Below are 70,093 nucleotides of genomic sequence, written 5' to 3'. Positions count from 1 at the left end.
TTGATTTGATTGGGATAGTGTGTTTTTGATCCGAGCTTAAGGGAAGCTATGTACCTCCTAATTGGTGTGTGTCTCATTGTGATTTCGCATAGTGTCATGTACTTCTGGGCACTTTATGCAATTATTCAAAACTTCAAAGAGACGCAAAATTGAATTACCGTCAGATATTGGTGTCGATCGACACTTGCACGAATTTTGGTCTCCGGATTGCTCTTGTAGCATAACTTTTCGGTTTTGTTCCAAAATGATACATTATCTCCAAATTGGTCCCGAACGTGCATAAACCTGAAAAAGACTAGAAAAGACTACATAAATAACAAAAATACTCTAAAAACAATACCTATATCATGGCTAAAAACGGTAAAATCCATGATATATTAACTCCCCGAGACTTAGCTTTTGCTTGCCCTCAAGCAAAACACAAAAACCAAACCCGTGGAAGAAGTTTGAAAACATAGAAACTCACAATTTCTCTTGCCTATTACCTTGATCATTCAAACCAAATCCAAATGCCTAGTATATCGCATCAAATCCTAACCACCATGTAATTCTCCGCAAGCATTCTCAACATTCCAAATTCCAAACCAAATTCCACAACTATATCCTATATATAGCCCTCATCGCATAAATCTCATCAATAAAATCAGTACTCAAGAACCTTCTAAACTCATTTCCGTACTATACCATGATAAATTCAACCATTTTAATAATCTTATAGTACTCTTTCTCTCCCCCAGACTTTATTTTTTTCAATCAAATAATGGTATCATCGGAAATTTTCTTAACCTCGCTTCCAACCTTCGTGTGATCATTCCTTTTGAAGTAAAATAATGAGATCACGTGAAATTTTCCTATCTCTTTACTCAAAAAGAAAATCATCTCAGTCTTTTTTTTTTTTTTAGAATAAAGGAGAGGAGTACCGTTCTTTTCTACATTGCTCTCATTTATCAGGTATGAACGAGGAGTCAAGTTCTACGAGTACTAACCTTATTAACGAGGTAAAAGGAAGAGCACGAACTTAGCTCAAGCTTTTGCGGATTGTGTTGGAAATGTGGATGTCCTCTGCTCGGGAACACGGCCATTTTCAACCCCAACTATTTGGGGGCGGGTTTTTCCAACCCAAACTAAGACCCCCCGTCAATTTCTACCCAAACTCAAAACTAATTCAAATTCAAAACCTAAACTAATGAAAATTAGCCGATTTCAACACGACAGAACACGGTGTTAGCTCGGGATTTAACGGCTGCTGAGTCAGCGATATCGTGGCATTGACGTGGCGGGAAAACGGCCATTTTCAACCCCAACTATTTGGGGGCGGGTTTTTCCAACCCAAACTAAGACCCCCCGTCAATTTCTACCCAAACTCAAAACTAATTTAAATTCAAAACCCAAGCCGCTGCTATATTCATGTAATCTTGTAGTTGGGTCGTGAGAGAAAAACTATTTATATATCGAAGGTGATCTATCATTCGATAGTCCGACTGTGTATTACTTACCATGTGATGGATCTTGGGGTTGTATGATTTCTAAAACAATATGGTATTGTCTCCATTTGTGTCGAGTTGAAATTTTAATGAATGGCAGTGTGGTACCATAGCTTTAATGAATGGCAGTGTCCTCTGCTCTATCCATTAAATCTTTGGATTTTCTATAAATCGGACTGAATTGAATCTGTAACATTAAACTAACCAGGCAATATTCTAGGGAAAAAGATCATAATTTCCAACAAAATTTTGACTCAATAAAACAACTCAAAAGAAAAGAAAAATAAAAATAAGACTCAAAAAGAAAAACGTAGTTAGTAACTGCCTCCCCCAAACTTAAACGACACTGTCCCCAGTGGCATTCAATCTGAAGTTAGCAAAAAATAAATAAAAAGAAAAACGTAAAATAAAATCAAAAATAAAAACGAAAAACGTAAAACATACCAGTGGGTTGTCTCCCACTAAGCGCTTATTTTTAGTCATTAGCTTGACTGTGGAGCTCAGATATCAGGTGGATCAGTTGGTGGTAATAAATACTTCCTGGAAAAACAACTCATCATCCATGGTGGTGTGTAAGCAGTCGGTGGATGAGAACAGCTACGGAAGTGAGGAACAGCAGCATGGCATGACTTAGGTATGGGTGGTATACTATTTTTTCCTGCACAATCATCAAAAGAATGAACAAGCGTTCGACGAGAAACTCGTGGCTTGCTTAACCGTAAAACAGTTTTTGAAAATTTTAAAGTCTTATTGATGAAATCAGGAGGTTTAGGTGGAGAACGTGAGTACCTTAACTTTTCAGGAGGATGATGGAGTGGGAGAGGTGCAGTAACAACAGTTCCCGGACTTGCAGCAGTGCTCCCAGCCCGAAAAACACTTTTGTTGGACAACTATGATTCTACCTGTCTAGGTGTCGACCGACATTGGTAGTGGTATCGATCAACACCAATGCATTCTGTCGAATTCTTGTGTCGACTGCGAGATGGTGTGGTCGACATTGGTCCATCTCGTCGAATCTGGTGTCGACCGAAAACCTGGTGGTGTCGATCGACACTGAGTCTACAACTCGATTTTCTGCACTGTTTCTACAACGTGGCTCGGCAATCTGCAGCAAATTATCATCGATATGTGCCTCATTCTGCATCCTAGTGCTGACTAGACTGTCACCACTCGAATCTTCAAGCTTAGTAGCTTGCATATCCACTTGCTCAATAGAACCCAACTCCTTGACATACCCAGCAGTAATGTCTGTGGAGGTCTTGACAGAAAAAACATGGTCATAAATTGTAGGTGGCTTCCTCAGCTTGTCCATATAAAAATCTATAACCACGTCACACACATGTAGAGCAATTCGACCTTGTTTCACGTCAATCTGAGCACCAGCAGTGGCTAAGAAATATCTCCCTAGAATAAGAGTGTCTGGAGGTTCTTCTTCATATTCCAAAACCACGAAGTCGGTTGGAATCAAGTATTCTCCAATTTGCACTTGACCATCTTTTAAGACACCTTTTGGAATTCTCGTTGAACGATCTACTAGAAGAAGACTGATCTTGGTAGGCCTGTAAGCAGTCATCCCCAATCTCACAGCAACAAAATGGGGCATCAAGTTGATGCAGAGGTAAGATCACAAAGAGAACGAGGAAACCTTCATGTAGATTTGTAGCAATCGAGTACAAGGCTTCCTGGATCGGGTAGGTTCTCTGGAATCCTACTATGAATCATGGCACAGACCTGTTTTGAGATAACCACTGTCTTCTTCTTGTCCTTCTGCTTCTGTGGAGCTTTATACAGTATAACAACACTTTTAAGCGGTGGTGACAACATCTCTATATCAACGAAAGGAAACTCAGGTAGAATATTATCTATGATACCCTTGCAATGTTCCTCCTAGATATCCTGCTTTTCTCGTGAAGGCATTGGACAAGGAACTTTAGGCTTGTACACTTGTTCATCAATAGGTGGAAACTCAAGTCTAATTGGTGTCGTCTGCGTCTAGTGTCGATCGACACTAAGTGAGTGTCGGTCGACACTAAGACTGCGTATCGAGTGGTCCTGTAAATCAGTGTCGAGCCAGATCGATTTTGGTTCGTCACAGCTTGATTTCTTGAATATTTGCATTGGTGTCAGTCGACACTGCCTCTACAACCAAAAAATCAGCATCACTCTTCTGAACTTCAACGAACTCATCTTCACTCTTCTCACTTTCACTTGATTTAAAAACCTAGGTTGTTTACGCACCAAAGATGTTTGATAAAATGCCTGAATCAATTTGAGATGAACAACATTCTTCTAACTAACGAGAGTTGATTTTAGAAAGTGTTGTGAACTTATTGGACTTGAGTTTAATGTTAATTTGATTTCATGATTACAAATAAGATTTTAGTAATTGTTGATTTCATGTTTAGGGGCTAATTCCTCGAGAGAGAGAGGATTAGTCTATTTTCGTGATCCATGTTCTAGAACGGTTCTTAATTAATTACCCTTGATTTAATTATTTTGTTTTGTTCCTCAATTCATGAGAAATTTCTTAAAACCCAGCGGTTTTATCTTATCGTTTAATCTATCTTTATTTCATTGTTTATTTTATTGTTTTGCTTGATAACCCAAAAACCAAACAACCATTGCATTTTAGCTAAGAACGAGTCTCGCAAATTCTTAGAGTATATTTGGTCTTTGTGGATCGACCATGTATATACTATCTTTCGGTTAAATGTATTGGGTAATTACTCGAGCAACCAAGTTGGCGCCGTTGCCCGGGACCAGTTGCGTTACCTAAGGATTTAAGATTCGTTTTTATTCTAGAGCATTTTTATTTATTACTCACTTTTATTTGTTTTTTTTATCATGGAATACAACGATTGGCCGCAAGAAAATGAGAATGAGCCATAGGTGGAGTCACCATTTGATGAGAGTGTTTTTACACCGGAACAAAAATGAAGTTGGATAAACTTTACAACGAACATCCGACTTTAGTAAGGAGTGATTTAGCGATTTTGATCATGTTGAACTTCTTATCATTTCGGGCAGCATGTGAAGGAAGGGAACTTACATTCTATGAAGAACAAGAAGCTCGAGTGCTTGAAAAGGTAATAATATTGGGTTCCACCAAGTGAGCTAGAAGGTACATGTGTTTCAACCCTTGAAATTCATGATGTTGAAGATATTCAAATGCCATGCATTGAAGATGAGACTTCTAATTTGCATACTTCAATGATCACTAATGAATATTTTCAGAAAATATTAATCTAGAGGAACAAGCTAAACAATCTGCTCTAGTGTTACACAAACGAGAAATATAAGAGATCGAAAAAAGAGAAAATTGAACACGGAGTAATCCAAACTCATATAGTAGATTGGAGAAAGCGGGCCATTCTTCAAGAGACTTCACCATCGAGACTTGCTCTGTGCAATCGGTTTCAAATGCTTGACAGTCGATCCTTCTTGAAAAGATATTCTTCATGGTCCAAATTAAAGCTTCCAACTCCGAGTGAAGGAGGGAGAGACACCTTCTCGGCTCGTGGGTCCACCTCTGTCCGACGGTCGGTCCATTACGTTTGGGAGGCTTTAAAATCTTGTTTACCGATCCTACAAACCACCACATGATCTTTCCCCGTATTTTCTTCTCACTCGAACGGTTCCGAAAATCACTTCCTGGAAGGTCACCCATCCTGAAACTTTCCCAGCTCAAGCACGCTTAACTGTGGAGTTCTCTTATGACGTTTGACCGAAAAGATAAGTGCACTTTGGTGCCATAGGTGGCTAAATCAATTCTTTTAAAGCTCTCCGCATGCACCATCATATTCATGAAACTGGGTGTTACAACACCTCTGAAGGCACCTTGTACCAAGAATTACTCTGATCATTCCCTTAAAAACGTCATCATTCTAGGCCCGTGGTTGGATCCGAAGATTTCCATGAACCATCAATCTTGCATCTAAGGGATTGAATCGGCTGATTTAAAGAATCTCTAGTAGCACTCGACTCCATCGGCTCCAATTGGGCTGCATTCCACAATTGTGTGCATGAGTTTATCTTGTATACAATTTTTTATTTTTTTGATTAATTAGTGAAATTACCATATATGAGTATTAGTAGATTCAACCTAAATTTACAAAAGATAATGTGTTAAAAATCAAAATTAAGTATAACAAAGTAAGTAACATGATAATTTAAAAGGGGAATCACCTAAACATTTGGATATACATTGAAAATGTATTTTTAATCCCAGCAATGAATTCAATTGTAACACACCGGTTCAGGAATATGGTGGTGTATGCAGAAAGGTTTAAAAGAATTGATTTAGTCACTTATATCACAGGTAGAGGCGGTCGGGGCGGTCGAGGCGTTACTTCAATAATTAAAAATGAAATTAAAATATATCAAATTTATCCGAAATCATAGGTGTTGTTTAAGTAAAGATTTTAGTTTGAGGTTTATATCATTTTAACAATATAGTGTGCATATGAAAAAAGTTTAGAAAAAGACAAAATTAAGAGCTAAGAAAAAAAATAGGGAAAATCACATTTTTAACCTTGAAAGTGTAACTAGGTAACACTTTAAACCTCGGAAGAACTCTACTAGCACTATAAACCACCAAAATAATTTTACTAATACTTTAAATTTCTAAACTAGTTTTTCTGTTTGCACCGCCATAAAAAATGACGGAACATATAATTTATGTTTGTTTAATATAAATTTATTTAATTTAATTTAAATTTAAATTAATTTTATTGTTTATTACAACTAATAAAAATCTGAAAAGAATATTTTTTTATTTTCTTCGTTTACTCACCGTCCGACCATGAATTTTTTTGATAAACTGTTGAAACAATATTTTAGACTGATCCATAAGCGTTTTCACTCTCTCCGGTGGATAAATTTGAATCTTACAATGGTGAATACATACAATGAACTGAATAAAAAGCTGAAAAATTGTGGTCGGACGGTGAATAGTCGAAGATGACGATTTTTTTTTTACTTTTTTTTAATTTATCATCAAAATCGTAATAAATAATATAATTAATTAAAATTTAAATTAAATTAAATAAATATATATTAAACAAACATAAATTGATTGTTCCATCATTTTTTATGGCTTTGCAAACAGAAAAGCTAGTTTGGAGGTTTAAAGTGTTAGTAAAACAATCTTGGTAGTTTATAGTGTTAGTAGAATTTTTCTAGGTTTAAAGTGCTACCCAATTACACTTTGAAGGTTAAAAATGTGATTTTTCTAAATATATATATATATATATATATATATAAAATAGATTATTAATTAACAACATTGTAAGTAGAAATTTTCTTTCAAAAGTAAAAAAAAATCTACGTCATTGTAGCATTGTTTCTTTAACCACTAAAACTAGTAATTCAAAATTATTTCGAATGAAAGATATACCGCATAGCAATAACTTATGGTATACTTATATGAATAACTTAAATAAAAAATATTCATCATAAAGTTGGCCAATGAAACTAAAGTGTTTTTTAATTAGACAAGTTAAAAATATAGAGATGATAAATCGACTAAATCCCTTAGTCTTCCAAGCTATTGTTGCGGATTCGATTCCTATATACTCGATTGCAATGACTTTATGATCAATCAATAAAAATTGATAAATCCAAAATTTATAAGTACGCTGATATATGAATCTTATATAATTCAAATAAGAACATAGAAATTTAAATAAATAATTTTGAAATAGTATAATTAAATTCAAAATATCAAAAACAAAGAAGAAGCATATATGGTTCTTACATATTCAAGAATTTCAAATAAAAAATATAAAACTGTACTTAAAATCATCATATATTTCTAATTAGAAAATAATTTTGATATAAATAATGTAATGTGTAATTTAAATCATGTCGCTATCTAAAATCATTAGAACTATGATATATTGTAAATATTATATAATTTAGACTGAACGTAGAAACCAAAATAAATAATTTAAAAATACAACTGTTAAAAAAAATAAAAAAATTATAAACACAATGGTATATGAATATTTGATAATTTAAATATGAAAAGAGAAATTGATATAAAGAATCTAACTATACTACAATCATAATTGAGGAGAAACAAAAAACACAGCTAAGTATAAAAATATTACAAAAAAAAAAAAAATTGATCTCTCATATTTCTAATTGAAGAAGTTAAACTCAGATAAATAATTTGAGAATTAGTTTAATTAAATCATCACATATTTCTAATAAGAAAGGAAATTGAGATAAATAATATCAAATTTTAAATTAAATCATGACACATGATAAAATCTTTGATTGATTCATGATACTATTATTTACTAACTTTGAGAACAAAGATATATCATATTAGTTATATAGTAAAATATGTTTCCTTTTTAATAAATTTGCTTCATTTTTTCTTGTTTAATTGAAATATATATTTTACATTATAAAAACCCTACAATTTCTTTATTATTATCTTTTGACATTTTTTAAATATTTTCTAGAAATATTAAATATATAAAATTATCCTTATAATTATATTTTATATTTTTAAAATTATTTAAATTTATAGCTATTACAATTATTTTTTTTTTAACCAAAAAATTTTTGTTTTACACGTGTCAAAATCTAAGATCGATAGATTTGCTACGTGTCAAAATCTAAGGTCGATAGATTTGCTACGTGTCACAATCCTATGAGTTACTAACTTTGAAAACCATACTTTATATAATAAGATGTTGCGTAGTTATACTTCATTTTGAGGTTTTAAACATAATAATATCACTTTGCTAAAAAAATCTTTTGTACACTAAAATCATATCGTAAAATACCATTATTTTTATAATGGAGTTATGCATTTAATATATCTTCAAACATTGTTTCAAGATTTTATTTAGTTTAGTAAAAAATATATAGAATTTAATTACTTATTATGTGATAATTTCACTTTCAATTTATATTGATATTGGTTTTCATTTTCAAACTGTAAGTAATGAAAAAAAACACTCCATTTTCAGTTACTTTATCCCTGAATGGTAGTGTGATTGCACATTCTTTTTAGGTAAATATTGATTTAATAAAAAGCAAAAGTTTCAAATATTTTACAACAGAACTATAATGGTTTTATTCGAAATTTCCTAATAAAAAAACTTTTAACCAATAACACATGATCAATGAAGAGTTGTGGCTGTTGTGCACTTGAGTTCATGCATATTATATTTTGATTTTGCCGAGTTTCATGAAGAAGACATTGGTTGTAAAAGAATTAGATTGGTTAATAATTACTATTTGACTACACATGAATTTAATGAGTTTTATAATCCGAAAGCATATAACATATATATTCAAGATATATATATATATATATATATATATATATATATATATATATATATATATATATATATATATATTGTAAGATAGTTATTATTATCTTACAATGAATAACTACAATCCACTAATGAAAAAGAATTTTTATACCTAAGAAAATAATAATTTGCTTCCTTAAAAATATATATTTAGTTCCAACTACTAAAACTTCTTTTCATACTATGTGTCGAATAGTTCAAACTAAATGTTTAGTCTTAAAGACTATATAAATTGTTTACTTTAAAAAACAATTTTTAAAAAATATATATTGAATTACAAAGTAAGTATATTTTGTTATATTAATTTCAAATCCATACAACGCGTGGGACATTTTCTGTACGTGATCCTAAGAACCGAAAAATAAACAGTATTATTTGAAGAATCTAGATAGAGAACAAATATTTTATTTGATCAAACATTACTTTGTTTGCAGCCGAATGTGCAAATTGGATGTTATATTTGCAACCAATGATAGTTATGTCCAAGTTTGGGACCAGAGCAAAAATGTATTGAAGCTGGCACAGCTCGACATAGTCCAGAACTTCGTCAACGAAGTCGAAATCAGGTTGTGTCATCTTGAATATAATATATATCAAGTCGCCGGCAAGAAACGTTTTAGAATCGGGAATTAGTCTTGGTTAATGATATGAATTACCTTTAAAAAATAGAAACAATTAATAGATAATCTTTGTTTTATCAAACAGATGAAATGAAAATGGTAAAGTGACAAAAAAGAAAGAAAAAAAAAAAAAACTCATTGGGAAGAAGCTAATGCATATGTGTAGGCCTTGATTTCCCTTTGTTAATCAGTGATTGCTTCTTGGAAAGATTTCAGTCTTTCCATGGAGTAGTATAAGGATATAGAGATCCCATACACTATAGCAAGAGTGGATGACATTTGGACTTTTAATGGGTTAAGTCCAAGTCTTCCCGGTTCTTCATCGTATTGAAAAATAAATTAGGGTTAGCTACACAGTTGTAAAAATCAAATCATTCAATGTGGCAAAAAATAGGGACGACTCACTCACGGGTTTCAGCAAATCGCTATAAATAATTGTAGTTGTCTTTCTAATCTGCTCTAGCGACTCTATCACTTGTTGCATGGAGTGAAACAGGTTCAACACATCCGTAGACATTTTATCAGTTAGTCACACTAAGTCTAGAAAGCTCTTTATCTACATCAAACAAGCATTTCCATCAAATTCCAAAAAACACTCAAACCACACACCCACACAAAAACAAAAGGATGTATCATCAGATTATGTCGGTGATTTTACTTTTGAGACTTGCCGACTCAGCGAGCTCAGCTAGTTGAACATCAAATGTTTTACGAATAATTGCATTATTGGATTGAAGAGACTAGAAAGCCCGCGCGAGGGAGTTGTAATTCTCCTCCGCCGTGGTAACTTCAACGTCAATCTTCTTAAGCTCTTCTTGTAAGACATTGGGCTACTTTTGTATGGTGTCCTTGGTCACCGGTGCGCCGTTGTCGACTGACATTGCGAGGGACATTTTTTTTACTTAATTTAGACAAAAATCCCAATACCAGATTCGATTGAGAATTGAGGTTCGATGAAGAAAAGAGAGGATGTTATTGATAAATACATATATTTATACATATAATTAATTAAAAAAACAAATGGACCTCAGTACATACTAAATCCCATTTCTATTAATACACCACATTAATTTTAATTACTAATTTAATATACTATCTTTTCTCATATCCATTCTAATACATCATTTTTTTTCCATAAAAATACATTAACTTTTAAATTATATTTATTTAACACCACAAATTTAACGGTGAGTTAACTTTCATTAAAAAAAAAATTTCATTTGGAAATAACTAAAACCTATGGTCGAGAATTAAATTTTTCGAATATAAATATATACGCATAATTTTTTTTTGTTTTAATATAAGTAAACTAAACAAAAAATGATGGTGTAATGATTTACCTTCACTCATTAAAAAAAACGTGATGCTCACTCATCTCGAAGACTACAACCTATAGCAGAACAAAAATTATTTTTCATTAGATTTGTAATTTTGAAGAAAACCTGAACATTAAAAATTACAAATCTAATTAATAATAATAATCAAACTTAACAGTAATATATAGTAATTGATATATCATGGTTTTTATGGTTTTTAACCATGATATAACTATTGTATTTAGAGTCTTTTTCAGGTTAAGGTACGTACGGGATCAATTTGGATATAATTGATCATTCTGGAGCAAAACCGAGAAGTTATGCTACAAAAGCAATCCTGAGACCAATCTTGGTGTGGGTGTCGATCAACACCAATTCTGGTGTCGGTCAACACTACCCCTGGTGTCAGTCGACACCAATACCTGACGGCAATTCAGTTTCACATGTCTTTGAGGTTATGAAGATTTGCAGAATCGCCCCAAAACGTTTCTTTATTTTTAAAGAATTCCCTACATGTTTTTAAGAACATATAAATAGATTTGTAGGGATTTGTATTGTATTCTTTGGAGTTTAAACCCTTTGGGAGATCATTGGAGAGAGAGCTCCCCTCTGATGAAGATTTCTTAAACTCTTTTACTTCTTCTCTTAATTCCTTAATGCAATTCTATTCCGTCATGTTGTTCGTTTCAATATCCATGTCTGAGTAGTTTGCTTGTTAGGTTTAGGGATTCTCATTAGAGATTTAGATGACTTAGTAGTTCGATAACCTGTTAGGATAAAATCTATAGAATTCTTCACTTTTGATTGTTCTTAATGCTAATTCTAGATTAATCACCTAGAATTTGATCTTAGGATAATAGGTTAGACACCAGAGTGTACTTATTACTGGAACTATCTTAGGTGCGCAGAAGTAGCTACATAAAAAGAGAGTTGGTCTAGATACTTTTGTAAACATATTGAACCTGATCTTAATGCTTGTTTAGTTTTAGGGATATACATACGAGAGTTAGAATTCCTGCTATTAGGCATATAGTCAATACAGACGAGAGTTGGTTGATTATAGTTTTGTGATTTGAGTTCTAAAACGGTTCTTCAATAATTTATAATTTATTGCTAGATCTACAATTCTGATATTTCATGAGAAATTTTCTAAGCATGACGTTTTCCTCGTCTGATTTAAAATCCGATTTTAATTGTTTTCTTTATTTTGAATATTCTTATTATGTTTAGCTTAATTCGTAAACCTGTTAGTTTATTGTGTGAACACGGGAGTTTTGTGGAATCCAACCTTAAAGTGTTACAGATGATCTCTTATTTGAGAGAGTGGTTTTTAGGCAATTTGACCGATATCAGTAATCTTCATTTGAGATGTTATCTTACATAATAAAGTTAGGTTCGTCCTAAACACAAACTTTAATAAGCTGACATACGACATCTCCCTTCTCGACATATGTCGTCTATATGTCAAATCCCTTTAAATATATTGGTTCTAACTATAAGTATACATGATCATCTTTAATCAAATTCACTTAATAAGAACAAAATATGTCTATATTTTGTCTATGAATTGTTTACATCATTTAAAGTAAAAAAAAAAAATTATTTACGGTAACTTAATTTAAAAATCTATAAAATTTTATATTTTCTCATCATAATGAAATAAATAAAAACATCACATATTATTAAATTATTTCAAAGTAATATATTCTAATAATTATATTCCATGGGGGTTGTCTAATAATAAATTTTAATATATCAATATTCTAATTCTAATAAATAATATTAAGCTGACATGTGGTGAAATAATTATTATTAGTTGTTGAATGCAAAATTGCTAGCTTGTAGGCACTTCCTATTCATTTCAAAGCCGAACTTTAGGAGATGTCTATGGTTAACCACTCTAAATTCTTCAATTCCTCCAAATTAATCATTGTGTAACGATCTATCAAGCACTTGGAATTTAGAAGCCTCAACACTCTCAGACTTAATACATGTGCTATCTCACCAATTTTTTTAAGAATATTATTCATCAGTTCCAAATTCAAATTTTTCAGATTTCGTAGACCAATAGGCAATAGCTTTATTTCTGTCAATGATAAATCTAGATATCACAAATATATGAGATTTGATGGTTACTCTGGCAAATTTTCAAGGTAGTTAGACGATAGATTCAAAACAATTAATGCTGGCATATCAAAAGAACTCACCGGATATATGCTCCAAGTTATGGTTATTGTGGAGCAAGAGAGTTCTGAGTTGAGGACATTTTCGGCTGCTAGATAACTCTCTAATACAATTATCAATCAATGAAATTAGATGACTGCTGGCACATCACATTATCTAGCATTGACTGCTGGCACATCACATTATCTAGTATTTGCTTGCACAACCCATCGTTCTTTATCATTTCCAAAATTAGATGTTATCCACATAGCTATTTTGCGGATGACGTCGTGCATTTCAACATATTGCTTACTTCCACCATCTTCCATCAATAATTTTGCCCGAGAAAGAACACCAACTATCTCAAAACCTCGGTTTGTAGCTCTATTGATACCTTGATTAATGTCGATATTCCTCGCATACCCAACAATCTATCAAACTAGATTTTTGCAATGTAAAATTTGGAGGAAATAGGGCGCAGTATCATAAACACAACTTAGCACTTTCGTGCTTCAAATCGTCGAAACTATACTTTAGAATCGGAAGAATGTGCTCTTCCATAAATGAAAATACTGAGGAAAGTTTCAAATCGTCAACTAAGGATTTCCATTCTTGAATTTTTGTTTTGTATGACATGGTCTCGCCAATGACTTGTAGAGCCAACAGTAGTCCACAACATTATCTCACAACTTCTCTTGCTAGTTCGCGGATCTCTGGATCGTTTATAAATAGGTTTTCTCCAACTTTCTTCTTAAACAATTTCCAAGCAACATCCTTTGCTAAATATTTGACTTCTATTGGATCATAGACCTCCATCCTTCTACACACTTCCCAAGAAGGAGTAGTGAATGCTATTTTGCATTCGTTTTCTCTTGTTGGATTTGGGACTCCAATTTTTGTTAACTCCACTTTCTCCCATATGTCATTCAAGAAGTACTGATATTTCTTTCTCTTCATGACATTATGAATAGCAATGGCCTTCTCGCTTTCCTCTTTTTGGTTCCATTCTTCTCCACGAAGGCCTAGTTTTTCAACAAATTTTTCTTGAATCATGGGACCCTTAAATCTTTAGACACAACTACCCATATCACCAATTCAAATCTATACCTTCTACTATGAAGCTCATTATTGATCTGTTAAAGTAGAGTTGTTTTTCCTACTCCGCACATACCGTACATTCCCACAAATTTGATTTCAGCTTCCAAGAGGCGGTTACACGCGCTTTCAAGAATCCTCTTGTCCAACAATATTTGGTTGTAGTGGCCTCTCATCTGATAAGAATAGAAGATTAAGAAGGAAATGTGTCGACACTCATGACTAGAAATGGAGAGAAAAGGTATGAAATGTATTGATTAAAAGTTGTGTTGAAAACTTTACAATGGTGGCTACAACCTTTATATATAAAAGAGATTAGGTTAAAATGACATAGAGGAGACTGGCAGGTCTTAGCCAGGCGGGTGTCCCAGACAGGCGGGTTTATACTTGTCCCTGCCAGTTTGGATCTCTTTGCCTAGCCAGGCGGGTGTCTCAGACCGGCGGTTTCTCAATATAAGTAACTTATGTTTAATATCTAACTATTGATTTAGTTAGTATTAAACACCTTCTTGATTAACACTCCCCCTCAAGTTTATACTACAATATTCATTGGTATAAACTTGACACTTATGCTAGTAACCTCATTAAAAACCTAAGATCGGAAAACCACGTGGGACAAAACCGATCTTAGGGAAAAAGAGTATTACTGACATAAGTGGAGAGGTATCTCAAGGATGTGTGAGGTCTACAAGCCCAAGTTTGCCATGGATAAATTCGAAAACTTGGGTACTTGCTGCCTTGGTGAATATGTCGGCCAATTGGTCCGAGCTCTTGGTGTAACAAGGTAAGATAGTACCATCTTCGATCTTCTCCCGAGTCTTGTGGCAGTCGGTCTCTATATGCTTAGTCCTCTCGTGAAACACTGAGTTTGTAGCAATATGGATCGCCGCTTGATTGTCACTATGAAAGGTGATTGGAGTCTTCTGCTCGATCCCAAAGTCCTTCAGCAAAGCCTTTAGCCATGTTAACTCGTTTGTGAGTTTCTTCATAGCCCTATACTCTGCCTCAACACTCGAACAAGAGACCACTTTCTGCTTCTTCGACTTCCAAGTCACAAGATTCCCACCAATGAATGTACAAAAGCCAGTTGTTGATTGTCTTGTGTTGCGATCGCCATTGTAATCTGCATCACAATATCCAACAATTTATGTGCTAGAGTTTCTTCCCATCCATATGCCTTTGCCAGGACTTCCTTTGATGTATCTCAGAATTCTCTCCACCAAGCTCCAATGATAAACAGTGGGCTCTTTCATGTGTTGAGCTACCTGATTCACAGCAAAAGACAAGTCAGGTCGAGTATATGTCAAGTATATAAGCTTACCAACGAGTCTTCGGTATTGTTCTGGGCAATGATAAGGAGTGTCATCTTTCTCCCCCTTTCGATTGACCTTGTAACCTTGCTCCAATGGTGTATCAACTGGTTTAGCTCCAAGCTTCCCTGTAAGTTTTAGAAGATCAAGAGCATATTTCCTTTGTGAGAGAAACAGTCCCTCCTTGGATCTACACACCTCGATCCCTAAGAAATACTTTTTTTTTTTTTTTTTTTTTTTTTTTTTTTTTCATTAAAAAAACCAAAGAGGAACATACAAGGCCAAAAGGCCAACAAAGGCACGCAGGCCCAACATACAAGGCAAAAGCCGAAAAAAGGCACGCAGGCCCCAAATTACAAGGGCAAAGCCCAAAGCCAGGCACGCAGGCCCCAGGAGACCAACAGACCACAGAAGGCCGAAGGCCGAAGCCCACAAGGATGCAGTAGAAAAAACAGAACGATGCAAATCTCAACTAAAAAATCTGAACCAAGAGGACAGCAAAGTATTACCCGGGCTGGCATTCCGCTGCCTCCTAGACAAAGGATCCAGGCGAGCACGCAGAAGGAGTTTTATCGCTCTGATGGTGACAATAGGAGTAGTGGAAGAAGAAGTGTGAATCCTTAGATTGCGTTCCTTCCAAATGAGATAGATCGAAGCTTGGAAGATAAGCTTTATGATCAAAGCAATATTTTTGTCCCGAGAAGCCGACTTGACCCAAGAGAGGCACGCCATGAAAGGAGTTGGTGGGTTGAGATTAGCTTTAGTAGTAAAGTACCTCCAAACCTGCACACTAAATCCACAGTCAAAAAACAGATGGTCCCTTGATTCCAGTGAAGAATTGCAAAGAACACAAGAAGGAGATATAGAGAGACCCCAGCTTCTCAGCCTATCTCTAGTATGCAACCTATTCCAAGCCACAACCCAACAGATGAAAGCATGCTTAGGAATATGATCTTTAAACCACACCGACTTGTGCCATGTAACAGGAACCCCAATGGGATTAAGCGCGCTCTAAGTGTTTGCCGTTGAAAAAATGGTTGATGGTGCATGGTGATCCGGTTTCCAAAGATATAGATCATCATGCAAACTATCAATCATACTTTCAGGATTAGGCAAAGAGTCCTTTAGCAAAGTGATGATGTGATTTCTGCTACGACTAGATGAGAGCCACCAGCCTCTCCCTCTAAGGGCATCCCTAACCAAAGAGTTCAAAGGAAGCCCTACAACCTGCGGGCCAGTTGGTCCAGTAATCTCAATGAGAGGGCCCAGGCCAGTCCAATTGTCCTGCCAAAAGCTAGCAGTTTGACCGGTACCAATCTCACACACAACAAAAGGACGGGCCAAAACCCGAAGCTTGCATAGCTTTTTCCAGATCCAGCTTCCGGAGTAGGAAGGATTTAGTCCTAAACCCTAAGAAATACTTCAAAACACCCAAATCTTTAATATCAAAAGCCAAGTGTAAAGAAGACTTAATAGCTTGGATACCTTCTTTGTTACTGCCCGAGATAATCAAGTCATCAACATAGATCAACACTACTACGATTCCTTGATTATCTTGTTTAGTGAACAAAGTGTGATCCGAATGTGACCTTTTGAAGCCTTCTCTAAGCAAGGTTGAACTCAACTTGTGGTACCAAGCTCTTGGGGATTGTTTGAGGCCATATATAGCTTTTCGAAGTCTTAAAACCTTTCCTAGAGCTACTGTATCCTCTAAGCCCGGAGGTGGTGTCATATACACTTCTTCTTCTAACTCCCCCTGAAGAAAAGCGTTCTTGACATCCATCTGCCACAATTCCCAATCCAAATTCACCGCTAGAGAAAGGACAACCTTTACCGTGTGTTGCTTAGCTACTGGTGCAAAAGTCTCTCTATAGTCTTCACCATAGGTCTGAGTAAACCCTCTTGCCACTAGTCTAGCCTTGTATCTCTCAATTTCAACATCACTTTTATACTTTATGGTGAAACCCATTTTGAACTCACACACTTCTTCCCTGGTGGAAGTTCTTCTTCATCCCATGTATGGTTCCTTACCATAGCCTGAACCTCATCATCCACAGCATTAGTCCATTCCTTTATTTCCTTAGCTTCTTCATAGCTTTGTGGTACAAATTCCAAATCTAGTTTACTGATAAAAGCCTTATGTTCTTCGGGAAGAAGGTCAATCGAACATGTCGCTTGAATTGGATGAGCCACGGCTTGGCAATTATAGTGGCACTTCTTCGATTTCCTTTCTCTTGTACCCCTTCTTGGATTCTCCCGAGTGTAGATTGGATCTCGTGTTACTGGTGGAGCTTGATAAGTCTCATCTCCGCTTGATGATTCAATAATTTCACCTTCACTAGATGGATCTTTCTCTTCCACTTCTTCACTTACCCCTTCTTCTCTACCACTCTCTTGTTGGATATCCCGAGGTTCTTGTGTTGCATTATCACCACTTTCTTGAGCTTCATTGGTATCCACATTTGGTGTAGCTTCCACATCTTCTTGTGAAGAACTAACATTACCCAAATGCTCTAGAATATGTCGGAGACTTTTAGCTCTATCTGAAGTCGAATTAGGCAAATCTTTCACATTTTCCCAACTCTTTTCTCCAAAATAAGTCTTGTCTTCCATGAACTTGACGTCCCTAGATACATAATATCTATTGTTGACTGGATCAAAGCACTTGTAACCCCTCTGAGTTGTTGAGTATCCAATGAATACGCACTTGGTACTCTTGGGTTCCAGCTTGTTTCTTAAGTCACCTGGGACAAACACAAAACAAAGACTTCCAAATACTCTTAAATAATCAATGTTAGGATTCTGATTATTTAAGACTTGAAAACGAGATTGATCATTAAGGATACGGGTTGGTGTTCGGTTGATGAGATAACATGCCGTCATAACCGCATCTCCCCAAAACCGTTTTGGCATATGCTTATGAAACAACATAGCTCTTGACACCTCCATAAGATGCCTATTCTTTCTCTCTGCAACTCCATTTTGCTGAGGATCGTATGGACAACTCGTTTGATGTAGGATTCCACATTTCTCCAAGTGTTCTTTTAGCTTGGTGCTTGTATATTCACCTCCATTATCTGTTCTTAGGATTTTAATCTTGGCATCAAAGTGATTAGTCACATAGTTTTGAAAGTTTAAAAATGCATCATAAACCCTATCCTTAGATGGAAGCAAAGTTACCCAAGTATACTTAGATTTCTCATCTATGAATGTGACAAAATACTTATGATTATCTCTAGATGCACATGGTGAAGTCCAAATATCGGAATGCACTAGGTCAAAGCACTTCTCATAAATCGTATTGGATTTGGGAAAAACTACTTTGCAATGTTTACCCAAAATGCATGCTTCACAGTTTGAACAATCATAAGAAAAGCCAGGCATTAACAAACTTAAAGCTCGAGAATGTGGATGGCCAAGTCTCTCATGCCACAATACAACCGATGTCTTAACAAAATTTGCAAAGATAGAAGAAACATTATTCTTAGAAACAGAATTTAAAGAGATGTCTTGAAACACATATAAGTCATCCTTGGTGCTTCCTTGCCCAAACACTTTTCCACTCTCAATATCCTGCAACTTCACGTCGTTAGGACTAAAAATAGCTAAACAGTTCAAGTCCTTATTCGTTTTCTTAACAGAAAGAAGATTTGAAGTGAACTTAGGCATATAGAAAGCACTAGATTTCTTATTGAACAAACTGATGCAACCTACACCTTCTATTGGCACGTTATGACCATTTGCAACCTTAACATTCCCTAAAGCCGGTTTAATGTTCTCTAACAACTTAGGATTACTAATCATATGATGAGAAGCTCCTGAGTCCAATACTAATGAGTTTAAATCACTAGAATTAGAAGAAAAGAGAGAGATACCGCCGGGATGTAATTTGGAGGCAATGGATTGAAGAAGGCTCTCTAGATCGGCTTTGTTCATCACAATGGTCTCTTGAGAAGTGGAAGCAGAACTCTTGTCTTGTGTAGCTTGCAACGCCTTCTCATGATGACTGTATTTCACAATGGCCCTTTTGCCATTCTCGGAGCCTCCGCTTGTTTCTGCCACGTTAGCCTTTGCCTTGTCCTTTTTGAACTTATCTGGCTTCAAATGGGGGTGTAGTATCCAGCATTTGTCCTTGAGGTGGCCCTTCTTCTCACAGTGCTCACAAACCAATGTCCTCTTGTCTCCTTGCTTCGCAAATCCCACCTTGTTAGCTGTAGGGAGACTTGTGCTCTTGGTGCCAAACAACTCATGAGTACCATACTCCTTTTGTATCTTAGCACATACTTGTTCTAGAGTTGGACTCTTGTCTTCCCTTAGAATATGTTGGATTACATCAGTATAGCTTGAGTTAAGTGACAACAATAGCCCAAACACACGATCTTGCTCTCTACGCTCCTTGAGCGTCTTTGCATCAGTGGTGAAGGGTCTTAACATCTCTAGCTCAGCAACCAAAGATCTGTACTTCCCAAAGTGAGTGTTGAAATCACTCTCTTCTTGGCTCAGATTGCCAAGAGCTTTCTTGATACCATAAACCCGAGTCAAGTTAGACTCGTTGCCAAATACGCTTGTGAGAGTATCCCACAACTCCTTAGCCGTCTCACAATACGAATAACCCTCTAGGATTGACGCCTCTAGTGAGCAGTGTAGAGCACTAAGCACATTCAGATCATATTGTTTCCAAGTACCCTCATCTAAACTTTCATCAGTTGCCTTTAGCTCCTCATAGGTGGACTCAATGTGTTTTGTGAGTTTCCTTCCTCCTAACACGTTCAAAGTAGTCCGCTTCCATAACAGAAAGTTGTTCCCATTCAGAGTGACCGCAAGCTTCAAGTCGTTGAAGGTATCATTCATCTTTCCATCATAAATCGTGACAGACATCTTCAAAGTTTAAGTCTTCCAACCAGATTCGTAGCCTTTCGCCGATTAGAAACCCAAACAGACACACTACAAGACGAAAGCTCTAGAAATTTAGAAATGCCCAAGCTTTAAACCCAGACCAGAGTTACCACAGATTAGTCACAAGAGTCCTTCACAAGCTGATAACTTTATGAAAAACCAAATCGCAAAATACCCAGAAGAATCAGGAAAAGAAGAAACCAGCAGAATCGAAAGAGAAGAAGCTTAAGAATCGAACAAAGAAACCAAGATTAAGACTCAAGAATCACAACCTGGCTCTGATACCATGATAAGAATAGAAGATTAAGAAGGAAATGTGTCGACACTCATGACTAGAAATGGAGAGAAAAGGTATGAAATGTATTGATTAAAAGTTGTGTTGAAAACTTTACAATGGTGGTACAACCTTTATATATAAAAGAGATTAGGTTAAAATGACATAGAGGAGACTGGCAGGTCTTAGCCAGGCGGGTGTCCCAGACAGGCGAGTTTATACTTGTCCCTGCCAGTTTGGATCTCTTTGCCTAGCCAGGCGGGTGTCTCAGACCGGCGGTTTCTCAATATAAGTAACTTGTGTTTAATATCTAACTATTGATTTAGTTAGTATTAAACACCTTCTTGATTAACATCATCTCCCATAGATGTTGTAGCTGGCTTAACAAAAATTGTAAAACCTTTCTCAAGCATGAGATCATTAACCTCTTTTAACATCAAACAAACCCTTTTCCCATAACCATAACTCGATTTTAAGTTCCTAGAACATAACCCGCAAACACACAACCGAAAAACAACCTCCCATCGTTGATCATAATAAAATCCGCAAAGAGGTAAAATAGACGTAACTCTTACGTTGAAAGTGAACAACTAAATTGTGTGTGGCTTTATTTTTTGTCTTAATTCATTAATATATATACAAGTATATATTTGATATGGGATTCAAATCTTACACTACAGGAAAAGCAAGTATTGATAGCAGTTGAAGATAGCGGTTTAGATGGTTATGCTATGTTTGATTATTGCCTCTTTCTTTCATAGCGTTTGTGAAATATAAAACGCTATAATATATTGAGCGGCAAAAGTGATGTGGTTCCCGCTTAAGAATTTGGCTATCCATCTCTCTATACAAAATTTGGAATGCTATGGTATGTTAACCGCGAAAATAAAATAAAATAAATTGATGCCCGCCCAACTAAAATTTTTTTGGGATATCTCAAAGGTATGTGGTAAAAAATTAGGGTTCACGTCTCTATCTCTTTCCCATTCGACACCTCTATCTCATTTCAATTTTTCTTTTGGCAACTCTTGATCCTCCATCTCTATCCCGATATCAACTCTCGATCCTCCATCTCTGTCCCGATTTCTCAATCAGACTCGTTACTCCATCTCTGTCTCGATCTCTCAATCACAGTCATGTTCCTCTTACTTTCATTCTCGATCTCAATCTATCTCCGTTTCGTTCCCTCTCAATCGTCATCTAAAGCGGTATTTCTTGATATATATATTTGAGTGTTCTTGCAGCTGAATTTTGTACTTAGAAGAACTAATAGATATGTGGGATTTCGATTTTAAAAGTTTCTAATTCTTTTGTAGATAGTCTTCAAATCATCAAGATCACCACTTGTTTATTTTGTAAGCTATTATTTTCTTAGTCTTTGTTTGTTTACTTTCTTTCTCGTGTGTGTTGATGTGAGTAGGCTGTCATTGTTATTTGAGTGTTTGATCCTTTGAACTCTTTATCACAAATTGTATACTCGGTGGTGGAGATATGGTTGTATTGTTGTGATATGGACAAGGCATGTGTTTGAGAGAGCTAGTGTCCTTAAAGGTATCTCTAACCTCGTGTCTAAATATTGTTTGAGAGAGCTGATGTTATTTGGTTATAAATGCAGGCAAATATTGTAAGAACTGATCGCATTGAATCTCTGATTTTGGTTTCTCATTGTGAAACAGGGTGATACATTCAACAATTCTCATTGCATCACAGACTCAAGGCTCAATACATTCAACAATCTTGGTGATTCTTCTTCTTTTCCTTGATTTCAGATTGAACTTGATGATACTTGCTTCAAAGTTTGTATTGTCTCATGGAAATTACAAAAAAAAAAAAAAAAAAAAAAAAAAAAAAGAAGAACTTGTGGCTTTACTCAAGATTGTGAAGCTTTAGATTCTTGATTCAATGAGTACTTCCTTCGGATATGAACTGTTTACCTTTGGATGTTGTTTTTTGTTTTTCTTTGCAGGAGAGATGTGAGAATATGATCGAATATGTAAAAAGGCTTAGGCTTTGCATTAGATGGTTTCAAGAACTCGAGTTAGATTACGTCTTTGAGCAAGAGATGGAGGTTCATGACAAAGTGAATCAAACGAGAAAAAATCTTGTTCGTCTTAGAGTTTTTAGGCTATTAACTCGATCTGCAACTTTTTAACTCAACCACATATAAACTTAATTCTATGTCAGAAGACGAGTTTATGTTTCAATAATGTATTTTTATGGTTTTAATTTTATTGTATAAATCTCTGTCACATATGTACTCTTATCATCTATATCCATATAATATTTCCAAAAATCTTCAAACAACAATCTTAGAAATATTAATTAATAACAATCTGTATAGGGTTCAATCTTGAAACACATTTCACTATTTTTCAATTATACTCTAATATCTCATATGTTCATAATTTGTAAATAAAATTGAAGTGAAAAGTTTTTAATGTTTTTTTTGTGAAATGTGAACCCTAAATCCTAACCCTTAACCCTAAACCCTAAACCCTAAACCTTAAACTCTAAATTAAAGTTAAAATCCTAATTAAATTAAATCTTTAAAACTCTAAATTAAAGTTTTAACTATAAAACATAAATACTTGAGTAAAAAAATCTAAATTCCAAAGTTTAAACCCTAAACCCTAAACTATGCCTTAGTGTATATGAACATATAAGTTAGATAGTTGGAATACTAACCTATATTAATTGTTCTTAATTTTAAAATTTTATACTTATAAGAAAAAATATTCTAAAAATTGAAATACATATATTGTATTTTTAAGGAAATAATTTATATTTTTTTCATTAATAAAAAATTTTATATGATAATTTTATGATTTTTTCATTACTAGCCAATGAGAACTCACCTCCTACATTGTGGGACGAATCCTGCACCGTTAGATCGCGCCGACTTTGATCTGAGCCGTCCTTTCTTATTGTTGACGCGATTAATATACACCCTTGATCTGTATCGCTGATTTGATCTGAGCTGTTCATGTTCTTAGCCAATAAGCTAAGACTACAGAGATTACACTTTAGGCGAAACATACACCGTTGATCTCTCTCGCTGATTTGATCTGAGCCGTTCATGTTCTTAGCCAATAAGCAGTAACTACCGAGATTGCAAGCTTATTGAACCTAGACCGTTGATTCGTTTCACTAATTTTGATCCCAGCCGTTCATTTTTTAGGGTTTATCATTTCAGAACACAAATTTTCAGAGAACACAACTTCCCCAACTCGATTTTACCAAAAGTTCATCATTTCAGAACGGATTCATCTCCATCGTGACCAAATGGATAAGACGTGGATCTCGCTGCCAAGGTATACAATTAATTCTATCGAGCTGACTTATATTATCTGATTGAAAGAAATCTTAATTTTTTTGTTGGATCGATGTCGGAAAAGGAAGAAGCTCCGTCGACATCGAAGTCTACCAGAGCTCCGTCGCGTCCGACTTTATCTCTTCCTCCACGGCCGTTTAGTGAGATGTTCTTTAACGGTGGCGTTGGATTTAGTCCTGGTCCGATGACTCTGGTCTCTAATATGTTCTCTGATTCCGATGAGTTTAGGTCTTTCTCTCAGCTCCTTGCTGGAGCCATGACTTCTCCCGCGACTGCAGCTGCTGCGACGGCTAGTGATTACCAAAGAATTGGTGAAGGGACTAATAGCTCTAGTGGTGATGTTGACCCGAGATTCAAGCAAAACAGACCAACCGGTTTGATGATTTCTCAATCTCAATCGCCGTCGATGTTCACCGTACCGCCTGGTTTAAGTCCGGCCTTGTTGATGGATTCACCAAGCTTTTTGGGTCTTTTCTCTCCCGTTCAGGTTAACAATTTTTTATCTTTTTTGGTTTGGTTAAAGTTTAAAAATCTATTTATGGAAACTGTGTGTTTGTGTCTTTTCTTTGTTGAGATGTTTCTTGTTTTTGTTTTGTTGGCTGCTGTGGAAACAAATAACACGTTGTTCTTAGCAAATCTAGGTTTATTCCAACAAATTATAGATTTTGTAACCATTTTGCTGGAATTATCTTAGGTCAAAATTGGAGATTATGAGATTAGGATTGTATTAGGGCTTATTAGAGATTAGAGGATTTCTCCTAAAGGAAGGAACTTTGCAACTCAACTGTATTGAAAAGGTAGGAACTTTCAGGAGATTGTGGATCAAAATACTCATCAAGATTTGGGCTTGCTCAAGGTTTTTATATAAATCCTCAGGAAGATATCTTGGTGCCATAACCGAAAAATCCTGTTCTTATGACCTGATATGGTTGATTATGGGAACAATGTGTGTTCTTTAGTCGAGATGGTTGCTTTAGACAGGCCTTTACTATATTCTCTTTTGATAGGGTTATCTAGGTTGTTTGACTTTGGGGTAACTAGCATGTTTTGTGTCTCTGGCTCTACTTTGTCTTGACTCTGAATCTGTCTTACCTATTTTGGTGTGTGCTCGGATCGGATTTGTTTTTGCGGTTCTTGTTCTAACCCGAAATCAATGTAACAATGTGCAGGGATCATATGGAATGACACATCAGCAAGCTCTAGCTCAAGTCACTGCTCAAGCAGTTCAAGCCAATGCCAATATGCAACCACAAACAGAGTACCCTCCTTCCTCTCAAGTTCAATCATTTTCATCGGGTCAAGCTCAGATCCCGACCTCGGCTCCACTACCAGCTCAAAGAGAAACCTCATATGTGACCATCATCGAGCACAGGTCCCAACACCCTCTAAATGTTGACAAACCAGCTGATGATGGTTATAACTGGCAAAAATATGGGCAAAAGCAAGTTAAAGGCAGCGAGTTTCCTCGAAGCTATTACAAGTGTACTAATCCAGGATGTCCTGTCAAGAAGAAGGTTGAGAGATCTCTTGATGGACAAGTAACGGAAATCATCTACAATTGATGATTGAAAGAAATCTGAATTGATGATTTGGATGTCGATGATTTGGATGATGAAGCTTTTGATGATGATAGTGTTTATGTTAGGGATGATTGTGAAGGCTTGTTAGTGGTAGATTGATAGGTATGTTTGTGGTTTTTGTAAACAATGAAAATTGAAATGGGTTATTAAACATTTTAATGGTATTTTTTTTTTTTACAAATATTCGAAATTAATTTTTTTTTACAAATATTACATTTAAATTAAAATATAATTCGTAATTATTTATTATTTTGAATAATTTAAAAACAAACTAATAACACAAAACAGATGCTATCTTTGCTATAGGTAAAATCTAATTAACGAGTTTTAATAACATCTTTATCACGCTATTATAAACATTAACAATTGCACAAAAGACAACGCTATCGTTGTATACTTAACTATTGTACAACGCAAAACCGCTATCAAAAGTGTCCGACTTTCTATAACGGGCGATGTCAGAGCGCTTAAGGAAACGCTATGGTAGATGAATAATTGCGTTTTTCGGCCGCTATTAATACCCACATTTCCTGTAGTGTTAATAACTGGTATCATATTCATATAGCAATTTTTTGCTCAGATGCGAATTAAAATTTTTGCCATTCAAATTATTCGATATTATGAAGATTGGTATCTTCTTGACATGCATGTTGAGTGGATTATCAAGTTAAAATTGTCGAAGATAAAAAGAAAAAAAAGAACTGGGCACCCCTAAATTATCGGCAAAAAGAAAGCAAAACTGATTCTCGCTTCGAGTTCTTTAAACATCTGTAGTGAATCTGTAAATAACTTTAAGAAGGCCTTTTAACAAAAAAAAAAAAAATCAGTAAATAACTTTATTTATACACAAATATATGTATTGTAATAGAAAAGTGTTCATCATGGTGGATCTACGTGAGAAGTATGTGGAAATCTAAGTAGAAGCTTAACACGGTAAGTGGTTACAGCTTCTTCCTCATGATCATCAATCTCAGCAAACATAGCGATTCCACGGGCAAAGGCGAAAGCTCCTGTCCCTCCCACTACCTCCATAACCTCTTTCAATTTATGTGCCATGTCTCTACTCCTAATGCTAACACTCCCCGTGTACTCAGGAGTCTCCAACGTCAAGTATATCACGTTAAAATCCGAGCTAGCAAAGTCTTCATGTGGGATTATAAATCCCTCAGCTTTGCCCACGATCCGTGAATTATTCTCGGGTCCTTCAGTAAGCGTACGCCGGAAAATCAATGCTCCTTTTCCTCCTCCTTGGCCATGGGGCCGGGCTATGTGTTGACTGGACCGACGAGAAGAATAGGAGGAGGATGGGGTGTGAGTTTGTTGAACATAGAGGGAGAAGGAGAAGAATGATCCCGGCGGGTCGTAATCAGGAACGGGTGAGAATAAAGCGAGTAGAAGAACAACGAGGAAAGCAGTGGCGACAGCGATGAGGAAGATGATTCTAGTTAGCATGGTCGGAGAAGAATATGAGATACAAAGAGGAGTTTCTAACTGTTCTTTCAACAAACCTCTTTGGTTTTAAAGTTAGATTAGTGATTTTGGTATAACTACTTCTTCCACAACATAACTAAACCACTACCTTCTTTTGTCCTCAAGCTGTTATTTTTATTCTGATCAGGTTTAGTTCGGTTTCAGCTTAAAATATGTCAGTTCTGTTTTTATGTCTGCACGCTAGATACAAAAACGATACTAAAATAAACCAATGAATTGGAAAGTTAGGGTACGTACATTCATAGACTAACTAATGGTTTAGCCTTGCGTACATGGCCTATGCTATTGACGAGATCTTTACGTGTACACACAGGGAACATGTTGATGTTCTTGAGAACTTTCAATCGCCAAAGAACGTATGGGAAACTCAATTGATCACGCGAAGTGAAGCGGACGACTTCATTGAACCAGAGGCACATGAAGAGATTTGTCAATGGAGTGTGTTCCCTCACAATCACAGAGGCTTCAGATAAAGCTTTAAGAAAGTAAAACAACCAAAAATTACTTCCATCCTCAAAGTTTAGGAGCTTTGGTACAACACCGATGATGAAAAGAGATTTACCTTTTTTCCCGTTGAATCTTTTATCTTCGGGTAATTTGTCATGTCGGTATTGATTTATTTGGACTTCAACTTCTTCAGGTGTAGCTTTGTGTTTGTTCACGACAGCTTTTGCCTCATCGTATACGCTGCTTCGAGCTCCATGTTCTGAAATTGCAAGCACTGAGTTTGTTCGCCAAAGAAGAGCATCTAGTACACCTAGTGGGTCTCTTCTAAACTGGGACTTTGAGTCTACCCAAATCGAATACTTTGCATCTGGGAAAAGGCGATGGGCCAACATCTGACAATATGCAGATTCATTAAAATCTTTATGAAAACATCTTATATCATACATACATGTGCTTGAAAGCAAAAGGAAACTCAAATATTTGACTCCAACCATATTTAAACAAGATCGAAAGATGTATGAAAAAAAGACAACAGCGAGCTAATTCAAATCAAGCACATACCATTTTACACAGCACAAAATGAAAATCAAAGAAGTTTGAAGTTTGGTTGTAATGGAAACAAATTCTTAAACAAACTTAGGTTATTAGCCTCTAAGCAGAAGTGAGATATAAGCAAATAAGCGCAAAAGCAGAAGTTAAAGGATGATCAGAACGCATGAACGCATGATCAGAACCAGTTAAAACCCAGCGAATAAAATTGCTACGTGCACTGCAGATAATAACATGTGCCTCTGAAGTAGATGAATAGTACCTTTGGGATCTTCCCATTAAGCCTTTGGTCTGTAAAAGGCAGATCCTTTACAATCACAATACGCCACTTTCCAATGTGATCATTCTCATCGATCTTATGACCCTCTGCTTCTTGTGTTGCAAGAGTAACTTCATCCCAAAACGCAACATAGCAAACCTGCATCCACAAAACTCATTCAGGATTGGAAACAGCAGAGAAAGACAAACCATTTAATCAAAATCCATACTCGATATGCAAGAGAAACAGTTAAAGAGCAGTGGACAGGGGATAAACAGAGTGACCAACCTTTTGACTTGATGCCTTAGACATTCCAAGAGGTTCATAAAGATTATCACCACCACCAAACGCACATGTCGAGACTACAACTTCACATGTTTGCATAAACCTCTTATCCTTATCCGAAATCCTAAATCCTCCATTTTCATTAAAAAATCCACAATGCAAAGAAACTGTTTCCCTTACCTGATGCAATAAAATCAACACTCAGTTCAAGATCCATCAAAAACTTCTTAGAACTATAGGAAACTCAAGTTCTTAGCTTTGTAGAGTTACCAAATCATGACCTGAAAACTATTCTCTCTCTGAGCAAAAGTCTGATTCCCCGTGAATAAATTAAACCGCGTCCCATTACCACGCACAGCTTTCATTTCACCCATCGACACATCCGCATCAGTTAGATACACAACTCTCTTAACCGGAGTGCCTGAATCTTTACGCTCTAAGATATCAAGATTCTCAAGCTCCTCAGGTGGCAAAAGCTTCAAACAACCTACCACAATCCATACACACTTACACTATCAACTAATCATTCAACAACACAGAACAAATAAAACCAAACAATACCCAAGTTTAAACCAGCCAATAGCAAATTAAAGAAACTATCTTTTTTAACATTTCATGGCTTATTCATACATAATCAAATCAAATCAAGCTTACGTTGTCTAACACCACCAATAACCTTCGTAGTTGGATCCAATCGATTCAAATTTCCTTCATTTTTCTTACTAGGACTCTCTTTTCCACTCGAATCTGGATTCTTCAACACACTAGATTTGATCCCAATCCTCGTTGATTCGAAAACAAGCAACATAACTGCGAGAAGAAAAACTAATACGACCCAGTATCTCACGAAAAGCCTTAGAACGTGACGAGGAAGCTCGTAGGTGGTTCTGTGACTCAATTTCTTCCGCTTTCGTCGGGTTCGAGCTCGGATCCGATTCAAATCGTTGGATTCGTCGTCAGATACTGAGATTGAGACACTGTTGTTGGTGTTGAACATTGTGTTTTTGAATTGTTTAGGATCGATAATGATCTCTGGAATTGGTTTCGTGAAAATGAAAGAGTAAAGCTTTAAAAGGTTTGAGCTTGGCGCAGTAGAAGAGAGGATCTTCTTCCTTAGCATCAGTGTTTATCAAACTGACCCATCCGAAACCGGTTCAAATTGAACTAACCCGATTTAAACCGGTTAAAATTGAACTAACCCGATTTAACCGGTTTCAAATTGAACCAACCCGATGTAACCGGTTCAACTTGAACCAAAGCATTTTCAAGCCCTCACCGGTACAAGAAAAGTTTATACAGGGCCGGGCATAAAACCCGAAATCTAAAAACTGATCCGACAAATTCGATTTTGAAATCGAACCGAATAGTCACAAAATCCATACGGATAATGAATTTTTCTATCTGAATTATCCGATCCAAACTGAAAAGATATCCGAAAACTCAAAATAAAATTATAGTTATATTTAATTATAATTATATATTCAAAATAATCGAACCGATATGAATCTGAACCGAATTTTTATAATACCCAAATGGGTCTCGGTCCTCCTACCCGAATAGACCTGAAATCTGAAAAAGGAACCGGTCACCCGAACCCACAGGCAAAAACTTTTTGGGTTTGCTATTGGGCCCTACCGTTTTGTTTGCGTGTGGGAAAATCAAAAAGAGGAAGTACAATTATAACTAAAGGAAAGAAATTCAGTTCGTGAGGTTTATTCAACACAAATAAGATCAGAGGTTTATCCATCCATCTCCAAAATCGACCTGAGATCTTCTGGAGAGTGTTTCTTGACTCACTGATCTTGATATTCAACGTTGGGTTTGTTTTTTCCTTCTTCGATCTCTTCTTCTTTAATCTCTGAAGCCATAAGAGAGCAAGTCGCGAGGCAACAACAAGTAGGCATCGATTTCTCTCTAATTGATAGATTCTCTTTTTCTTTTTGCGAATCTGATTCTGTGATTCATTTGATTGGGGTTTAATGGTGTGTTTTAGCTCGAAGAAATCTGGGGAAGGAACATTGCTTTGGGTTTCAAGACTCCTTGTGAAGCCATTGAAGGTTTGTTGTTTTTCTTTTACTTGTGATTATCACTAAAGCAAAACTCTAATCTTGTACAATGTCAAAAGATTGATCTGATTAGATGATTTAGTGTAACTACTTTGGTGATTAACAAGTATACTCTTAAGGTTTTCTTTTTAGATATCTCTCCACAATTATGTCTGGTGACTGAGGAAAATCTGGAAAAGTATCGATTTTGCTTGATTTTAGGTCAGATTTGTGTTGGTTTTTGACACAGGTTCTTGATTGTGTCCCCTTGTAATAAACTTGGTGATTGTGTCATCGATTTATAGTTTTGAAGTTGTGATGTTTGGAGGCTACCTTTCTCTATTTTACTACTGTTAGAAATAGAGAAGCCAGAAGCTTAACCTTGTGTAAAATACTTGTTTGAGTTTTGGTGAGTTAGTCAATATTTAGCTGATCTGTGAATTTAAAGTGAATAGATATTTTCTTGTGAATGGGGAAGCTAAAAACACTCAGATGTTTGCTTGGCATTTTTATCTTCCTAATCTGACTTATTTTAATACATTCTGATTATATGCAGTTAAACAGTAATGACTCAAATCAATCTACCATTTGAAGTTGGTCAAACTGTAGAATTAAGATCTTTTATATCGGGTTATCGTGGTGCTTGGTTTCGATGCAAGGTACTTTTTTTTTGCTTACATTCTAAAGGAAGCAATGATTAAGATTACACTTTGAAATGTGTATAAGTGTTCTAAAAACTTTTAGAACTATCATATTTATGTAAAAAACTCAATGTTTTGCTTTCTTATGGTTTATCAGATTCTCAAGATATCTCAGAAAAGGAGAGCATTATTCTATGATGTGGAGTATCTCGATTATCCCGGAGAGAGTAATTCTTAAGCTGAATATATACTTAGTACCAATACACCATTGTTAAATGTTTAGATGTGAATTTGTTATCCTCATGCCTCAGGTATACATACAACAAAAGTATTTCAACAACTCGAAGGTGGGAGTGAGAAACACCTAATGATTCGACCTGTCTATCCACGACAATGTCATGAAAATGAAGTCCTTAACAAGGAGGGTGGTGCTCTAGAAGAAGCTGCTGTTGTTCATGATGATTGGAAGGTTGGTGATTTGGTTGATTGGTGGGAAGCCTATTGTTATTGGTCTGGGACGGTTCTGGAAGTGAAAGAAAATGGATCAGTACAGGTATTTAAAGGTTTATATTACCTATAAACTTGCTATCGATTTTAAATTGTTTTGCTCTACTCCTACTCTATCTTGTTATATTGCAATCTATGTTTCATTGTATACTTAGTTTTGCATGATCACATGGTTTCTCGATGAGTCTGCTTGTGTTTTTATTACTTTTACTGTTACTTTGTTTTTAACATAACTAATTTACGCACAGAAGTTTGAGGATAAGTTTGTGTCCTCAAAATGCTCGCATTCTGCTATCATGCCTTTCTTTATTCATTAGTTTCTCTTTACTTACTTTAACAAAGGATGATGAGATACGACAACTTTATGGTCATATCATATGTGTTAAAGCTCGTATCCTCTTTGCTTCCATAAGTTCCATTTAAGCTTTATTTTGTGGCATTAAATGGAGGCTTTTGAACTTTGTAGTAAAAACTTATTGTGTTTCTTTATGGTCTATTTTGCAGATTGAATTGTTGGCTCCACCACATGGCGAAGGGAGTATCTATGAGGCCCTGTCTAAGGATTTGCGACCATCATTGGAATGGTCACTTGATGATGGTTGGACTGTACCTTTTTCTAAGGTTAGTATTTGAGAAAAGATAGATGAAACAACTTATTTAAGCCTCATGTCTTCTGCAAATAAAACTGATAAGTGACAAGGGTTATTGCCTTATTGATGTTTTTTCCTTTTTTAGCATTAGATTGTTTTTGAGAGTTTTCCTTTTTACATTAGGTTTTGATATTTCCTTTTAACAACATGTATTTTGGCCTATATAAAGGTCTTCTTTGCTTAATGAGAAAACAACTTCCAACAAATAACCTAATTCTCTAAGAGAGATTTTTTGCTTAATTCCTTCTTTCTTTCTCACGTTAACAACCGCTCCAATTACTAGATTGAAGTCGAAGTCTATGGCTTGAACAAAAACCAATTCAGTCAAGGGCAGATTCACTTTTATTAATACCCTAAAGTTGTCTTGTCGTTTCTTTGTGCACGGCTAAAATCTTGTTAATCAGATATGAGTTACACCTTAAATAAGTGTAAGCGATCCAAAACGGTATGTTAGTTGATGCAAAGTATTCCTTATATACTCTAAGCTTTACTCTTTTGGTCGCTTATCTTGTTTTACCATCCATCTTTCTTGTAGGATGGGGAGAAGAGGCAATGTGCTAAGCTAATGAAACATTTGAATGAAGGTTAGATTTTTTATTTTACATCAATGCTATATTCCCCAATGTTTAAGCTGTTTGCTCCTTCTGTTTCTCTTGATAGTTTGGTTTATGTGGTATATGAATGTTTGCCTTGTGCTGTTACAATAGATCAAGTGAATGAGGCCAAATCAATGGAAGAAGAAGAGCAGAGTGGAGCTGAACCTAGAGAGGAAGAAAAGAAGAGACCCACAGAGAAGTTGAAAAAAGATGGAGCTCTTCGGTTGAACATCATGGAATCAGAGTCTGTTGAAGCTGCTGTCTTGGACTTGGAAGAGCTGATTGTTCGTTTCGAGTGGATGAAGGGCATATTAGCTCCTGATTCTTCAGAAAAATCTTCCTGGATATACGAGCCTTACCGTCCATCCTCCTCAAGAATCTGAAAGGTATCGTTTCTTTGAACTTGATAAAAACAATGCCTTTAGGATTTGCTATTAATAGAAGTAATGAATAGATAGTGTCATGATAAACTTGTTCACGTTTAAGCTATCTAACTTGTTCAGGTTTGAACATATCACCTCTGGATCGCAATATCGTACAGGTAAGATATATGTTTCCTTTTGCTATTTCTGATGGATTCGTCGTCCACACAATTTCTAAGATATACTTTTTGGCAGTCCTCAGGTGGAATATATTGAGCTATGATGTAAATGAGCAAAAGTCCTCAGGTGGAGAAGATTGAAAACTGAACATAACTCTGTTATTGAAATGTCTGTTCTTTTAGGTTTTTCGGTTTCCTTCTTGTTGATACTTTTGTAGCACTTTCTTCTCTATATAAATGGCACATTTAACTCTGAGCCAACTTTTTGCAGTATGGGAATTGACAAAACTATATAGCATGAAATTTGGGAACTAACAAGAATGATCTATATGTTGAATTCATCAAAGACCAATGATAATGTTGAGAATAGGAAATATCTCTCTCAGGCATGTTTGGTTACAATGACCAACAATGTCTTTGCGTTATCTCGGCCCAATAATCCATATCGGCCCAATAATCCAGATCACTCAACGTGCACAACTTTTTCTCGGTTATAATTGTTTTGGACCTTGTAACAAAAAAGAACAAGAAAAAGTGAAAGATGGAGAAATGAAATCTTGCAAGTGAGAGACCTCAATTCTTTTTTGTTGTTAGCCGAGATATAGTTTCCATCCCACCTATTGATGCGGCAATTGGTAGTTTGGTACCCACCATAATATTGGCCTAAACCAAGGGGAATTCGAATTAGTTGAGCAATTCAATTAAACTGAGAAAATCCGGTTACCTGTGAATGGGCCTTTGGCCCAAGGAGGTCGTCAGCCGACCCCCCTCAGATAGAAGGAAAGGTCGTTATCGACCTTCTAAAAGAGGAAAAATGAGAAAATTCCCTTTACTAATGTCAAAATCCGAAGATAAAGAAGACTTGAAGATTCAAACCCTAGATTTAAGGAAATTTGATTTTATCTTGAAAGATATCTCGAGTATAAATAAAACGTTTTGTCTTCTATTCAAGGGATCCACAATTTTCATGCAAAAACCCTAATTCTTTCTCTGTTCTTGAAAAGACATAACTTGTTTTACAAGAGATTATAACTCCTTTTGAAATAGAGTCTTTGATCGAGATTTCTAATAAAGAGAGTTTTCTGAATTTGTTTTCTGTAGAAAAAGAAAGTGTTTGATATTGAATTGCTTGCTTTACAATGAACGGCTGTACAACGTATTTATACAAAGAACTTAACATAGAAACCCTAGACGAGACTTGCCGACCAAGTAAGTTCTAAGTCGGCTAGGCCCATAACACAAACGTAGCCCATTCGCCAATACTCCCCCTCAAGTTGGTGTGTGGATATTAAGAACACCCAACTTGGACATCAATGTATTAAACTGAACCTTGCCCAACGCCTTTGTTAGTACATCCGCCAACTGAGCCGTTGTAGGCACATGAACCGTAGTGATCAATCCATCTTTAATAGCATCACGAACTCGATGACAATCTATTTCGACATGCTTCGTTCTTTCGTGAAAAACTGGATTTGCCGCTATATGAATTGCGGCCTTGCTATCACAAAACAAACGTATCGGTTGAGGAGGCGGGAAACCCATATCACTTAGCAATTGACGCAGCCATTTAATCTCTCGTGTTGCTTTAGACATTGCCCGATATTTTGATTCAGCGGAAGAATCTGATACTACATTTTGCTTCTTCGTTTTCCAAGAGATAGGTGACCCACCAAGAAGAGCAACGTACGCTGTCAAAGACCGTCTTGTTGTCGGACAAGTGCCCCAATCCGCATCGCAGTACACTGAAAGCTCCAAGTTTGAATCAGCTCGTAATAAAATTCCTTGACCAGCAGTTCCTTTTAGAAAACGCACCACTCTTAGGGCTGCCTCCATATGATTTTCTCTAGGCTTTTGCATAAATTGGGACAAGATATGAACTGAATAAGAAAGATCAGGTCTCGTGTTAGTGAGATAAATCAAACGCCCGACCAATCTTCTATACCTTGTCGGATCGGTGAGAAGAAGACTCGTATCCAAAGCCAAACGATGGTTTTGTTCCATTGGAGTTTGTGCTGGTTTAGAGCCAAGTAAACCAGTCTCCGCAACAATATCTAAGGCATACTTTCTTTGAGTCATCAATATACCTTCTTCACTTCTAGCAATTTCAATTCCAAGAAAATATTTAAGCTTACCGAGATCCTTCATATGAAAGCACTCTCCGAGATATTTCTTGAATTTGACCAAGGCTGCGTTATTATTTCCACAAATAATCAAATCATCAACATAAATCAACACCCGTATCTCTACATCTCCACGAGAATAATAGAACAATGAGTAGTCTGCATAAGACTGAACGAAACCCGCTTTAACAAGTGCCGTAGTGAGCTTCTCAAACCAACAACGTGGTGCTTGACGCAAGCTGTAGAGAGCCTTGTGTAAACAACACACCTTTGTTGGATCAGAATGCGAAAATCCTTGCGGAAGCTTCATGTAAACTTCTTCATGAAGATCACCATGAAGAAAAGCGTAGTGTACATCCATTTGATGCACCTCCCAATTTTGTGCGGTAACAATTCTCAACAAACCCCGAACAGTGGTCATTTTAGCTACCGGAGCAAAAGTTTCCTCAAAATCTTTCCCTTTTACTTGATGATTTCCCAGAACGACTAAGCGTGCCTTGTATCTCTCGATAGTACCGTCAGCATGATACTTAATTTTATAAACCCACATATTACCAAGAGCAACTTTGCCCGGTGGTAAGTCCACAATACTCCAAGTCTTGTTCTTTTCTAAAGCACCAACTTCCGACCCCATTGCTTTAGTCCATCTCTTATCTCGAATTGCTTCTTTGTAACTTTTAGGCTCGTGTTCTGCGCTTACAGCACCTAAAAACGCCTTGTGTTTCACTGAAAAATTGGAATCAGATATATAATCTGTAAGAGGGTATAAAGAAATACCTTGGACCGAAGAAGACTCTGTGAGAAGATCGGAGGGAACGTGAGGGGTAGTTGCTTGTTTAACGGAGTTATACGTCACATGATCTTTTAATCTAACGGATGGAAACTTTTGTCTCTTACCAACACCCAAATTTTCTTCAGCTTGAGGGGGTGCCAACACGGGTCCAACTTCTATTATAGCATCATCAATCTCCTCCGGTGATTTATCTAGAGATTCTTCAATACCAACCTCAGCTGTTTCTGCCACATTATCTCCAACACCAACTTCGAGAACTGAACTTAATTCAATTTCATCTTCGTTAAAACTCCCCCTGTCGATAATATCGGGTGCCCAATCGTTGTCAACAATACCACTTCCACACGGAGAAGACTCAGAATTTTTCAACCTTGCAAAAGGAAACTCCTCTTCGTGAAACACGACATCTCTTGAAACCAGAAACTCCTCTGTTTCTAAATCCATTACTCTCCACCCCTTTTTCCCAAAAGGGTATCCCAAGAAAACACATTTTCTACTTCTTGCGGCAAATTTATTTTTATCACGGAGCTGCTTTTGAGTGTAACACAAGGAACCAAACACACGTAAATGGTCATACGATGGTCGTTCTCCAAACAAAACTTCATTAGGACTTTTCCCTTTAAGCAACTTAGTTGGCGTCAAATTGATGACATGGGCCGCTGTTAATATAGCTTCTCCCCAAAACTTCACCGGTAGACTCGCTTGAAACAATAATGAGCGAGCTACATTTAAAATATGTTGATGCTTCCTTTCAACTCTTCCATTTTGTTGTGGTGTTCCGACACAAGTCGTTTGATGAACAACACCCTTCTCTTTAAAAAATGACGTTAAGCACATAAATTCCGTTCCATTATCGCTACGCACCATTTTCACCGCCTTACCAAACTATTTTTCCGAGTAAGCACAAAAATTTTGAAGAACTGTTTTTACTTCTGACTTCTCGAGCATCAAATAGACCCATACGGCACGAGAATAATCGTCCAAAATTGTCAAGAAATACACAGCGCCATAAGAAGATGATACGCGATAAGGACCCCAGACATCAACATGTATTAAAGAAAAACAATCCTCTGTTTTATTAATACTATCATAAAAAACCTCGCTTGTTTGCTTAACCCGAAAACATGTGTCACAAGGACTTTGACTAGCGGAAATAGTAATATCAGAAATTTTAGGAATAGAAGATAACACCGAAAACGCAGGATGCCCCAACCGACGATGCCACAAAACTTGATCAGTCTTCACCTCAACTTTGTTAACCCGAGCAGTCTTCACATCCGTTAAATAATAGACCCCATCACGTTCTTCCCCTCGACCAATCAGAGTCTTCGAAAAACGGTCCTGTAAAACACACAAAGTATCAATGAAGAACGCAAAGCAATTTGAACTTTTCAAAAGCTTGGAAACCGAAATCAAAGAGCAATTAAGTTCCGGCACAAATAACACATCGTATAAAGCAATACGATCTGACAAAGGCATCATGCCCTTTTTCCTTGACGACATTGTTGTACTTCCATCAGCAAAACCAATCCGACACAGTGTAGTGTGAGACCCCGTCCCGGACGTCTCGGCGTCCGGCGACCTAAGGTTCACATTCGCGCCAATTCCCGGCCGAACCTCCATATTTTTCGCGATTTAACATAGAATTGCCTTTACAAGGCTTAATTCTATAATCGCTTTCTTATTACCCAGCGGAAGTCTTTCTACCCTTGGTTTAATTCCAACCAACCCTTGTACCGGTTTTTATCTTCCTTGTCCCTAAGACTTAGATCGATCCTTTACTCGGTCAAGACATGCAATTTGTTCGCTAACCATTCTAAGTCTAACGATTGCATATTCCGTTATCCTAATTTCCACGGCCAATTCTTAAACGTCTAGCTTAACTAATAAGTTAGATTCGTTTACATACCTTGCCCCCATGCGGATTCGATTCCTTTTCAATCCGTCCATTGATCCTTCCCTTAGCCCTTTTTATTGCCTTATTCCATCCGTCGAGTCACCATAGGTCTTACCGATTTCTGATCGGATCCACCAAGGCTGCGACGTTTGATTCATAAAGGCGGCCGCGATATTGCATCTATGGGCGACCCTTGGGTGTGTTCGGTTGCACTTATCCTCGTGCTTCTTCGAACACCTTTCCCTTATACGCCTTTCCGATTAACTTCCCGTTAACCATATCATCTATCGGTCTATCTTTGGATTCGTCAATACTTCCATATTGACAATCTTAGATTTACCGATCCATTTCCTTTTCGTGGCCTTCCATCGACGATATGATTCATAGAACGGACGATCCATCGATCCCATAATCGAGCTATCGATCCGAACCATCAATCAAGTCGTCGAACTCTCCGTCCATCCAATTCCTTGATCGAATTGTTGTTCCATTGATCCGATCCATCGATCGATACCACGATCCGATCATTCGGTCAACCCGACCATCTTACCCGATCCGTCCCGTCTCTCCGACGAACGATCCATCCATTCCGATCCATCTCTTCGACGATCGGTCCAATCAATCCATCCAAACATTCCATCGAACCGTTGGATTGGGAGGTAGCATGCGCATCAGTTCGGTCGAGGCTCCGAGAATCCGTTCCGATTCCGGAGATACTCACCGAGCCACACCCCCTTTCCGACCAACAACTTCGTGGCGTGTTTAGGACTATTTCCGGATTGTGTTTGTAATTGTGATATGTGTGAATTGTGATCCTCAAGCCCTTGGACATCCTCCCTTATATAGGGGCGAATGGGTTCCTTCCCGAAAGATCACATCCATTCGTTGCACCCTTTCGAAGGGTTGCACCTTTCTGATCGTAACCGCTTGGCCTTATCCACCCTTTGGCCAATGGCAACTGTTCGTCGACAACCGCTCAACCTTACACCTCTTCATCCCCGAACTACCACAGTCTACCAGCTCGAGTGTCAGCTGACCGGACCACCCAGTTGGGTCAGTATCCGATCAGTTCTTTGAGCTCGGTTGAGCTGTCGGTCAGCTCACCTAGCTGAGCTAGCTAGTCCTCCAGCTGGTTTAGCTCACCTAGTTGAGCTAGCTAGTTCATCCAGCTGGTCCAGCTCACCTAATTGGATTAGCTCGGACTCCTTTGTCCGTTCTTTCCGGCTAAGTCTTTCGGTCCGTTTCTCGGCCTTGACTTCGCCATTCCTAATCTTTCCATGATCATTTCTCCATGATTACTAGATTATCCCGAAATAGTCTAAGTCATCTACCCTTTTCACGACTTAAACATTTCATTCTTTCCTTGGGTTAATTTTTTCATTGTCTTTCTCGACCATGATCTAGTTTTCCCTAAAACAAACCGGCCCCCTTTAGGATCGCGGGACGCGGGTGTTACATGTAGTCTCTTGAATCTTGACTAGAAGTGTTATGTTTCCTGTCATATGGTGTGAGGCTCCCGTGTCTAGAATCAAATCACCATGTGTCTTACCAGCTAGTTTGTCTGATGATTCACCAGTTTTGTCATTGAAGAGTTGTGAAATAGCTCTCCTCAACTGCTCCGGAGTCAAGTCTGGTGTTGTAGAAGCATAAGGACTAGTTGCGTGAGCCATATTCACTTGCCCACGTCCTCCTCCATAACTGGTAGAAGCTCCGCCACGTCCCCTTCCACGACTCATACCACGTCCTCCTCTGCCTCCACGTTCCGTGAACCACTCAGGATAGCCCACCAACTGCCAGCACGAGCTCTTCTCATGACCCTCTCTGCCACAATAAAAACAAGCACGATCTCGTGGTTTGTTTCCTCCTCCGTCATGGCGAGAACCAGAGCCCCCTGTTTCTTCTTGTGTCTCACGTCGGGTAGCAAAACCCACAGCTTCTTGTTGTTGTTCTCTTGTCTTAGCTGAATTGAGTCTATCTTCTTCTTGAATCACTTTGGCATACACTTTACCAAGATCGGGCAACACATCTGCTTCAATAATACCCGAAACCACATTACCAAATCTCGATTCATCGAGACCCATCACAAACTGATGAACACGTTCATCTTCCCTTTCTTTCTCGTACGCCGCCGCAGCTTCACACAAACACGCCAGAGCTGGACGATACGTCTGCAACTCTTCCCATATCCTGGCCAGCCTTCCGTAATAATCTATCACAGCATGTCCATCTTGACGACAAGACGCCAATTTACACATCAGTTGGTGAACTCGAACCTTATTCCCAACCGAGAACCTCTCTTTGAGATTCTCCCATAGCTTGTGCGCATCGGTGATGAACGTCACAGTAGATCTAACACGTGGTTCAATCGAGGTACGAAGCCATCCCACAATCATAGAATTCACGCTTAGCCATGACTCCAAGTCTGCGTGACCCTCCGGTGGCTTCTTCAAGGAACCATCGATGAAACCCATCTTCCTTTTTGCTTGCAAGGCGTTCATCATCTCCGTCGCCCATTCATTGTAGTTATCACCTTTCAACAGCACCGCCGTAATCAACGCTCCTGGGTTGTCGGATGAAAACACTGAATATGGTGACACAACTTTCTCCGGCTTCTTCTCTCCTCCACTTTCGGCTACATCTCTTCCAGTCATCTTTCAAGATCACGTCTTGAGATTCCAAACAAGAACTTGTATTTAGAACTTTAGAGAAAAACGAAAAAGAGATCTCAGAGTATAGTTTAGGATCTATGCTCTGATATTGAATTGCTTGCTTTACAATGAACGGTTGTACAACGTATTTATACAAAGAACTTAACATAGAAATCCTAGACGAGACTTGCCGACCAAGTAAGTTCTAAGTCGGCTAGGCCCATAACACAAATGTAGCCCACTCGCCAATATTTTCCCCCATTAACAAATTTATTGTGTGAATTATAGATTCAATAACACCAATTGGTTTCTAACTCGTAAAACACTTGTATCAATCACGGTTATTCGTTCTTTTGAAGGCATTCATTTTCAAGTATTCGCAATAAGTTCGTAAGCTGAAAATTTGGTATTTGATTTTGTGGATTCAATTGGTGGTTTTATGGTTTCAGCACAATAAAATGTATTTTTTACAATAGATTCTCTAAGTTCTTTTAAAACTTTTATCCTTAAATGATTTTTTCCATGTTGATCACAATATTTAGAAAATCTAATTTACTAGTTCTTTTGTTTTTTTTTCTTTCGTTTTTGGTTTTGTGATCTTAGACACTATCAAGTTCTTGATAAAACTAATTTTATGGAGACATCAAAAAGAAAAAATATGCAATGAAGTGATTTGGATTAGTACAAGTGTCTCATTTGCAACTACTGTCTAATTGTGGTCGTCCTCGTCGGTAGTGAGGCCCCAATAAAAAAGATGAGTTTTGATAAGTTGGTGCCCATACTTGACGTTATTATCAAATAAAGCTTATGGATAAAATTGAAAGAAAGATAGAAAGAATTCGTAAAGATGACTCTCTACACAATCATTAGTGATTACTTTATTGAAGTTTAGTAGAGACATTGGCACATGCCTTTTGCCAAACCACCGTGCCTTTTTTCATTTTGCCTTCGTTTTTCAACATCTCATAACAATAATAAAATAAAATAAAATTTTGTCAAAGGTGCTCTTTTTCGTGAATCAAACCTAAACTTTTTTGTTAGATGTTATACATTTTGTTAAAATTTTGTTTGCCTGATCTATGATATAGGGGTTATACATTTAGGTTGATTTGCTGAATAAGATTTCCTTTTAAGTAGATTAATGCTTAAGAGTCACATATATCAACAATAGTTTGTTGGTCATATAGAACTTAAGAGTCAAAACTTGGTGAATTTTTAAAGGGATTACTACGAGTTTTACTAATTTTTTAAGTGACATTTACGGATTTTGCCATTTTTGGAGTGGCATTAAAGAATTTTTCATTTTTGAACATTTGAAAAGTTCAAATTTACGAAATTATTTTTTGTTAAAATATAAATATATTTTGTTGTGTTGATTTTATAACAACTACTATCTATTTGTTTGTAGGATTAAATATTTGTTATAAAATATATATTTGTTACAACAATCAAACAACAAATATTAAAGTTTTTTTTTTTTGGGCAAACAACAAATATTAAAGTTTAAACATTAAACCATTCAAAAAAACATTTTTTATAAATTAAACGTCCACATTAAACATATTCAGATTATTCTTGGTTAAAGTTAAATGAGAGGTAAAATCGTCTAAAACGTTATTGTTGTCTCTCATTAGTTTTTCTATTTTCTTAATTTAGAATTGAAGATCTAAACATTTAAATTATGAAATTTACTTTTATGACAAGAAGAATTTTTGGAAACATGCTTTATGTCAAAACTAGTGCTTATTGTTCACAAAAGTATCGATGCAAATTCGATGAAATTTCTCAAATAACAATAGTATACACATGTAGGTTTGGTTCTCTTAATGATGACCCATCCCCCACCCATGAACGTTTAGGTTGTGTGGTCTCTCCTCGCTCTATTCCACTATCAAATATCTTTAACAAAAGTGTGAATTTCTATAATTTAAAATAAGACATATGGTCCTTATTAAGAAAAAATAATAAACATATGGTCATATCCATCTCTCACTCGTTACCATCGTTTTCTTTAGCTTGACCTGTGTAGACCTCCTTTGCTAAGTTATTACACTCTTTTTGTTGAAAGTTATCACCCTCTTTTCATTGAATGTGTATCATTATCTTTATCTTGAAAGTTATAACCGATCTTTTCAACAACATGCAATATGGAGATTTGAATCTCGATACTAATGTACCGTTAACACTATTACGAACCACTTAAGAATATGTATTAGCTAAATATAAATTAATATTTAAACTCGAAAATGGTAGTATAATGATTAGTTGAAACTACTTGTGCGGAAAACTTGCTCATCAAAAAGTAATACTGTAATCAGTAAATTCCCATTTTGATCAATTAAGTTACAAGTGAATGTCTTAAGAAAAAACTTGTCCAAGTTATCAAAAAAAAAAGTAGTAATAGGAAATCACAATATTCTTGTAACATTTATAAGTTGGGATCTAATATTCTCTTGTTCTAAGACTACTATATAAGACGCATTGCTAGTAACAATGCAAAAAAAACTTTGTATATGTGTATTGAAATTTAAGATATTTTATTAGTTGAAAGTCTAACTTATAAAATGATATATCATTTGCAAACTACAAAAAGAAAAAGGTTCCCAGATCGTACTTGTAATGAGTTAATTCGAAAAGCATGTAATGTTCTTAAGGTCCTCATAACTTCAATGACATCAAAATTTTGATGTTAATGTACAAACGCCCAAATTAATGTTTAAAACATTCGATAACTAAACGTAATGTATGGCTTGGTTATACATGATTGTCTAAATCATAAACCAGAAAAAGAAACAATGTGGAATAGTGGTTTCTCCTTTTTATCTTCACACATGTCTCCAAAAACCAATTTGGTTCCTCTTTATTTTTCTTCAAAGATTCCCAAACCAAATGACAAACCATCTTCCTAACTTAGTACTAGACCCCCACCTCCACTCCATATATCTTTATATGTATGTTTTCTCTTTATATGCCAAACCTTATATTCATCCGAAAAACACACACAATAAGAACAACAAGAATAGGTGAATAGAAGGAAAAACAAGTAAAAACTATGCCGATCCGATCTAGCCCCTTCTTCAATATGGATAGCTCGGCCGTGCTCTCGCTCTTGAGGCATACGGGCAGCTCTATGGATTCTAAACCTTCGAAGAAAACTTCTGGAAGCATAGGTGGCGGGGTGCTCAAAATGTTCAAGCTCATACCAATGCTATCATCTGGTTGCAAGATGGTGAACTTGTTAAGTCGAGGGCATCGAAGACCCTTACTTAAGGACTACGCAACCACGGGGACAATATTCGGGTTTCGCAAAGGAAGAGTCTTTCTTGCAATACAAGAAGATCCTCATTGTTTGCCAATGTTCATCATCGAGCTCCCGATGCTGACTTCGGCGCTTCAGAAGGAGATGGCCTCGGAGACTGTGAGGATTGCTTTAGAAAGCGAGACCAAAACATCGAGGAAGAAGGTGTTGGAAGAGTATGTGTGGGGGATCTACTGTAACGGGCGGAAAATCGGTTATTCGATACGGAGGAAAAACATGAGTGAGGAGGAGATGTATGTGATTGATGCATTGAGAGGTGTTTCAATGGGGGCTGGAGTTTTACCATGTAAGAACCAATATGATCAAGAGACAGAAGGAGAAATGACTTACATGAGAGCTCGATTCGATAGAGTGATTGGTTCTAAGGATTCTGAAGCATTGTATATGATCAACCCTGAAGGTAGTGGTCAGGGCACAGAACTTAGTATCTATTTTCTCAGGTCTCATTAACTATTTGTTACACTTTTCTTTTTGTCTCTGTTTTTAAATATAGTTAAATGGTGATAATTGCATTATTAACTATGAAAAATAAGTTGATGATTTTTCTAAAAGGTGAACATTTCCATTGAGCATTATTAATGTAGGAAAAATAAATAGTTGAAGAGAGGTTCCCTATGGGCCACAAGGCTATGGCTATGGTCTTCATCCTTTTCATAGGTACCACTCTTATGAAAAGGCCACAAAAAAGTTTTAAAGGAAAAAAAAAAACATTTCTCTAGATAACAATGAATGAATTATATAGAAAAATGACATGTGAATGATGATTTGTAGCTTAGTGGTTTATAATAGTGTTGTCGATGTGCTACTACTTGAATTCAAATCCGAATATTGTAAAGATGTTTGTAGAATTGATATTTATTATGTTCATAGACAATGAGTATTTATACAAGGAGTAGCAGCTAGGGTATACAAAGAGAATTAAAGACAATATATACAACTTAACATAATCGTCTCCATGATGTGCGTAATCACGAGTTGACCAAATCAATCATGATATGATTGATATCCTTAATATATTGCACGTTATTAACAAAGAAAAAAGTGAATGTTCAATTGTACTGTCAACTAATTTAACAGTCTTATAGATTCATATTTATGAAGCTCAGTAAATAATCTCTTCTCTGTGCGGACGTAACAAATAAACCTACAACGAGATTCATACTAATTTTAGCTTCTTGAATTCAGGTTATTTATGCAATATGCGGACGTATATTGTAATCTTGCTAGTTCATGTTATTTAACATACAATATAGGCATGCTTAACTAAATTTACATGTAGTTTTTGTAGTCATTATTTATGTACATATGTCATCCTATATCAAAAACTCTTAAGATAAACTAGATAAAATGACGTTAATTTAAAATGTAATCAACAATAAGGGAATCGAAAAACATTTTTATCCCGTTTGGAATTGCCATATATAAGCAGGGCCGTTTCACTAAGGCAGGCGAGATGTGCGACGGTATGAGACCCAATGATATGCTATGAGAGAGAAATGCTCATATGAGAAAATTTCATTTATATCCGAGAGTAATTACGAGATAACTTTTGTTAAGACTAATGACAAAAAAATCTCAATTAAATAGTATAACAAATAACCAATTAACAACTATCTATTTTAAATATGAAGAATCATTTATTCATATCATTCATAAATATTTTCACCAAAAATATCATTCATAAATATATTTGGTTTTACCTTTTTGATAGTTTAGGATATTGTTGTCTATTGAAAATACAGTAGCTTTGGCAAAAGTGGATATATGATGCAATTATTGTTTTACTTAGAGAAAACAATGCTGATTAACATGAAGTGAAAAGAATTTTTAGCTAACTTTTCTTTTGCTGCAAAAAGTATTAATAAAAATGAAAAAGAAGAATAGAACTTCTATAAATTTTACTTTTCTTTCATCTATTTTTCTACCTTTTTTTTTTAATTTTGTACTTCATCGTTTATTTCAATATTTATTATCTTTTATGTTTCTGAAATATTTGTATATTTTTTTTGTCATCGAAATATTTGTATATTTTTTATTTAATATATATTTATTTTAAATATATATTTTGACCCGGATAAAAATATTTCCTGGGTCCGCCACTGTACATATGTCATCCTATATCAAAAACTCTTAAGATAAACTAGATAAAATGACGTTAATTTAAAATGTAATCAACAATAAGGGAATCGAAAAACATTTTTATCCCGTTTGGAATTGCCATATATAAGCAGGGCCGTTTCACTAAGGCAGGCGAGATGTGCGACGGTATGAGACCCAATGATAAATGAAGCCCAACATTTTTCATCGCTTAAAGAAAGAGATAAAAGAATAAAAAAAACAGAAAATACAAAATAAGAATTATTTAAAATATTTTCTGTTGTGAAACTTATTGTTATCTTATTCCATTCCATGAATAATGATACATATATATAGGCATATAAACCTAGGGTTTTAGAGTACATAATGAATAACCCTGATGGGCTTATTGGGCCCGGTTATAAGTCCAATATGATGTATTATAACACTCCCCCTTGGACGGAGTAACCGGACCTGATGGTCAATCGGGATCTCGATAATACGCTGGGGAATGTTGCCTCATTAAAACCTTACCAGGAAAACCCAGTGGGAAAAACCATGGTGAAGGAAAAAGAGTACAACACGCATTACTCCCCCTGATTAGAGCATCACCGTAGATCTCTAAGTCTACGCATTCCTATTTGTTGGATGAGCTTCCGGAGTGTTGAAGCGGGCAATGATTTGGTGAAAAGGTCGGCGGAGTTATCGCATGATCGGACCTGTTGAACGCTGATCGTACCATCCTTATGCCAATCCGAGGTTGAGAAGAATTTCGGTAGGATGTGCTTCGTCCGATCTCCTTTGATATATAACCTTCCTTGAGTTGAGCAATGCAAGCCGCGTTGTCTTCAAACATAACCGTGGGCTCCTTATCTTCTTTCATACCACAATCTGATCGAATGTGCTGAGTCATGGATCGTAGCCAAACACATTCTCTGCTGGCTTCGTGAATGGCCAAAAGTTCTGCATGGTTTGATGAAGTGGTAGTGATTGTCTGCTTTATCGATCTCCAAGAGATAGCTGTTCCTCCATGCGTGAACACATAACCAGTTTGAGACTTGGCATTGTGCGGATCTGATTGATATCCTGCATCAGCAAAACTAACTAGTCCATCCTTGTTGTGGTTAGTGTAAAACAGTCCTAAGTCTTTAGTACCTTGAAGGTATCTTAGGAGGTGTTTGATACCATTCCAGTGCCTCTGAGTTGGACATGAGCTGAAGCGAGCTAGGAGGTTCACGGCAAAACAAATGTCTGGTCTAGTGTGACTAGCCAAGTACATTAACGCTCCTACAGCACTGAGGTATGGCTTTTCTGGACCGAGAATTTCTTCATCGTCCTTCTTGGGACCAAATGGATCACTGTCAATTCCTAGGCTCCGGACAACCATTGGGCTGTTCAATGGGTGGGCCTGGTCCATATTGAATCGCTTGAGTACTTTTTCAATGTAAGCCGCTTGATGCACAAGGATTCCTCCTTTGACGTACTCAAGTTGTAAACCCAAACAGAATTTAGTTTTACCTAGGTCTTTCATTTCGAATTCTGCTTTCAAGCAGTCGACTGTTTGGGAGATTTCACCAGATGTTCCGAGGATGTTTAGATCATCCACGTAAACTGCTATGATTACAAATCCTTTGTTTGAGTATTTCTTGATGAAAATGCATGGACTGATGGGATCGTTTTTGTAGCCTTCTCTGATGAGATATTCGCTTAACCGGTTATACCACATACGTCCACTTTGTTTCAGTCCATACAAGGATTTGTTCAGCCTGATGCAGTATTGATCTCGAGATGCATGCTTATCTTTAAGCTCTATGCCATCTGGTAATCTCATGTATATTTCATTGTCGAGGGGCCCATAGAGATATGCGGTGACAACATCCATTAACCGCAAATCTAGATTTTCTCTTATGGCCAGACTTATGAGGAATCGAAAAGTAGTTGCATCCACCGGAGAATAAGTCTCCTCATAATCGATTCCGGGTCTCTGTGAGAATCCTTGTGCTACAAGCCGTGCTTTATAACGAACGACTTCACCGAGTTCGTTTCTTTTACGCACAAAGACCCATTTATGGCCCACTGGTTTGACATTGAATGGTGTCCGGATGATCGGACCAAACACATTCCTGAGTTTGAGACTCTTTAACTCCACGTTTATGGCTTCTTTCCATTTTAGCCAGTCTGTTCTATGAGTGCACTCTATGATAGACGTGGGTTCTAGATCCTCTTGCGTGTTCGCAATATCAAGTGCTACTTTGTATGCAAAGAGTGCATTTAAGTCGACTTCTTTTCTGTTCCATTGGGTTCTGTGGATGTCGGATTCACACACTCAAGTATTTTGTTAAGTGGGAAAGATTATTCTTGAGGGACAAAAATGAATATGTAAAAACTTGTAAATTGATACGAAAATTGCTATAGTATTTCTCTCTTGAGAGGAAGATCCCCCTTACATGGCCATTGGCCTCTATATTTATACATAGATAAACGACATTAAAATGAGTAATTAAGTACAATTATTTCTTCTTAAATGTGTCCGTTTTGATTCTTCGACTTTAATGCTCAACGTTTGAATTTGAGTTGACTCTGATCTTCATGGGCCTCGCCTCTTTCGGCCCAAGCGTCCTCGAACCGACTTACCCATGTCTTCTACACCGAACTCGTGTCTCAGTGCAGTCACTTCGGATTCTCGAGATGGTGACAACCACTTCGACCGTCCCTTCGGCCCACGGGTCCAATGGGCTTCATCCTTTATGGGCCATTATCTTGATTACGTGGCAATCTTTGGTTGGTCTCGTACTTCTGGTGCGGGATCCGACACCAACAATTAGCCCCCCAAGTTCTTCGAAGTGCTATTCCAATTCGGAGGACTTTAAATACTCAAGTGGCCAAAGATTGCGCTCGAGAATCTTTCTGATTTCCCGCCGAAAATCTCATCACTCCTTTAATTTCGGCACTATCCATTTTTAACCGAGTGACATCTGTCATCATTATGACCGTATATTGATTAATTACTATTAAAACGGGAAAAACCTTCCCACTTCCCACACAACTTCCGAGGCGGTTTCATCATTAGCTTGAGGTAACTTCTTTTCACCATTACTCTCTTCTTTTACTTTTGTACTTTAATCAAAAAACTCTCTCTTTTCTTCTTCACGAAAAACCTCTCTTCGCCGGATCTTAAATTTTTCATTTTTATTCGATGACTTCTGATTCGGAAAGACCCGAATATCCGTCTTACGACGAGAGGCGTTCTAGTAATGACGAATGCACTCGTCCTAACGACATCGCCGGTCCTCATTACAAATCCACCTGTACTCTTCAATCCCTTGAGCGATTGAAGGGGCTTTGTCAAATTCCTCCTGGAATTATAGCGGAGGCGCAAATAGCCGACCCTACGGAATCTCCTGAGAACCACCGTGCCGGCTACTTTTGTGTTTACGAAATTTTCTTCAAGGGCTGCGGATTGACCTTCCCCCTTCCCGAAGCCCTAGTTCGATTCTTGGCGGCTCTTGAGATCGCTTTGCCCCAATTAACCCCCAATCTCCTCCGAACCATCCTCGGGATTATAACCGTTGCGGCGGAGGCTGACTATGTCATTGGAGTTCCCGAGCTGAATGAACTCCTAAGCGTAAGGAGTTCATCAAAGAAAACTGGGTACTTCTCGGCGTATCCAAATGCCAATAGGAACGTCATCTCGCACCTCCCAAACAAGGATGAATATTGGCACCATCCTTGGTTTCTGATTAAGAAAACTCCTGCTTCGATTGGGAATCTTTCCGATGTACTCCCATCGAAGTGGTCTGCGAAACCTGGTAGAGACTAGGTCGTATATTCCTTTATTGTTTATCATTATTTTTTACTGACCGAATTCGTTGTTTCATTTCGCAGCTTTCATCGCTTCAACTCTCCCGACTGAAGAATTTGTCAAGTTCTTCAAAACAATCCTTGAAGGGGAAACCCTTTGGAATTCTTTTACCCTCGACCGATTTGTCGAGGCCAACCGGAAACTCAGGATGAGTCCTCCCAATCTACTTCATCGTCTTCCGCCTCCTCCCTCAACTCAAGGAATGTCAGCTCGGGCCCTCGCTGCCCAGCGTAAGAAGCTCTCCAAGCCGATAGCAGAGGCTTGTGATGAAAACAAGGCGTTCCTTGCGACCGCCATTGACAAAAAAGATTACAGCAGGACCTGCTGGTTGATGACAACAGCTCCGAGGGAGCCAGATCCGTTGCTGCTTATAGGTTAACGCCTCGTCGCGAGCGCCGCGACGAGCGTTCTCCTCGGAGGGAGCGGTCTCCCCGTCGTGATTCTCCTCGTCCTCCCCGAGACGATTTCAGCAACGAACCACTTAAGAATTTGGTTCGTAAGAAGAGGGACAAGTCGTCCCGTGATGACTCGTCTCCGCGAAGGGAGAAATCAAGGGCCCGGACTGACCGTTCACCTCGATCCTCCCCTTCTACTGAACCAATGGGTCCTCCCCGACCTGTTGACATGTCTTCTTCTTCCCAGCCCGTCAGCGAAAAGACTGCTCGGAGTGTATCCCCTAAAAGTGGAGATTCTGAATCTCGAGATGCTTCCTCGAGGCTGAAGCTTGCTCTTGTCCCTCAAGTCAAATCGCTTTCAGGTTTGGTGATTTACACATGCTTAAACTTTTTGTCTTTATTAAAATTCCAATTTTTACAATTCTTCCTTCTTCGCAGCTATGGAGACAGAAGGAAGCGTCTTCCGATGCTTCAAGACCCGTTCGGGTTCGATCTTGCCAGATTTCAACAAATGGCGCCCTGCAATTCGTGAACGCTATTTGCTTCACGCTTATCATTCATCTCGGGTTAGTTCCGTTTTCTTCCCCTTTTTTTTTTGTTTTTATTGTATTGCCATTCTGCGAACTGACTCGCCATCCCGGGTTCATGTATGATACCAGGCTCATAGCGAACTTAACGACATGATCGAACATTACGAAGGGTTGGTCATTGGACGGGAGAAAGAGATTAATATGTGGAAGAAGAAATTCTCAGCTCTTGAGGCTGAACTCAATTCTTCTGCTGGCTCCAAGCATGATCTGGAGGATAAGGTCGACAGGTTAACATCCGAGCTGGCGCAGGTAAAGGGGGATCTGCAAGACTACTACGACCGGAATTACAAGCTCCAGGACGAACTGTCTGGTGTTCAGGGTAGACTTCACGAATCCGAATCAACCGCCGACACCCTGAACAACCAACTTATCGAGCTTGACGCGAAGTACAAGGCGCTAGCCAAGTTGCATGATTCTGAGTTGGCAAGGTCGGCATCGAAGGCCAGAAAGGAGGTTAAGGGACGCGGGATGGAATTGATCCAAGGGGCCATTCGCTTCATGCAAACCGAGAAAGCTAGGTCGGACTTGGAGTCAGACATCAAGGAGCACGAAAGCAACCTGATTCTGCTGGACCAAATCCATGAAGAAGATTTCTCCGAGGAGCAAGAAAGGACCGAGCTGTCGACTAACCTTTCTGAAAAACGGAGTCGCTTGGCAGCTCTTCCCACCTCGACCTTCAACCCGCTTGACTTCGAGGAATTCTTTACTGAATCACCTCCTATAAGTGAATCGGGTTTAGACTGGGCAGGTAACGCTTGGCTCCTGAGGCTTACCTTTTCTTACCTTGTACCTTTGATTGACTGGAGTTATTATTTCCAGGTTCAAGTGAGACGGAAGGCATTGTCCCGCCCGTAGCTCCAATGGTACCAGAGGTCACTCCGGAGGTTGGTTGTACTGCGGAGGGTGGATCAGGAGTTTCATCTGACCAAGCGGCTGCCAAGGAGGCGAATGAATCTTCGACTGTTGAGCCGGATTCCGAGGTGGCTGCTGCTCCGTAGTGGCTGTGTCCACTTTAAATTGGGGATTGTCCCTTTAATTTTAAGACTTAATTTCGAACTTATTTTTGGCCTAAGGAGGCTTTATTATTTTTTCAAGATATTTGCCTGAGGAGGCTTTTAAACCTTTCTAGGTTGTGACCCAAGGGGGTTTGGTTAAAATTATATGCGGGTTTGCAAAGTCCGCTTTTTAACCTTTTGTGGCCTTGTGGCAATGCTTTCGAGATTTTTAGGCTGATCAGACCTTTCTCTTTAGTATGCGAGAACTGAGCTCGGCTTAAAGCGAGTTCCCCACTTCGGGTTTAGTCAACTCGATAAACTTACTGGGCTTGGGCCTTAGAAACTTTTGTAGTTAATGCGACGGTTGCGCTTTCCCTTCTTATAAGTAAGGAAAACGGCTCGTCTTTAATGCAAAAAGTGCTTTTTTCCTCGATTTCCAAAAATGGTTAAAACCACTCGGACACACTACCATTATTGGGTTTATGGTTCCAAGACAAACCCTAAATCATTATAAATAAAGACTTACATACTTCTAAGTTTTATTTAAGCATGACTTTAGAATCTTACTTGAGAAATACTTTAAGAATGGAAAACGAAGGAGTAGCCCCCATCGATCCCGGCAGCCCACTTTTCTTGTCCGGCGACGGATTTGAACCGGCCGGCGTTCTCTTTCCTCACGCCGTCTTTCACTTCCCTTCAAAGGAGAAGAAAGAGGCTTGCGACTTCATCGACAAGGTAAATATTTAAAGTTTTTGACTCAAAAACTTTTTGCTTCATTTTATTCACTCATCTTTATGCTAGGTTGCCGACAAGCACCGTCGCTTATGTGAAGAGAGGCAGCGGCTGGGCCTCAAAAGGCAAACACTCGAGGCTCGCATTGCTCGGGTGGAGAGGAAGATACGGGCTTTGGAGAGTGATCCCTTTCAATGGGAGTGGCGGAACTTCGATTCCGTTGCTGAGATCCCGAAGATGCTTCGGATGTATCTCCGTGCTAGAGGAGTCCCGGGTCCCGTGAACGCCCCAGTCTTCGCCGTTCCATCCGATAGTGAAGAGGAAGAGGACTTGGAGGAGGAGGCCAGCAACTGCCGGAAACGCATTCGGGATCGTTCCGAAGTGGATGCCAAAAACAAGGCGTCCACTTCGAAGACTAAACCGGCGATGAAGGAGCCTGTTCCTGAGCCTCTCCCATAAATGTTCTTTTAATTTCTTCACTTCTTCTTTTAAACTCGTAATGGGCTTCGGCCCCTTTTTATTTATGGAAATATTTGCAACTTTCCTTTCTTTCCAAATATTCTTGGAGATGCGTCTTTTAATGCAGGATCCATTCGAGGGCATAAATCTCTCCGCGAATCATTCCCTTCCTATTCTTTTCATTTTAGTAGGTATGGAGTTCAATCTTCGCTGTTCAGAATCTATGCCCGACTTCACCAGAATCGGAATGATAAACGAAGATGTTCCAAATGAGCCAAGCAGGCAGCCTCCTCCATTTCGCGGCTTCTCGAGATCTCAGATCCGAGCCCCATGTGTTTTGATCAGGGATCTCTCAATCAGAGACCAAGGAACAGCGACGGCGTTCATAGAGGCATTCGAGCTTCAACACCGGAAGCTCATGTCGGAAAAGAGGAGACTTCGGAAGAGGATTGTATTTCCAATCTCTTGTATGTTCGCATAGCCGAACCTTCTTCCTTTAATAAAGAAATAAGACAAAAATTTTATTAATAGCTGAACTCGTTTTCGAGCTGCCTACGTACCCATTTCGGGATCAAGCCGAATCGTAGTTCATGTACATAAACAATGCATGTAGCTTTAAACATAAAATTTCTTTAGGTTGATCACATTCCAAGGTCGCTTGACTGGATTGTCTTCTAGGTCTTTTAACCTATAAACGCCATTTCGAACCACCTCGGTAATAATGTAAGGTCCCTCCCAATTAATACCGAGTTTTCCAGCACCTTCTTCTTTTTTGTTGTCAAAGACGCGTCTTAATACGTAATCTCCCACGAAGAACGGCCTACTTTTAACCTTTGAATTGTAATACCGGGCTGCTGCCTGTTGGTAATTCTGGATCTGAATTAGAGCTTGATCACGCCTTTCATTTATGGTGTCTAGAGAATCTTTAAGCATTGCTGAATTTTCTTCCTCATTTAACGGTGCTTCTGTTCGACGAAGTCCGGGCACATTGAGTTCAGCTGGTACTACCGCTTCCATGCCATAAACCAAAGAGAATGGAGTTTCTCCTGTAGGTCGCCTAGGGGTTGTACGATAGGCCCACAGGACGGGTTGGAGTTCTTCATACCATCCTCCCTTTAGATGATTTAGGCGCTTCTTGAGGTTGCTTAATATTGTTTTGTTCGCGGCTTCAGCTTGACCGTTTCCTTGCGGATATCGTGGAGTAGAATAACTAACTTTAATACCCCAGTCCGCACAAAAGGCATCAAACTCGTGTGAAATGAATTGCAGTCCGTTATCAGTGACTATTTCGTACGGAACTCCATGTCGACATATAATGTTTTTCCAAATAAAGGTCTTCACCGCCGAATCCTTGATACCAACATACGCTTCAGCTTCAATCCATTTCGAAAAGTAGTCCGTAAGGACTAAAAGGTACTGTACACCTCGAGTTGATTTGTGCAATGGTCCAATGATGTCCATTGACCACCTCATAAACGGGTATGGGGCGGAAATGGAGGAGAATAACTCCGACGGTTGATGGATTAATGGCGCATGGAGTTGGCAGCGCTTGCATCTTTGGGCGAACTTAACACAATCTGTGATCATAGTGGGCCAAAAGTACCCCATTTTTTTAACTTTAAAAGCCATGGCTCTTCCTGATGAATGACTTCCACATAATCCTTCATGCACTTCGCTCATGACGATTTCGACTTCGGGCCCAAAAATGCATAATAGGTAAGGGTCACTAACACCTCGCCTATATAACGCATCTTTTGATAGACAAAATTTCGCGCTAACGACTTTCATTTTCCTGGCCTGCCATTTATTCTTTGGGAGCTCGCCTGTCGTGATGTAGTGCTTTATTGGCTCCCTCCAGTCAGCCCCCCAGTCTTTAGCCGGAATTTGGTCAACTTTGTGAAATATCCGTGGCTCTGGTTCGGGATGTTCATTTGTTTCAAGAATATTCTCCTCGAGTAATGGCTCGGTTTCTAACATCGTTTCTGGAATCATTTCTTCAGCTAAGACAACGGGTTCTTTGTTAGATGTATTTGATCCCTTTGACTTTCTTCGTTTGTTGGGTGGTGGTTCGATCTCTGGTTCGCCACGGTCGCGTGCCGCTGCTCGAGACCTTGTAACGACGAGGGTTTCCTTGCTGTCTTGAATGCTTCGCTCCGAGATGCATTCTACTGGAATAACTCTCTTTAACTCAGGATCTGATGTTGACGCCAATGCGGCAAGTGCATCTGCAGTTGTATTCTCTCCCCGAGGTATGCGGATTAACTCGAATTTCGAGAAATTTTTAGATAGATCCTTCACCACTTCGAGGTACGCTTCCATTCTTGAATCTTTGGCTTCATAGTCTCCATTAAATTGGTTAACTACTAATTGCGAATCGCAATAAGCCAATATTTCCTTAGCTCCAACTCCTTGTGCTAGTCGAAGTCCGGTAATAAGGGCTTCGTATTCTGCCTCGTTGTTGGAGGCATTGAATAACAATCGGAATGATTGTTCTAGAATTTCTGATGTTGGAGATTCCAACCTAATTCCCACTCCGGATCCTTGCTTTGTTGAAGACCCATCTACGTGTAATTTCCAAGTTTGGTTCTCCGGTTGATCTATCGTTCCAGGTATTGGTAGTTCGGTCAGGAAGTCTGCTAAGACCTGAGCCTTCATACTGATCCGGCTTTTGAACTCTATGTCGTACTCGCTTAATTCCACCGCCCATTTCGCTAAACGTCCGGATTGACTTGGACTATGAAGTATTGTTCTGAGTGGTTGGTTAGTTAATACTTCAACCGGATGGGACTGAAAATATGGACGTAGCTTCCGAGCCGAAGTTACCACCGCGAGTGCAAGTTTTTCCATCATTGTGTATCTGGTTTCCGGATCCGTCATTGACTTGCTCACGTAGTAAATTGGTTTCTGCTCCCCACGGTCTTCCCGAACCAAGACTCCACTAACCGCGTGATTTGAAACTGAAACGTACAAGTAGAGTTTTTCATCCACTTCCGGTTTGGACAGTATAGGTGGAGTGGTTAAGTATGCCTTAAGCTGCCCAAAAGCTTCTTCACACTTCTCACCCCAAAGAAATCCTTTGTTCCCTTTTAGAATTTGGTAGAAAGGCAACGACTTATCTGTTGATCTCGAGATAAAACGATTCAAGGCCGCAATCCGCCCAGTCAACCGTTGTACTTCTTTGAAGTTTCTCGGAGATGGCATGTTTAGAAAGGCGTTAATTTGATTTGGATTGGCTTCAATCCCTCTTTCTGTCACGATATAGCCAAGGAATTCTCCGGATGGGACTCCAAATGTGCACTTCGCCGGGTTCAGCTTCATTTGATATTTATTGAGAATATCAAAACATTCTTCCAAATGTTTAACATGATCTTCTTTCTTCAACGATTTAACCAACATATCATCTATGTAGACTTCCATAGTCTTCCCGAGGTGATTGTGAAACATTTTGTTCACCAACCGTTGGTAAGTCGCTCCTGCATTTTTCAAACCAAAAGGCATTACCTTGTAACAGTAGATACCTCTATCTGTGATAAATGACGTCTTTTCTTGATCGTCGGGGTTCATCATTATCTGATTATAACCCGAGAAGGCGTCCATGAACGTTAACAGCTCATTTCCAGCGGTGGACTCTACAAGTCGATCTATATGCGGGAGCGGGAAACTATCTTTGGGACATGCTTTATTTAGGTCTGTAAAGTCGATCCAAACCCTATCTTTCCCATTCTTTTTCTTGACAACGACAGTGTTTGCTACCCACTCCGGATATTGCACTTCTCTTATGGACCCTATCTTCAAAAGTTTATCCACTTCGTCGTTTACTATTTTTGCCCGCTCCACTCCAAGCTTTCTTCTTTTTTGTTTCACCGGTTTGAAGCTTGGATCTACGTTTAGTTCATGACAGATTATACTCGGATTTATGCCCGGCATGTCCGCTGCTGACCATGCAAATGATGCTTTGTTTTTCCTTAAGAGTTCGATCAAAGCTTCTTTTATTTGGCCAGTCAAAGTTGCTCCAATTCTAATTTTCCGGTCCGGCTTGTCTTCTTCCAGTACCACTTCGACTACTACATCCTCTTTCTTCTGCCCACTAGGAAATTTTGTTTTTAGTCCTTCTTTCGCGGGCTTCGTTAATTGCTATTGGATCTTCAAACGGTGGCTAGCTAAGTAACACGTCCGTGAAGCTTCTTGATCTCCTCGAATTGTTTCCACCCCATTTGATGTTGGAAATTTGATACATTGATGGTATGTAGAGGGGACTGCTTTCATCCGATAAATCCAGGGAGTCCCGAGGATGATGTTGTAAGCTGCGGGCTTATCAAAGACAACGAAGTCCACGATCTTCGATACCTTCTTGGCAAGGACTGGTAGCTTGATTGTTCCGAGAGACATGGCTGACTCGCTTGTGAACGCAACTAACGGAGATGGGGGTCCTACTATGTCTCCTCGGCTGATTCCCATTTTTTCTAGAGTACTTAAAAAGATCAAGTCGACCGAACTGCCTGTATCTATAAGGATCTTTGATACTTCGAAGTTAGCGACATCAAGAGTAATAACTAGAGCATCATCATGCGGTCTTTCGAGATGCCGCGTTTCTTCTTCGTTAAATGATATTGGGGCACCTTGAAAATCAATTTCTTCGCTCAAACTTGCTTTGAGTAAGACGTTTCGCCTATGCTTTTTGATGGAACTTATTGAATCTCCGCAAAATCTGGAACCTCCTAGAATCACATTGATCTTACCCTTCGAACTCCTTGGTTCTTCCTCGTTGGATAACCTTGGTCTTTTGGAATCTTGATCTTTGGAGTTTTCTTTTGCTTCGTGGTATTCCTTCACAAAATCTTTTATATCGAATTTAGAAAGATCGCCACTAGCCCAAAGCTCTGCGAGGTGCTTTTTAAGAACGCTGCAATCCTTGGTTAAATGTCCGGTTACTTTATGAATGTCGCAATATAGACTTTCATCGCGGACCCAAGTGTTTGATCTTCCTTTCCCTTGGAATTGCTTCCCGACGGAATTGTTGAAGGGTTGCGACCCAAACTTCCTTGGTCCTTTGCTCTCTCTAGGCTCGAACTTCTTGGTAGGGACGGTGATTGCCGGCTTTTCTTGTTTACTTCTTTTGGCGAAACTTTCTTTTTCGTCCTCTACCTCCATCCAATTGTTCGCGCGAAAGAGTGCATCCTGAATTGTGTCTGGTTTATGAAGTATTAAGTCTTCTTTAAACCTTGAATCATGTCGCAATCCTTTTCGTAGGGCAGATAAAGCTGATTGCTGTGAGATTCTTGGGAGTTTTGACAGCACTCCTTTGAATTTGGTGATGAAAACTCGAAGTGACTCACTAGATCCTTGCGATAAATTCCAAAGATCAGCATCCGAAACACTTTTATCCATAAGAATGGAGTATTGCTTTAAGAATACGGCTGATAGTTCGTCGAAATTGCTGATCGAACCTGGCTCTAATTGGGTGAACCACATTAGAGCTTGGCCACACAGATTCTCCGAAAAAAGCTTGCAGTAACCTGCATCCTCATCAGCTTCATCCAATTCGACTCTTCCAGCAGCAATCAGAAAAGCTGCGAGATAGCTTTTTGGATCCTCCAATCTGCTGTAAGGGTCCAACTTGAGCTTCCGGGAATCTTTGATCCTCAAACTTGCAATTCGCGGGATAAAAGGGGTTCGCCTAGCTTCTTCAATGACTCGATTGATGTCTGGCTCCGAACTTGTAGCCTGATGAAATTTTGATTTCATTTCTTTTAATTCCTGGCTAACCTTCCTCATGGTCTCGAACTGGTCGAGGTTCTCCTGCTCGTACTGAGCTGCAAGTTGTTCTTCATCCCCGAGCTGCGTCTCTTCTTCCGACGTCTGAGCTACATTATTAGTAGCACCGGGAGTTGTTTGTCCGCTGGTTTCATTTCGTGTAGCAGAACTTGGCGAGTTGAATATCCCTCTTCGGGTTCCCACCGGGTTTCCTGCACTTAAAGAGCGAACACGAGTTTGTATATTATTGACGTTTTGACTAAGAGATACCTGGGATGTTTGCAACGTATCGACGGCCTTCTCCACATCCGAGAACTTTTGTGATATGTCCGACATGGTTTGCTGCATAGCTTTGAGGGTTTCGGCCAATGATGTCTCAACGGCGTCTCCTCCGGACATTGTCGCTTATCTCGGAAATGTAGAAAAGAAGAAATCTGACCACTCAAGAATCCTGATTTCCCCACAGACGGCGCCAAAATGTGGATGTCGGATTCACACACTCAAGTATTTTGTTAAGTGGGAAAGATTATTCTTGAGGGACAAAAATGAATATGTAAAAACTTGTAAATTGATACGAAAATTGCTATAGTATTTCTCTCTTGAGAGGAAGATCCCCCTTACATGGCCATTGGCCTCTATATTTATACATAGATAAACGACATTAAAATGAGTAATTAAGTACAATTATTTCTTCTTAAATGTGTCCGTTTTGATTCTTCGACTTTAATGCTCAACGTTTGAATTTGAGTTGACTCTGATCTTCATGGGCCTCGCCTCTTTCGGCCCAAGCGTCCTCGAACCGACTTACCCATGTCTTCTACACCGAACTCGTGTCTCAGTGCAGTCACTTCGGATTCTCGAGATGGTGACAACCACTTCGACCGTCCCTTCGGCCCACGGGTCCAATGGGCTTCATCCTTTATGGGCCATTATCTTGATTACGTGGCAATCTTTGGTTGGTCTCGTACTTCTGGTGCGGGATCCGACACCAACAGGTTCCAGATATGTTGTAATTGATAGAGATCTCATTGTTATCAATCTCGTCAGAACCTAGAGATTCGGCGTCCCGAACCTCTTTTGGTGGTTCATTAGAGTGAGTCTTAGCGCGCGCTATGTCTGTTATATTGGGAATCCCGGTTTCAACTATTGCACCTTTCTTTGATTTTCGTGGATTCTTGTCTTTGGAACCTAGAGGTCTGCCACGTTTATTTCGTGATGCAGACTCTGTAGTAACTTGAACTTGTCCCGTTGGAACAGTGATTCGTACTGGTGCATTACAAGCTGGTATGTACGATTTGGTTACTTTGTTCGGGTCAGCAAAGGAATCTGGCAATTGATTAGCTAGCTTTTGATAGTGTATAATCTTTTGGATCTCCGAATCACATTCTAGAGTCCGAGGATCTTGCCAATTTAAGGATGTTTGATTCCATGATAGCACTTTGACCAGCTTGTGTTTCTCTCCACCCAATGTTGGATATATACCGATTCATCAAATTGGCAATCCGCATATCTGGCCTTAAATAGGTCTCCAGTGGTCGGCTCGAGATATTTGATGATGGTGGGAGAATCAAAACCAACATATATTCCCATCCTCCTTTGAGGTCCCATTTTGGTTCCATGTGTTGTTATCAAACGGCACACATCTGGACATTCCAGATGCATTATATTCACCCAGCTCAAAAAGAAACCTTTTAAGTTTTAAAGATATCAGACTTAATGGTTTCCACATAGAAACCCAGGGTGAAGGGAATAAAGAATCCCTACTGATCATTAAGATCACACTTGGCCATAAACAAGTCCTCGAGACTATACCCGCTTTATCTACTGGCCTTTACTATGCCAAGGTCAGTATGATTGAGGCTAATAATGCTCTCAAAGCCCGGTTCCAAGACTACACTATTTGGCACGACCGGCTTGGTCATCCCGGTACAACCATGATGCGTAAATTAATCCAAAGTTCTCAAGGACACACCCTTCGAGAAAACCGAGTCTTCCCTCAGCACCTCATGTGCACAGCTTGCTCCCAAGGGAAGTTGATCACTCGGCCTTCACCAGTAAAAGTGTCCAAAGAGACATTGCATTTTCTGGAAAGAATCCAAGGAGATATATGTGGTCCCATTCACCCACCTTCTGGGACATTCCGGTACTTCATGGTACTAATAGATGCTTCGACCCATTGGTCGTATGTATGCTTGTTGTCTTCTCGGAACCAAGCTTTTGCTAGGTTGTTGGCTCAAATCATCAGATTACGAGCCCACTTTCCAGACTTCCCACTAAAGACTATACGTCTTGATAATGCTGGTGAATTCACTTCCCAAGCGTTTAATGATTACTGTATGGCCATGGGGGTGACCGTTGAACATCCTGTGGCACATGTCCATACTCAGAATGGACTTGCTGAATCATTCATTAAACGAATCCAATGGATTGCTCGACCATTACTCATGAGGTCGAAACTCCCGGTCTCAGCTTGGGGACATGCAGTATTACATGCTGCTGAACTAATACGCATCCGACCATCTAGTGAGCATAGATATTCCCCATCCCAATTATTACAGGGTCATGAGCCAGACATCTCCCATCTCAAAACATTTGGGTGCTCAGTCTATGTACCCATTGCTCCACCACATAGAACCAAAATGGGACCTCAAAGGAGGATGGGAATATATGTTGGTTTTGATTCTCCCACCATCATCAAATATCTCGAGCCGACCACTGGAGACCTATTTAAGGCCAGATATGCGGATTGCCAATTTGATGAATCGGTATATCCAACATTGGGTGGAGAGAAACACAAGCTGGTCAAAGAGCTATCATGGAATCAAACATCCTTAAATTGGCAAGATCCTCGGACTCTAGAATATGATTCGGAGATCCAAAAGATTATACACTATCAAAAGCTAGCTAATCAATTGCCAGATTCCTTTGCTGACCCGAACAAAGTAACCAAATCGTACATACCAGCTTGTAATGCACCAGTACGAATCACTGTTCCAACGGGACAAGTTCAAGTTGCTACAGAGTCTGCATCACGAAATAAACGTGGCAGACCTCTAGGTTCCAAAGACAAGAATCTACGGAAATCAAAGAAAGGTGCAATAGTTGAAACCGGGATTCCCAATATAACAGACATAGCGCGCGCTGAGACTCACTCTAATGAACCACCAGAAGAGGTTCGGGACGCCGAATCTCTAGGTTCTGACGAGATCGATAACAATGAGATCTCTATCAATTACAACATGTCTGGAACCCAATGGAACAGAAAAGAAGTCGACTTAAATGCACTCTTTGCATACAAAGTAGCACTTGATATTGCGAACACGCAAGAGGATCTAGAACCCACGTCTATCATAGAGTGCACTCATAGAACAGACTGGCTAAAATGGAAAGAAGCCATAGACGTGGAGTTAAAGAGTCTCAAACTCAGGAATGTGTTTGGTCCGATCATCCGGACACCATTCAATGTCAAACCAGTGGGCCATAAATGGGTCTTTGTGCGTAAAAGAAACGAACTCGGTGAAGTCGTTCGTTATAAAGCACGGCTTGTAGCACAAGGATTCTCACAGAGACCCGGAATCGATTATGAGGAGACTTATTCTCCGGTGGTGGATGCAACTACTTTTCGATTCCTCATAAGTCTGGCCATAAGAGAAAATCTAGATTTGCGGTTAATGGATGTTGTCACCGCATATCTCTATGGGCCCCTCGACAATGAAATATACATGAGATTACCAGATGGCATAGAGCTTAAAGATAAGCATGCATCTCGAGATCAATACTGCATCAGGCTGAACAAATCCTTGTATGGACTGAAACAAAGTGGACGTATGTGGTATAACCGGTTAAGCGAATATCTCATCAGAGAAGGCTACAAAAACGATCCCATCAATCCATGCATTTTCATCAAGAAATACTCAAACAAAGGATTTGTAATCATAGCAGTTTACGTGGATGATCTAAACATCCTCGGAACATCTGGTGAAATCTCCCAAACAGTCGACTGCTTGAAAGCAGAATTCGAAATGAAAGACCTAGGTAAAACTAAATTCTGTTTGGGTTTACAACTTGAGTACGTTAAAGGAGGAATCCTTGTGCATCAAGCGGCTTACATTGAAAAAGTACTCAAGCGATTCAATATGGACCAGGCCCACCCATTGAACAGCCCAATGGTTGTCCGGAGCCTAGGATTGGACAGTGATCCATTTGGTCCCAAGAAGGACGATGAAGAAATTCTCGGTCCAGAAAAGCCATACCTCAGTGCTGTAGGAGCGTTAATGTACTTGGCTAGTCACACTAGACCAGACATTTGTTTTGCCGTGAACCTCCTAGCTCGCTTCAGCTCATGTCCAACTCAGTGGCACTGGAATGGTATCAAACACCTCCTAAGATACCTTCAAGGTACTAAAGACTTAGGACTGTTTTACACTAACCACAACAAGGATGGACTAGTTGGTTTTGCTGATGCAGGATATCAATCAGATCCGCACAATGCCAAGTCTCAAACTGGTTATGTGTTCACGCATGGAGGAACAGCTATCTCTTGGAGATCGATAAAGCAGACAATCACTACCACTTCATCAAACCATGCAGAACTTTTGGCCATTCACAAAGCCAGCAGAGAATGTGTTTGGCTACGATCCATGACTCAGCACATTCGATCAGATTGTGGTATGAAAGAAGATAAGGAGCCCACGGTTATGTTTGAAGACAACGCGGCTTGCATTGCTCAACTCAAGGAAGGTTATATCAAAGGAGATCGGACGAAGCACATCCTACCGAAATTCTTCTCAACCTCGGATTGGCTGAAGGATGGTACGATCAGCGTTCAACAGGTCCGATCATGCGATAACTCCGCCGACCTTTTCACCAAATCATTGCCCGCTTCAACACTCCGGAAGCTCATCCAACAAATAGGAATGCGTAGACTTAGAGATCTACGGTGATGCTCTAATCAGGGGGAGTAATGCGTGTTGTACTCTTTTTCCTTCACCATGGTTTTTCCCACTGGGTTTTCCTGGTAAGGTTTTAATGAGGCAACATTCCCCAGCGTATTATCGAGATCCCGATTGACCATCAGGTTCGGTTACTCGTGCTGATAACGTGTTGTGAAACTTATTGTTATCTCATTTCATTCCATGAATAATGATACATATATATAGGCATATAAACCTAGGGTTTTAGAGTACATAATGAATAACCCTGATGGGCTTATTGGGCCCGGTTATAAGTCCAATATGATGTATTATAACATTTTCATGATTTTTTTTTCTTATCTTCTTATGTAGACATATAATTAGATTGACAAGAAAAATTACATTTGTTATATATAAAAATTAGTTTATGTGCTCTATTATCCTACAGTTTTATATAATTATTTCACGTTTTATATATTAATATGTCATGAAATACCAAATGAATATATTTTTACGATTAGTTTTTTTTTTTTTTGACATCCTTGGATCGACAAGGACCGATGCATAGTCAATCTCTACTACGCGAAGTTACGCGACTTAGTGGAGTCGAACTCCGATGGAAAAAGCGGAGTGATATGGACTTAACCACTTGACTAAAGACAAATCTTCATATTTTTACGATTACTTAAAAAGCTAAAATATTACATTTCACTCATATTTTGGTTGGTGCATTTTCTTTTTTTTTTTATCTATTTTTTTTATTAATAATTCTAGGAATGGTCATTTATCTAAATACTTTTTCATTTCTCGCCATTTACCTAATTAGCTCTAAAATTGAAGTGGGTTGGAAAACAAACACCAAACTAACTTACCAAAAAAAAAAAAAAACAAACACCAAAACTAAACTGAACACAATATGATAATTTCAATAGCTCCTTATTTATGTACTTTTTTATATTGCTGTAAAGTGTAAACAAAACTAATTGAAACCTCAGAAAAAAAAAACCAAAGACTACTAAAAGAGAGAAAAGAAACCCCTTAGAAAAAAACATTTTCAGATCGAAAAAAGGTATCTAAAAGTGAAGTCATAAGGGATAATATGGACAAGAGTAGAAGAATGGGGCTGAGACATCCCTTGTTGAACACAGTTGAGAGCATCTTTCCCCAACTCAGTAGGCAACTGAAGGCAAATCCAATCAAGTAATGATTCAATGTCTTTTGCAAAGTCATGACTATACCAATCCATCAGTTTCGGTATCCCCATTTTCGCCACCGATATCCCCACGGATGCTTCTAGGTACTCTCTTTTTGCCACCTCCAACTCCTCCTCTACTTTACTCGCAGTGTACACCCTTACCTTCATAACGTTTCAACACATCATTTAGTTTTAGAACCAGGACTATTCACTAGAGAGAATAAGACCTCAGTTTCTACGAGTAAGTTTGTGTTTACATGTGAACAATATTTCATCTCTTCTCCAATTAACAAATGAATTTTTTTAAAATACCAAGAGTTGTGGGTTCATTTGGGGAAAAATAACACACAAACTTTAAACACAAATGCAAACAAACAATCAAGAACAAAGTATATTAATATGATATAAACATGTACTTACCGCGGGTGAGGACCAGGTACCACATGAGAGAGCAAATGTTACAAGTGGCTCTGACAATTCCAATCCAAATTTACTTCTCACTGACATTTCATTTTTCTTTGATCCCTTTGGAGAAATCTGATAAATCAAGTGAGAGATGTAAAGCAAAAGATCATTGATAGATGATCATGACAACTCTAGAGAAAGGAAAGGGACCAGCGAACGAAGAGCTTACATATTTTGAGTGATACGGTAAGCGGAGGATGAAGTGTTCGATTGTGCTTGCATTGAGAAAGTGGCCTCCCACATTTATAGTCGCCTGCAAGCACAAGGGACCATCTTAGTTGGAAACACTGAATAATTTTATTTATTTTTGTTATCTTAGTAAGTTTTACATGCAGAAAATTTTAATCTTCTATTTACCTTTTGCGTTAGTGTCACCATATCAGGGCTCTCCGGTATTCCATGTTCAAGGAAACACTAATGTTTTCAATGTAACGCAAGTTAATAAACCACAAAGACAGGAACATATCTCTACATAGATATTGCTTAGTGCTTACATTCATCATGCAGCTGTTATAAATGTTTATCCAGAAAGCTAACTTCTCTTGTTGATTAAGTTTCTGCAAGTTGACCGAAGAAAGTTTTCCAAGCAGGCGTCTGAAAATTCCAAGAAAAAAAAAAAGGAATTAGTGAATACACAAATCAAGAAAAGAAACTGTCACTTTAGAAGTAGGATTTTTCAAACCGCGCTTACTTCAGTTGACGGATGAGAAACGAAGAGGAACTAGACGTTCTATTTTGATTTACTGAAGCTGCTTCAATATCACTGAAATTCTTATATGGACCAATATCTCTTCTACTAAAGCTGGAGCAAATTCCATAAGGATCCCTGAAAGTCGTATCTTTATCGTTTTCTTGAGATTTCGTAACCGCGGATCTTTTTATTGTGCTCATTCTCATGAAAATGTTAGACAAACATTTAACTAAATCCTCTGAAATTTTATTTGGGTCATCACCGCCACCATGAGAGCTCCGCTCTGCATTTGTTTTGCGACATCTATGACTTTCCTGCTGTAATTATGTAAGTGAACTTAAGATTAAATCTGCAATTCAAGAAAACCAAATGAAAAGATAAAAATATTACTATGTATGTACCTCAAGTTTCTGAGCTTCTAAACTCTTATTAAGTTGTGTATGAGCCAAAATAGTCATTTTCTTTATCGGCGTTTTGATAGAGGTAGCACTCAACTTGTTCTCTTTACCCCTCCGACTCTCTACAAAGGGAACACTAGCATCATATATTAGTCTAAACCATATCAAGAAACCTCACATAGAACCCTATAAGCTCACCTGAAACAGAACGCGGTTCCCGCAAACGAGGTGATTCAGATTCTCTAGCATTACTGGCAGCTGACTTAGATTTGCTCTGCCAATTCTTAGGCAAATCAGCAGAGCATTTTAAGTTCGCTATGGATGAAGATGTAAAAGCTGTTTCTTGATACAATTCTTGTCTACAATGGACAATATATTCTTCTAACCGAACCATTTCTTCCTCCATAACAGCCACTTCCGCAAGTAACTCCAAAATCTACAAGAATAACCAAAATCAATCCCAATTGGAAAGAAGATTTTGTGTGAAAGGAAAATCACCGAGCTATGTTTTAAGTCAATAACCGATGGAGGGAGAAACGGAGGAAGGCGGGGAAGTGCTCCGAGAGGTCTATTAAACGCTCTTTCCATTGCTCGGCGAATGTTCTCTTCAAGTCTAAGCTTCTTCCTCAGATTTTCAACCTTTAAAACCAAACAACATCATCCACTCTTCAAAAAATCTGTAAACTGCATATTGAAAATAACTAAAAACAAATACTCGAAAAAGCGGTTACATCTTGTTGCAGAGCAATTATCTTCTCTCGATTTAAGGCCTTTCGGTTTCCAACACCATTTTCACCAGCTTTCACATTCTTCCCCTGTATCAATCACATTATCAATTTCACAGCTAAATGAAGTTCTTGAGGTTTTGCTATGATCTTGAAAGCGAATCTGCGAAAAACCTCAAGAACTTCATTTTTCGCAGATTCGCTTTCGAGATCATAGCAAAAAAAAAAAACACAATAACTAGATTTCACAATTTTGATATAATCTAACAATTAAAGAACACCAAGAGGCAAAATATTTGATCAAAAGGATTGAGATTCCTCACTCACAATTTCCGTAATTGCAGATGATGGAGTTTTAACGCATCTTGTATAGCTACTACTACTATTACTACTGCTACTGCTACTGCTGCTACTCATCATCATATTCCTCTCCGAATCAAAATCTGTATAATCCAAAATTACATTAAGAATCACAACAATTCAAATTTACTTATGAAGAAGTTGTAAAAGCGAAAATTCTCTAGCAAAACCTGGTTTGATTCAGGGAGCTGGTGTCATGCATCAACCATGATGATCATTTTGAATTTGAAGGTTTGAAATTACAGAAAGGTACAGCTGGAATGTGGAATCACTTTCTTTGTAATAATATATGTAGAGAGAAGTGTATAATTTTTTTTGTATGTTTAGATATGGAGACAAGACCAGAAGAAGAAGATTTGGTGATGTTTCGTCTTCAGCTTCAGCTTTGTAGTAATATAATTTTTTTTTTTTTTCTGATTTGTTTTATGTATTTATTAGAGAGAAGAATAAAAATAAGTGGGGAATATCAAAAGGAGCGGTGAAACGGTCGGTCGACTTCATTTTTATTTTTAAATTGTTTTTTTGGTGTGAGTGTGAGTGTGACATTTAAATTGTTAATATATTTTTGTGTTTTTTTTTTTTTTTTGCGATCCGAAATTAATTAAAATTCAAAAATACCATTTCTGAGAAATGTTGTTTACATATGTGATGTGAAGCGGTTCTGTACGAACTTTTCGTGCCAGATTATCCGCTTTGACATTAGCTCTACGAGAAATTAAAGATAAAGAAAAAGATGAAAACTCCTCTTTGTCGTTCTGAAATTCTTCCAAATACACTGAAAACGCCGGCCATTCGGTTGGAGAAGATACTATCTTCACTAGGTCTGAACAGTCTGTAAAGAACGCTACATCTTGATGATCTGCACCAATCATACACTTCATCGCCCAGAAAAGGGCCTCGACTTCGGCATGTAGTGGAGATAGACTTCTACGGAGGTTCGCAGCTCACATGGTTGGCGGCTCTCCAATAATTTTTTGTGTTAATTAAGTACTTTGCAATACCAATAAATTAATTATGGTTTGATTGGTAGGTAATCACAGTTTTTGTCAAGGCGATTATGAGATTTTTTGGCTGTTCAAGAAATCGGTTAAAGAAAAAAAAAGACGAGTATAATTGGTAAGTAGGTTCTAACCCACGTTATCATTGCTTTTTAGAATATGTTATTCTAACAAATGATATTAGTACTTAACTAAATTTATGATTTGATAATCACAGTTTTGTTTAAAGCGATGATCATGAGATTTTTGGAGGGTAATGAAATATGATTATTACTGGTCATAGATAATGATTAAAGAAAAGACTATGTGGATGAATAGTTTACCTTAATCAATCTCTTGGTACAGTAAATTCGACACTGGTTTAGGATGAACCGACAAAAGGGAGAGTAAGGTGTTTGAGGTATTAAGATGAACACAACAATGGTAAGAACACGACTGCGAATTAACACAACAATGGTAAGAACACGACTTGATACGATATGAACGCATGTGTGACGTGGAGAACAAAAGGGATGAATTTCTTTTTAGTAATTAAAAAATGATCCGAAATTTTATCATCTAACTAATTTCACTAGAATAATCCATTAACCCATTCATTTGGTTTTTAACGGATATAAAATATAGTAATATTTCGACTAACCAAATAAAAAAAGTTAGAAACTAAATTTACATTTTTTTTGAAAAATTGATGTCCGGTTGAGGCTGTCAGATATAGTTTTATTTTAGTGTTTGTTAGGTTTCATGAATTGCAATTTCTTATGAATAGTTAGCATTTATGGTGTTGGGATTGTCTATTTCCCTTGTTTGGGCTAACTTTTTTCTTTTTTGTTTGGGTTAACTTTCTCCTCCTCGACTAATTTACTTGATGTTAGTTTAGGGCTGAACTCTTATAATTATTTCAGTTTAGAGTTATATTTTCGTGGTATTAGGTTCTAATTGACTTTAATACTCGTTTCTTGTGGCGTTAAAAGGTTATAGCTCATCTAAGAGATCTGTGATAAAACATTAATAAAAGAAAATATACCATATACGGAGAAAGCCAAGTTCCATTCTCTTGTTAATACTATAATATTGAAGTCTGTTTTCATGGTTTGTTGTAGGCAGGCCTTGTGGTGAACTTTAAAAGCTTCAAAAGATAAAATTTGTTTGTTTTTTGCCATGTATTATCTAAAACTTCATTTTCTTAATTTGTAGATTTGTATGGGTCGAGAGCACTGTGTTTTTAATTTGTTTAATCATGTTTTATTTGTGTATTGTAAACCTTTCCATATCTATTATCAATGTTGTTTGAGAA

General features: G+C 38.0%; 8 protein-coding genes, 1 long non-coding RNA gene and 1 pseudogene across 16 annotated transcripts; 4 read left to right on the top strand and 6 right to left on the bottom strand.

The window, feature by feature from the left end:
* Positions 1-13,391: 13,391 nt before the first annotated feature.
* Positions 13,392-14,188, bottom strand: LOC110230299 (disease resistance protein RFL1-like). The gene is given in 3 exon segments (XM_021032807.1): positions 13,392-13,972; positions 13,975-14,050; positions 14,102-14,188. Coding segments are annotated over 3 exon segments (735 nt in total). The 3' UTR covers positions 13,392-13,400.
* Positions 14,189-15,756: 1,568 nt separating this feature from the next.
* Positions 15,757-20,200, bottom strand: LOC110230296 (annotated as a pseudogene).
* Positions 20,201-21,720: 1,520 nt separating this feature from the next.
* On the top strand, positions 21,721-22,743 carry LOC9301573. 2 transcript variants are annotated; one of them, XR_002329336.1, is made up of 3 exons: positions 21,721-22,043; positions 22,169-22,232; positions 22,459-22,743. It is a non-coding gene; the product is annotated as an uncharacterized LOC9301573 (long non-coding RNA). The 2 variants fall into 2 exon arrangements; XR_002329335.1 differs by having other exon boundaries at positions 21,721-22,232.
* Positions 22,744-23,810: 1,067 nt separating this feature from the next.
* Positions 23,811-25,562, top strand: LOC9299829 (probable WRKY transcription factor 4). The gene is made up of 2 exons (XM_002865452.2): positions 23,811-24,310; positions 24,993-25,562. The coding sequence occupies exons 1-2, from the start codon at positions 23,876-23,878 to the stop codon at positions 25,383-25,385; spliced, it is 828 nt and encodes a 275-aa protein (XP_002865498.1). The 5' UTR covers positions 23,811-23,875; the 3' UTR covers positions 25,386-25,562.
* A 557-nt stretch (positions 25,563-26,119) lies between these two features.
* On the bottom strand, positions 26,120-26,957 carry LOC110225833 (dirigent protein 2). Its single transcript, XM_021015886.1, has one exon. It carries the CDS (start codon positions 26,853-26,855, stop codon positions 26,283-26,285), a length of 573 nt encoding a protein of 190 aa, XP_020871545.1. The 5' UTR covers positions 26,856-26,957; the 3' UTR covers positions 26,120-26,282.
* Positions 26,958-27,027: 70 nt separating this feature from the next.
* LOC9301572 lies at positions 27,028-29,563 on the bottom strand. 2 transcript variants are annotated; one of them, XM_021015883.1, is made up of 6 exons: positions 29,089-29,563; positions 28,716-28,921; positions 28,438-28,614; positions 28,153-28,308; positions 27,457-27,733; positions 27,028-27,369 (listed from the first exon to the last, which is right to left on the bottom strand). In XM_021015883.1, the coding sequence occupies exons 1-6, from the start codon at positions 29,552-29,554 to the stop codon at positions 27,134-27,136; spliced, it is 1,518 nt and encodes a 505-aa protein (XP_020871542.1). In that variant the 5' UTR covers positions 29,555-29,563; the 3' UTR covers positions 27,028-27,133. The 2 variants fall into 2 exon arrangements, with proteins under 2 accessions (XP_020871542.1, XP_020871543.1); XM_021015884.1 differs by having other exon boundaries at positions 27,273-27,373; positions 27,460-27,733.
* A 567-nt stretch (positions 29,564-30,130) lies between these two features.
* LOC9301571 lies at positions 30,131-33,684 on the top strand. Of its 5 annotated transcripts, XM_021015983.1 has the most exons (10): positions 30,131-30,330; positions 30,428-30,491; positions 31,036-31,138; positions 31,278-31,347; positions 31,432-31,673; positions 32,132-32,248; positions 32,813-32,861; positions 32,985-33,259; positions 33,377-33,414; positions 33,491-33,684. In XM_021015983.1, the coding sequence occupies exons 3-8, from the start codon at positions 31,046-31,048 to the stop codon at positions 33,254-33,256; spliced, it is 843 nt and encodes a 280-aa protein (XP_020871642.1). In that variant the 5' UTR covers positions 30,131-30,330; positions 30,428-30,491; positions 31,036-31,045; the 3' UTR covers positions 33,257-33,259; positions 33,377-33,414; positions 33,491-33,684. The 5 variants fall into 5 exon arrangements, with proteins under 5 accessions (XP_020871642.1, XP_020871643.1, XP_020871645.1 ...); XM_021015984.1 differs by lacking the exon at positions 30,428-30,491; XM_021015986.1 differs by lacking the exons at positions 30,131-30,330; positions 30,428-30,491 and adding an exon at positions 30,516-30,544.
* A 3,695-nt stretch (positions 33,685-37,379) lies between these two features.
* LOC110228287 lies at positions 37,380-40,927 on the bottom strand. Its single transcript, XM_021025100.1, has 2 exons — positions 39,774-40,927; positions 37,380-37,668 (listed from the first exon to the last, which is right to left on the bottom strand). The coding sequence occupies exons 1-2, from the start codon at positions 40,873-40,875 to the stop codon at positions 37,625-37,627; spliced, it is 1,146 nt and encodes a 381-aa protein (XP_020880759.1). The 5' UTR covers positions 40,876-40,927; the 3' UTR covers positions 37,380-37,624.
* A 2,679-nt stretch (positions 40,928-43,606) lies between these two features.
* On the top strand, positions 43,607-44,742 carry LOC9299828 (protein MIZU-KUSSEI 1). The gene has a single exon (XM_002865450.2). It carries the CDS (start codon positions 43,925-43,927, stop codon positions 44,639-44,641), a length of 717 nt encoding a protein of 238 aa, XP_002865496.1. The 5' UTR covers positions 43,607-43,924; the 3' UTR covers positions 44,642-44,742.
* A 20,145-nt stretch (positions 44,743-64,887) lies between these two features.
* LOC9299827 lies at positions 64,888-68,322 on the bottom strand. 2 transcript variants are annotated; one of them, XM_021016191.1, is made up of 12 exons: positions 67,972-68,322; positions 67,769-67,884; positions 67,448-67,531; positions 67,239-67,355; positions 66,915-67,152; positions 66,720-66,838; positions 66,319-66,632; positions 66,122-66,221; positions 65,985-66,041; positions 65,797-65,880; positions 65,583-65,699; positions 64,888-65,324 (listed from the first exon to the last, which is right to left on the bottom strand). In XM_021016191.1, exons 2-12 carry the CDS (start codon positions 67,862-67,864, stop codon positions 65,022-65,024), a joined length of 1,629 nt encoding a protein of 542 aa, XP_020871850.1. In that variant the 5' UTR covers positions 67,865-67,884; positions 67,972-68,322; the 3' UTR covers positions 64,888-65,021. The 2 variants fall into 2 exon arrangements, with proteins under 2 accessions (XP_020871850.1, XP_002863751.2); XM_002863705.2 differs by having other exon boundaries at positions 66,319-66,635; positions 67,972-68,320.
* Between the last annotated feature and the right edge of the window lie 1,771 nt (positions 68,323-70,093).

This window comes from Arabidopsis lyrata (genome assembly GCF_000004255.2).
Source record: "Arabidopsis lyrata subsp. lyrata unplaced genomic scaffold ARALYscaffold_8, whole genome shotgun sequence".
NCBI lineage: Eukaryota > Viridiplantae > Streptophyta > Magnoliopsida > Brassicales > Brassicaceae > Arabidopsis > Arabidopsis lyrata.
The sequence above is the reverse complement of the archived record's forward strand: the minus strand, read 5'-3'. Positions and strand labels throughout refer to the sequence as shown.

What these genes read in the sequence shown, in the direction of transcription:
- LOC9299829 (XM_002865452.2), top strand. Translation starts at nt 23,876, where the DNA reads ATGTCGGAAAAGGAAGAAGCTCCGTCGACATCGAAGTCTACCAGAGCT. An exon ending in GTCTTTTCTCTCCCGTTCAG is followed by an intron (nt 24,311 to 24,992) that starts GTTAACAATTTT and finishes AACAATGTGCAG; the next exon opens with GGATCATATGGAATGACACA.
- LOC9299828 (XM_002865450.2), top strand. Translation starts at nt 43,925, where the DNA reads ATGCCGATCCGATCTAGCCCCTTCTTCAATATGGATAGCTCGGCCGTG.
- LOC9299827 (XM_002863705.2), bottom strand. Translation starts at nt 67,864, where the DNA reads ATGATGATGAGTAGCAGCAGTAGCAGTAGCAGTAGTAATAGTAGTAGT. An exon ending in ATAACAGCTGCATGATGAAT is followed by an intron (nt 66,042 to 66,121) that starts GTAAGCACTAAG and finishes TGAAAACATTAG; the next exon opens with TGTTTCCTTGAACATGGAAT. An exon ending in GTACCTGGTCCTCACCCGCG is followed by an intron (nt 65,325 to 65,582) that starts GTAAGTACATGT and finishes AACGTTATGAAG; the next exon opens with GTAAGGGTGTACACTGCGAG.
- LOC110228287 (XM_021025100.1), bottom strand. Translation starts at nt 40,875, where the DNA reads ATGACTGGAAGAGATGTAGCCGAAAGTGGAGGAGAGAAGAAGCCGGAG. An exon ending in ATCATCAGACAAACTAGCTG is followed by an intron (nt 37,669 to 39,773) that starts GTAAGACACATG and finishes TGTGTTTTACAG; the next exon opens with GACCGTTTTTCGAAGACTCT.
- LOC110225833 (XM_021015886.1), bottom strand. Translation starts at nt 26,855, where the DNA reads ATGCTAACTAGAATCATCTTCCTCATCGCTGTCGCCACTGCTTTCCTC.
- LOC9301572 (XM_021015883.1), bottom strand. Translation starts at nt 29,554, where the DNA reads ATGCTAAGGAAGAAGATCCTCTCTTCTACTGCGCCAAGCTCAAACCTT. An exon ending in CTAAGGCATCAAGTCAAAAG is followed by an intron (nt 28,309 to 28,437) that starts GTTGGTCACTCT and finishes TTGTGGATGCAG; the next exon opens with GTTTGCTATGTTGCGTTTTG. An exon ending in AAGATTCAACGGGAAAAAAG is followed by an intron (nt 27,370 to 27,456) that starts GTAAATCTCTTT and finishes ACTTTCTTAAAG; the next exon opens with CTTTATCTGAAGCCTCTGTG.
- LOC9301571 (XM_021015984.1), top strand. Translation starts at nt 31,046, where the DNA reads ATGACTCAAATCAATCTACCATTTGAAGTTGGTCAAACTGTAGAATTA. An exon ending in GTGCTTGGTTTCGATGCAAG is followed by an intron (nt 31,139 to 31,277) that starts GTACTTTTTTTT and finishes ATGGTTTATCAG; the next exon opens with ATTCTCAAGATATCTCAGAA. An exon ending in TCTCGATTATCCCGGAGAGA is followed by an intron (nt 31,348 to 31,431) that starts GTAATTCTTAAG and finishes CTCATGCCTCAG; the next exon opens with GTATACATACAACAAAAGTA.